At 43.4% G+C, this 72,089-nt stretch overlaps 3 long non-coding RNA genes across 3 annotated transcripts; all 3 read right to left on the reverse strand.

Moving 5' to 3' along the window:
• Positions 1-14,756: 14,756 nt before the first annotated feature.
• On the reverse strand, positions 14,757-16,706 carry LOC139830141 (uncharacterized). The gene is made up of 2 exons (XR_011746708.1): positions 16,276-16,706; positions 14,757-14,989 (listed from the first exon to the last, which is right to left on the reverse strand). It is a non-coding gene; the product is annotated as an uncharacterized lncRNA (long non-coding RNA).
• A 6,206-nt stretch (positions 16,707-22,912) lies between these two features.
• Positions 22,913-24,593, reverse strand: LOC139832115 (uncharacterized). Its single transcript, XR_011746709.1, has 2 exons — positions 24,433-24,593; positions 22,913-23,145 (listed from the first exon to the last, which is right to left on the reverse strand). It is a non-coding gene; the product is annotated as an uncharacterized lncRNA (long non-coding RNA).
• A 2,397-nt stretch (positions 24,594-26,990) lies between these two features.
• LOC127306626 (uncharacterized) lies at positions 26,991-29,936 on the reverse strand. Its single transcript, XR_007854748.1, has 4 exons — positions 29,623-29,936; positions 29,293-29,534; positions 29,102-29,191; positions 26,991-28,595 (listed from the first exon to the last, which is right to left on the reverse strand). It is a non-coding gene; the product is annotated as an uncharacterized lncRNA (long non-coding RNA).
• Between the last annotated feature and the right edge of the window lie 42,153 nt (positions 29,937-72,089).

Here is a 72,089-nt window from a genome sequence, read left to right on the forward strand (position 1 = left end):
ATCACTGCGAGGCTAGAGAGCTAGGAGACGAGGTGGGGGACAGGCTGCTGAGCGAGAGCGATGACGAGTACTGGCGGCACGGGCGCGGGAAAATGGCGAGCTGGTCGACGGCGACAGGCGGCGCGAGGACACGGGGCCGTGTCTGGCGGGTTGGCAAAGCAACGGCGAAGCTCAACGTGCAGCTAGGGGGTCCAGGGGAGGTGTGCTGCGGCGAGGCGACTCGTGGCCAGGGCATGTCCACGGGCGCGCGCACGACGCCCTCGGCATGGCCCTGGGCGCTCTGGGCATGACGTGTGCCAGCCCTAGGGACTTCCTCTCCGGCAATGGTGGGGCTAGGCAGCTTCAGGGAGGCAAGGGGAAGCTCGGAGACATGGGGGCCAGGGTTGAGGGGGAGGAGAAGGGAGGAGGGTGCACCATGTGTGCCATGGCTGGCATGGCATGGCTATGCCATGCTTGGCTAGCTCCTCTAGGGTTTCTGTGCTGTTGTGATGAAGAGAGGGGACAAGGGGATAGGGTAGAGTAGTTAGGAGCAGGTTAGGGTTGGGGAAAACACTATTTCAAATAGTGTTGAATTGATGCCTATTTGCAAAATGCAAATTCTTGTCGAAATTGGTTTGGGTGCTATGGTTCCAAAATTTGAAAATGGTGTACTTGGTTAGGTTGCAATTGACCAGAGACCAACATGTGTGGTGGTGGAATTTTAAAAATCAAAGAATGGCAAGAATGGCTAAGTGGAGATTGTTCCCCATAATAAAAAGTGCCAACTTTGGATGAGCATAGCAAATGATCAAAAATGATTTTGGCCAGGGGGTCTTTACAAAAAATGTTCACCTTGATGTTGACTTTGAAATGGTGCAAAGAGTTAGCAAGAGTTAGTTTGAGAAAATTGAATGGCAAGGGCTCAAAGTAGTGATCAGGCTATTAAAGGCAGATTTGACCAATATCACATGTGATCCCCAATTGAGTTTGAAAAACATTTGAATTGGGTTTCTTGGATTCAAAAAGTTGTAATAAGTGTTTAGTAACATTGTTCAACTAAGGGTGAAGGCCACAATGGTCTAGGGTCAAAATTTATAAAAATGGCATAAGCCATATGTGAGGGTTTTGTAATTTTCTCACTTTTATTCTTTTATTTCTCTTTGCTTTATTTTGACAAGAGTGAGGTTTATTTGGTGTTAGATTGAGTTAGGTGAAAGGTTCAAACCATTTTGAGGCAATGGGGGTGGCTAGGTCAAGATTTGATAAATTGGCCCTATGTGTATGTGAGTGAAAATGGAATTATCTCACTATTTGATTCCTCTCCATTTGATTGGACTTTCCTTGACTCAAATGTGATTCTTATTAATTTATAAACATTTTCAAACCATTGAAACCATTTCAAATGGTCTTGCTCAAAGATTTGTAAAATTGGCCATAATGCCTGAGAGGTGACATGTCAATTTTTCTTATTCTTGTAATGTGCTCCCCTTGATTTACTTGGGCAAGGTTGAGGGTCAATTTAGGGTTAGATTAGATTTATAGATGGTTTCACACCATTTGGTCAAGGTAGAAGTGCATAGGACAAGAGTTGGTAAAAATGGCTATGTGTCACATATGCTTCTATGCATATGTGGCATTTGATTTTTTAGTTTGGCGGGGCTTGACCCAATTGATGTTGTTGAGGGTTGAAATGGTATATAGGAGTGATCCAACCATTCACTAGAAGTCTTAGGGTCAAGATCCTCAATTTCACAAATTTGATATTTTGCTCTCATATGCCTCTATGGCATTATTACTTTCTTTTTAAAAAATCTTTTGTTTTATCTTGGATTGGGTTGGAGAAGTACTAGCCAAGGTTTAGGAAGGTTTTCCAATCCTCTAAATAAAGTAGAAAGGCCTAAGGTAAAGTTTTACAAAATAGCCATAGGCATATATGCCTCTTTCTTAAATAAGATCTTTCCTTTTTATTTTATTTCTCAAAGATTGATGACCAGAGGGGTGTAGTTTAGGGTTTAATAAGTTTTGCAATGGTTCACCACCATTTAGCAAAATAATAAAAGGTAGGGTTCAATATTTACATATTAAGGCTATCGGCCCACATATGGCTTTTTCTTTAATTTAAGTTTCTCAAAAATTGATCCAAATGATTTTTGAGAAGGTTAGGGTTTAGGGTTTTTCTTATTTGATTTCTTTCTCTTTTAGTTTTATTTGGTTTGTGATCTTCACTTGATCACTTCAGGGTTTTAGGGTTTATCACATAAGCATAATAACACTCATCAGGGCAAAAAGCACAAGTAAAAGGTATGAGTACTAAGCATAGCACGCTATTTAAGAAAAGTTTTTGTTGGTTCTTATTTTTGGAAAAAGGAAATTCCTTTCCTCTTTATTTTGAAATTTGGGGTGTTACAAACCCTTCCCCCTTAAACAAATCTCGTCCCGAGATTTTAAGAAGAGTTAGGTTCCTAAGAGAGATTGGGTGATAGGATTTAGCAGGAAACATACTTGGCATGTTCTGAGGTGCTTCTTGCGCTTCGGTGGCCGTCATGTTGTAGTAGCGACCGTTGCGGTTGTTCGGGTAGTGTGGAGCATACTTTCTTCTAGTTGCGATACGGCGCTGCTGCTGTGCAGGTGCAGCGGGGTTGGCGGCAATCTTGGCAAGCTTCTTGGGGCATTCATTGGAGTAATGACCCACAGTTCGACATTCATAGCAGGTTACCGTTGACTTGTCTTTTTGGGCAATGGGTACAGCATTGCCTCCAGTCCTTGGGGCGTTGTTGGCGGCTTTCATCGGGCACTTATTAGAGTAATGACCAGTAACACCACATTCATAGCAAGTCACATTGGACTTGCCTCTGGGGGCATGGTTGGGTGTTGGGATGAGCTGCTCCAGTGATGCTATCTTCACGCGGAGGCGAGCAATGAGGTAGTCCTTCTTGGCATGTTGATGGCGAAGTGCCTTGCGCTCCATTGCAAGGATTTTGATGGCGTTAGTCATCTTGGCGTGCTCAATGTGCATCTGGTTGGCCTGGGCACGGGAGTTGTTGCGGGTAGGAGGGGCCATCTGAACAATGGGGTAGATGATAGGATAAGAGGGAAATTTCTATGGTTTGTTTGAGTTAAAGTTCAAAAGTTCAAAACTTGAAAACTTGAGTAGTTTTGAGGGGGGTATAACCCACAACACTTTTTCATTCATAACAAACATCACACATTACAAATCTAACACACCGTTGGTTTGAAGAACCATTCATTCGCTCTACGATACAAGGGGATCCTGATACAACTCACACCTACTTTAGGGCTGGGGTGATACTACTCTTCCGGGTGGATTCTTCTTCTTCACGGGTGAGGTGCTTGGCGAGAGGCGAGGGCGTTGTCCAAATCCCTGCGGGTTTTGTACTGCCTGAAGTCCTGATGTGCTACATAGGGGTTCATCTCCGGGGGTGGGGGCATGATCATCGGTCTTCCCATGGAGTCATGTCTTGGGTAGTAGATGAAACGAGTGTTCTTGATCTTGTCCTCATTTTGTCCACACAGACAGGAAATTGCTTCTTGCATAGCTTTGACTAGTCCTTCCTTCCAAGTGCTTCCCGTTACAGAAATCCAGATGGTTTCCCATACCGGGGCATCAAGCTTCCTTCGTAGATCAGTAGAAACGTCCCACCGAGGTGGTTTCTCCTAACTGAGTTTTGAGGGGTATTCCGAAGAACTCGGGATACGGGTGTCCTAGATATTCCACTAGTTGCTTCAACTCCTTTTCGAACCTTAGGTCGCCTCCGGGACCAAGCTGATAGGACTCCCATTGGTACTTCATCTGTGCCATTAGGATAAGTAAGTTAAAGAAGTAGCCAAGTGTGCACAATTTTATGTAGGCTTGCAAAGAAAGTAGGGTACAGATTTCTCATTTTTGCAAAAGATCTCAAGGATAAGAGTAAGAACAAGTTTTCATAAATATTCACTTCATTGGTTTTTGGGAAACTAGTTTTTCAGACGTCCATTCTAACTAGGGTCTCCTAAAGTCAAACAATGGCTCTGATACCAACTTGTCAACACCCGGATTTTTAAGTCCAGATGCCTGTTATGCCATACATCGCAATCCCAGGAATATTGTTGTTGCGAGACATAACAGTTGAATATCATAAGTCATCATTCATTACATAACATAGTCGTCTTACAAATAGAGATCACATGATCCATATTACACAAATAGTTGATCTATCGATCAACCTACACAAAGTTCATAGTTTCATAGCGGAAGCGTAAAGTAGAAGGGACTCGCTAGTCCACAGGCCAACGTCTGACGTCAGAAGATTTCCTAGTTGTTGTGGACATCCGGGTTGCCGTCATCTTGGTAGTTCTGCTCCTCTTCATAGTCTGGCCATTTGAATAGCCAGGGACACAGCCGTGAGTACTTTAAAGTACTCGCAAACTAATACTAATGTAAGTGCTAACAATTCTAGTAAGGGGTGCTAAGCTCTAGTTTATTTTGCATAAAGCCAATTTTAGTTCACAAACATTTTTGTAAACAACTCTTCATGTGCCAACTAACTCGAGTGGGAACATTAGTGTCATTCCCACAACTCTGTTGTGATTCAAAGTCAAGGTCACCTTTCCAGTTCAAATTCACCAGTCACCCTTCACCATTCATAGTTTTCGAAAAGTTCTGATGACGGAACAGTATGGCCTTTCCAACTGTCCATAACCGAGGACGCGGCTATTCGAATAGGTTTAACTCTGCAGAGGTTGTACACTTGTGCCACAACAATTGCAATAGCTCGTCAGGTAATCGGCCTGATTTATCGTACGCAGTACGCGAACTACCAATCATAACCTTTCATTTACATACCCTAGTATAGGCACCTCTCCCCATGAGCTTGGCCTCCCAGTGAAGACAAACTGTCAGCCTGGGAACTGCACAGGGCTTGGGCCGGACATTCACCTCATTTCGCATCATATCATATCGTTTCTGTTGTGGTAGAGGCAGCTTTCGGCATAACCCCGATGACGCTTGTTTAGAGGGAACCCATACTAAGACACACAAACTTCCGGTTAAGCCTTACCCAGATTCAGGTATTGTGGGGGTACTTGTAAAATTGGAATGGTATCGCATCCGAACCTAACCATCAGTGTTTTTGTAAAATTCACCAAGTCATTCACCAGTCATATTCCCTTCAAAATCTTTCAATAGAATGACTCATCATTCCAAGGTTTTCAAAGTCATTTCACACACACTCGTTCCCATCTAGACTAGTCATCTTTAATTTAGCACTAGCATCTAAGTATGATGGGGTGCTAAGTACTTTGTTTTGCTTCTAGGCTAACTTTGATACTCTTGTACTAATTCAAAACTAACCAAGTGAATCATGAATCAAAAAGGTACTTTGATAAAACAAAAGTAAATAAAGCTTGTAAGGTAAAACTGGGAAATAGGATCATAAGCATAAAGTAAAATAGGGGAATGCCTTGCTCATAGAAAGCTTTGCACTTTGCAAGAGCATTATCTTGCAACCAAAATGGTTTGCATCAATCTAGCTTGCATTTGTAAAAGCTTGCTAACTTTACTACTCTAGTAAACTTCTTTACTTTGACCAAAGTTAACTATAAAAGCAACTTATTGAGAAAGCAAGTAAAAACTTGTAATGTATAAGCTTGGGATAGGCTTATATAAGAAAAGGTAAGATTCATGGTGCCTTGCCCCAAGGGGGCTTTGCACTTTGCAAGAATATTAGCTTGCATGGGTAATAGCTTGCGATAATATCAGCTTGCAATAATATCAGCTTGCATTGGTATTGGCTTGCCTTGGTTGAAGTGAGGGTCCAAGTTCTCTTCTCCTTCCTCTTTGTAGAAGTCCTCCTCTTCCTGATGGTCTCCGGTACTAGCGTCTAAAATACGAATGCGGGGTACACAATCATCATACCACTCTTACATACTAAACTAAGCACACCCATGATGTACCCAACTTAAACTAGCATCACACCTTACTATTAAGTTGGTGAATGTGTTTTTCTTCTTCAAGAAAAATAATTTCCTCTCATACTAACTTAGGTGTTACTTTTAGTTACTTAGAGAAAATAATTTCCTCTCATTATCTTATTAAGATTTAATTTCTCTTATGAATAATATATGACCTAGGTTGACCAAAGTCAACCTCTTCATACTCATTATTTGAGAAAATGATTTAAATGAGGTTCCATACCTCATGCAATTTAATACTAACATGGTAGTGATTTAATGTCACCAAATAACTCAATATGAGATCTTGTAGACCATGGTCACTACCTCATGTTGAATTACTTAAGAACAAGATTTAAATGAGAGGGAAACCTCTCATATGATTTAACACATAGTTGTAACTAGTTTAACAACTACCATTGAGGTGATTTAACATCATCAACACTTCATTGGCTATTCTAACATTACTTGTACTCACACCAATTATTTTATTCACACAAATACTACAATTGGGGTGCATTGGTTGTGTTGCTTGAGGAAAATAATTTCCTCTCCTTACATATGTAAATGATAATTTCCATATGGTTCTTGAGAAATACTTTTCTCTCATTGAAATCTTCTTAAGATTTAATTTCTCCAACAATCATACATGAAATCATGTTGACTCAAGTCAACCATTCATCATCATCATTTGAGAAATTGATTTAAATGAGGTAGAGTACCTCATGCCATTTTATAACACTACATAGGATTTAAATCTCTAAGTAATTCATATAAGTGAGTTTGGCCAGGGGTCCAAACATCACATGAATTCATTTGAGACAAGATTTAAATGAAGTATAAGACTTCATATGAATTACTTAATAGTTTTGGACAATATCAACTAGTTAAACTAGCCATATTATCCACTACTTAAACTAGGGCATGATCATGCAAAGTGACCACACCATTTTCTTGTATAAACAATTAGTGTAAGTCAAATGTGAGCTATTGGAGTTGGAATTAACTCAATATCTATTTTGGTTGATTTTTAAGAATTATTCTAAGGCAGAAAAGTCCCTGTCTTGTTTATTTTGCTACATTAATTCTACAAATAAATTGGAGATGGGACCAGTGGCATTTGATAGATAATTTCACTAGCTTTCCAACGGTATAAAATTCATCAATTTTGGTTCAGTAGATTTGAAACTATTGAATTTCTAAAACAGGTTCAGTATTTAAATTTATACCCAATTTATCTAACCAGATTTGAAAAAATGGGCCGGCGGGAAATTAAACGGGCCCAAGGATTTGAAAAAGCCAGGGGGCAGAGTTGGGCCGGCCCAGCAGTGCGTCCAGCGCAGCGGGCCAGCTGACAGGGGGACCCACCCGTCAGTGGGTGAAACTCACCGAATCGGTACGGGGGCTGAGAGGCGTTGGATCAGAAGCAGATCGGACGGCTGGGCGTCGTCGTCGTCGACGACGAGAGGACCTTGCTGCAGCGGCGGCGGTAGGGGGTCGACGGCGAGCTGGGACGTCGGCGAGCGGTGGCGCTGATGCAGGGCGACGGTGTCGACGACGGCGAACTCAACGATGGTCGCCGGAGCTCAGGGGGTGGATGGTAGCGTCGGATTGCTCTGCGGCGGCTCTCGGGCGGCGAGGTTGCAATTGGGCGGCGGTGGCGAGTAATGTGGCGTGTAGAGAGGGCGAGGAGGCTCAGAGAAGGGAGGGAAGTTGCTTGGTGTGCTCAGAGGAGGAGGAGGAGCGCTCCTTTTATAGGTTGCAAGATGGCCGGGCGGGGTGCGGCAGGTCGACAGCGACACGGTGTTGCCGGCGATGGAGAGGGTTAGGAGGGAGCAGGGCGAGGTAGGTGGCATCACTGCGAGGCTAGAGAGCTAGGAGACGAGGTGGGGGACAGGCTGCTGAGCGAGAGCGATGACGAGTACCGGCGGCACGGGCGCGGGAAAATGGCGAGCTGGTCGACGGCGACAGGCGGCGCGAGGACACGGGGCCGTGTCTGGCGGGTTGGCAAAGCGACGGCGAAGCTCAACGTGCAGCTAGGGGGTCCAGGGGAGGTGTGCTGCGGCGAGGCGACTCGTGGCCAGGGCATGTCCACGGGCGCGTGCACGACGCCCTCGGCATGGCCCTGGGCGCTCTGGGCACGACGTGTGCCAGCCCTAGGGACTTCCTCTCCGGCAATGGTGGGGCTAGGCAGCTTCAGGGAGGCAAGGGGAAGCTCGGATACATGGGGGCCAGGGTTGAGGGGGAGGAGAAGGGAGGAGGGTGCACCATGTGTGCCATGGCCGGCATGGCATGGCTATGCCATGCTTGGCTAGCTCCTCTAGGGTTTCTGTGCTGTTGTGATGAAGAGAGGGGACAAGGGGACAGGGTAGAGTAGTTAGGAGCAGGTTAGGGTTGGGGAAAACACTATTTCAAATAGTGTTGAATTGATGCCTATTTGCAAAATGCAAATTCTTGTCGAAATTGGTTTGGGTGCTATGGTTCCAAAATTTGAAAATGGTGTACTTGGTTAGGTTGCAATTGACCAGAGACCAACATGTGTGGTGGTGGAATTTTAAAAATCAAAGAATGGCAAGAATGGCTAAGTGGAGATTGTTCCCCATAATAAAAAGTGCCAACTTTGGATGAGCATAGCAAATGATCAAAAATGATTTTGGCCAGGGGGTCTTTACAAAAAATGTTCACCTTGATGTTGACTTTGAAATGGTGCAAAGAGTTAGCAAGAGTTAGTTTGAGAAAATTGAATGGCAAGGGCTCAAAGTAGTGATCAGGCTATTAAAGGCAGATTTGACCAATATCACATGTGATCCCCAATTGAGTTTGAAAAACATTTGAATTGGGTTTCTTGGATTCAAAAAGTTGTAATAAGTGTTTAGTAACATTGTTCAACTAAGGGTGAAGGCCACAATGGTCTAGGGTCAAAATTTATAAAAATGGCATAAGCCATATGTGAGGGTTTTGTAATTTTCTCACTTTTATTCTTTTATTTCTCTTTGCTTTATTTTGACAAGAGTGAGGTTCATTTGGTGTTAGATTGAGTCAGGTGAAAGGTTCAAACCATTTTGAGGCAATGGGGGTGGCTAGGTCAAGATTTGATAAATTGGCCCTATGTGTATGTGAGTGAAAATGGAATTATCTCACTATTTGATTCCTCTCCATTTGATTGGACTTTCCTTGACTCAAATGTGATTCTTATTAATTTAGAAACATTTTCAAACCATTGAAACCATTTCAAATGGTCTTGCTCAAAGATTTGTAAAATTGGCCATAATGCCTGAGAGGTGACATGTCAATTTTTCTTATTCTTGTAATGTGCTCCCCTTGCTTTACTTGGGCAAGGTTGAGGGTCAATTTAGGGTTAGATTAGATTTATAGATGGTTTCACACCATTTGGTCAAGGTAGAAGTGCATAGGACAAGAGTTGGTAAAAATGGCTATGTGTCACATATGCTTCTATGCATATGTGGCATTTGATTTTTTAGTTTGGCGGGGCTTGACCCAATTGATGTTGTTGAGGGTTGAAATGGTATATAGGAGTGATCCAACCATTCACTAGAAGTCTTAGGGTCAAGATCCTCAATTTCACAAATTTGATATTTTGCTCTCATATGCCTCTATGGCATTATTACTTTCTTTTTAAAAAATCTTTTGTTTTATCTTGGATTGGGTTGGAGAAGTACTAGCCAAGGTTTAGGAAGGTTTTCCAATCCTCTAAATAAAGTAGAAAGGCCTAAGGTAAAGTTTTACAAAATAGCCATAGGCATATATGCCTCTTTCTTAAATAAGATCTTTCCTTTTTATTTTATTTCTCAAAGATTGATGACCAGAGGGGTGTAGTTTAGGGTTTAATAAGTTTTGCAATGGTTCGCCACCATTTAGCAAAATAAGAAAAGGTAGGGTTCAATATTTACATATTAAGGCTATCGGCCCACATATGGCTTTTTCTTTAATTTAAGTTTCTCAAAAATTGATCCAAATGATTTTTGAGAAGGTTAGGGTTTAGGGTTTTTCTTATTTGATTTCTTTCTCTTTTAGTTTTATTTGGTTTGTGATCTTCACTTGATCACTTCAGGGTTTTAGGGTTTATCACATAAGCATAATAACACTCATCAGGGCAAAAAGCACAAGTAAAAGGTATGAGTACTAAGCATAGCACTCTATTTAAGAAAAGTTTTTGTTGGTTCTTATTTTTGGAAAAAGGAAATTCCTTTCCTCTTTATTTTGAAATTTGGGGTGTTACACCCGGTCCATCTATCATCATATACTCGTTCTATATGTCATTGAAAGTAGTATCAACTATTTTCTGGTGCCATCGCCTCTGTGTTATTGCTACTGCTGCTGTGTTACTATTACTACTGCTCTCATATTACTGCTGCTTTCACATCACCCCTGTTACTAGTGCTTTTCCAGGTGGAGCTGAATTGACAACTCAGTTGTTAAGGCTTATAAGTATTCTTTACCTCCCCTTGTGTTGAATCAATAAATTTGGGTTTTACTTCCCGCGAAGACTGCCGCGATCCCCTATACTTGTGGGTTATCATGACTGTTTTCTGGCGCCGTTGCCGGGGAGGCATAGCTCTACTCATAAGTTCACCTGGGGAGTACACTCTACCTCTCTCTCTGTTTTTGTTTTATTTCATTTTGTTTTGTTTACTTTACTTTTGTCTAGCTTATTTGTGCTTAGTTTATTTCTGTCTAGTATTATTTTTCTTAGTTTACTTTTGTCTAGTTTCTTTTTGTCTTGTTTTATTTTTCTCATATACCCAAAAATCTATAAAAATTTGAAAAACCTAAAAATTAAAAACTGCTGTTATGGGAGAACCCATAACCTACTTGGAGCTTATAGAATATTATAATAATTATAGAGAATCAAGAACTGGTAAAGTAATGAGTGCTATGATAGAAAAATTGAATACAATTGCTAAAATCTTGCTTAAACGCCATGATATAAATTGTTGCTCTAAAGAGGATACTAAACATCTTAAATTTCAATGTGGCTTTAGTGAGGAAGTTTTAATTAAGAACTATAATTGGAATAGCTATATTCATCTTGGGTTCGAAGAGGTAGAACAATTTGTCTTATTTATGGGAGCCTCTGAGATAGAATCCTTCATGGTTAAAAATTATGAAACTTGTGTTGTTTGTAAGGACCTTAAAGATTATGTCTCTTCTATCCTTAATTTTTGCAATGAAAGTTACAGTGATAATCCTTATATCATTGATTAAAAAGAGAGACTCATTAATGCACAAGAATGCACTCACAATTTGCAGGAACCTGTGGAAGAAGAAATTGATGAATCTGAAAGCTCATTGGATGAAAAAGAGGAGGAAATTGATGAACTGGAAAGCTCATTGGATGAAAAAGAAGAGGAGAGTGATGAACAAAAGGAGGAAGAATGGATTAGCTACCCATGCCAACCTTCTAATGAGAGTAACTCTTTATCTCTTACACTATTTGAGTGTCCTCCATGCTTACCGAAAGAGGTTGAATGTTATGTTCCTATGGATTCTCTTGAAATAGTACCTATGAGTAATACTTGTGAGAATAATTATGCTACTGTTATTTATGATAATCCATGCTATTTTGATAAATCTTATGATAATGCTTTGTTTGTGCCTGATGTCGAAATGCATGGTACTAAAGAATTTTGCGTAACAAATGTTTATGATAAAGCTCTAGATGATGGTCCTATGTTACTTGATAATATTAATTGTACTACTAATGAAAATGGGATTGGAGAGTTCTTGACTTTATCTAGGAGTCCCATATCTCTTGAGATTGATCAATCATCTTGTTATATTATTGATAAAAGTGTGTTCGAAAGTTTTAATCATCCCACTATTTTTGAGCTTGATAAAAATTATGTCTCTATGGATCATGAAAAGAATGCTTTATGTGATAGTTATATTGTTGAGTTTATTCATGAAGCTACTGAAAATTATTATGAGAGAGGGAAATATGGTTGTAGAAATTTTCGTGGTACTAAAACACCTCTCTATATGCTGAAAATTTTGAAGTTACTCTTGTTTTATTTTCTTATGCTTGTCACTTTGTTCTTCATGAATTTATTTGTGTACAAGATTCCAATGCATAGGAAGTGGGTTAGACTTAAATATGTTTTGAACTTGCTTTTTGATGCTCTCTTTTGCTTCAACTCTTATTTCTTGCGAGTGCATCATTAAAATTGCTGAGCCCATCTTAATGGCTATAAAGAAAGCACTTCTTGGGAGATAACCCATGTGTTTATTTTGCTACTGTTTTGTTGTGTTTTGGAAGTTGTTACTACTGTAGCAACCTCTCCTTATCTTTATTTTATTGCAATGTTGTGCCAAGTGAAGCCTCTAATCGAAGGTTGATACTAGATTTGGATTTCTGCACAGAAACAGATTTCTATCTGTCACGAATCTGGGTATGATTCTCTGTAGGTAACTCAGAAAAATCTTCCAATTTACGTGCGTGATCCTCAGATATGTATGCAACTTTCATTAGTTTTGAGTTTTCTGATTTGAGCAACGGAAGTACCTCTTTAAAATTCATCTTTACTGGCTGTTCTGTTTTGGAAGATTCTGTCTCTGTTTTTTGCATTGTCTCTTGTGGACTTTAAGCAAGGCTTTCTAGACGTGGAGAGCTGTAGCTAATGTTTTATTGAGTTCTTGCAATGTGTCACTACAGGACCTAGGTGGATTCCAATTTTTTTGAGTACTAACCCCTCTAATGAAGTTTATGAGAAGTTTGGTGTGAAGGAAGTTTTCAAGGGTCAAGAGAGGAGGATGATATATGATCAAGAAGAGTGAAAAATCTAAGCTTGGGGATGCCCCCGGTGGTTCATCCCTGCATATTTCAAGAATACTCAAGGGCATCCCCTTCTTCATCAACTTATCAGGTCACTTCTATTGAAACTATATTTTTATTCGGTCACATCATATGTGCTTTACTTGGAGCGTCTATGTGCTTTTATTTTTGTTTTCGTTTGAATAAGATCGGATCCTAGCAATCCTTGTTTGGGAGAGAGACACGCTCCGCTTTTTCATATGAACACTTGTTCTTCGTTTTACTTTTAATGTTCAATGATAAAAGTTGGAAGCTACATCACTTATTGTTATTTGGTTGGAAACAGAAAATGCCTCACATTGTCTTGGATAATTTGACACTTGGCAATTGTTTTGAGCTCTCAAGTAGATCATGATTAAGTTCTTGCACCATGTAGTTTAAACCTATAAGTGGAGAACTACCGTAGAGCTTGTTGAAATTGGTTTGCATGATTGGTCTCTCTTAAGGTCTAGATATTTTCTGGTAAAAGTGTTTGAGCAACAAGGAAGACAGTGTAGAGTATTATAATGCTTGCAATATGTTCTTATGTAAGTTTTGCTGTATCGGTTCATACTTGTGTTTGCTTCAAATAACCTTGCTAGACAAAGCCTTGTACTGAGAGGGAATGCTTCTCGTGCATCCAAAACCTTGAGCCAAAACCTATGCCATTTGTGTCCACCATACCTACCTACTATGTGGTATTTCCTGCCATTCCAAGTAAATACTTCATGTGCTACCTTTAAACAATTCAAAATGCTTCTCAATTTGTGTCAATGTTTTATAGCTCATGAGGAAGTATATGGTGTTTTATCTTTCAATCTTGTTGGGCAGCTTTCACCAATGGACTAGTGGCTTCATCCGCTTATCCAATAATTTTGCAAAAAGAGCCGGCAACGGGGTTCCCAGCCCCAATTAATCAAAAATAGACACTCCTCCATGGTATGTGAATGATTGGTAGGCACCCGAGGATTCGGTTAGCCATGGCTTGAGAAAGCAAAGGTGGGGAGGAGTGTCATCACTAAATAAAACTAAAATAAAATAGACACTCCTTCATGGTATGTGATTGTTGGAAGGCACCCGAGGATTCGGTTAGCCATGGTTTGTGAAAGCAAAGGTTCGAAGGAGTGTCACCCAAAAATAAAAATGAAAACATCATGGGTGCCGCTCTTTGAAGGTCTGTCTGGCAAGGGGGTTAGAGTGCCCACTACCATTCGTTGACAACAACAAACAACTCTCAAAATTTTACTTTTATGCTCTCTATATGATTTCAAAACATAAAAAGCTCTAGCACGTGATTTTATCCCTGCTTCCCTCTGCGAAGGGCCATTCTTTTACTTTATGTTGAGTCAGTTTACCTACTTCCTTCCACCTTAGAAGCAAACACTTTTGTTAACTGTGCATTGATTCTTACATACTTGCTTATTTGCATTCATCATATTACTTTATGTTGACAATTATCCATGAGATATGCATGTTGAAAGTTGAAAGCAACTGCTAAAACTTATATCTTCCTTTGTGTTGCTTCGATGCCTTTACTTTGAATTTATTGCTTTATGAGTTAACTCTTATGCAAGACTTTTGAAGCTTGTCTTGAAAGTACTCTTCATGAAAAGTTTTGCTATATGTTATCTATTTGTTAGCAACTATAGATCATTGCCTTGAGTCACTTCATTCATTTCATATGCTTTGTAATAGTATGATCAAGGTTATGTAAGTAGCATGTCACTAAAGAAATTATTCTTTTTATCATTTACCTACTCGAGGACGAGTAGGAACTAAGCTTGGGGATGCTGATACGTCTCCAACGTATCTATAATTTCTGATGTTCCATGCTTGTTTTATGACAACTAGCATGGTGGTCCTCTGTGACGCCCCGGAACCGGTATCCTGAGGATTACAGCGATCCCGCCGAAATCCGCACGATATCGATTCAGAGACGCCCTCCGACACGACGTGCGCGACGAATCACACACGTAATGCCAAAGGAATTAACACGAGCGGTAACATTACAATAGGATTACAATAGAGCCCACAAGATACATATATTACAACAACGACTCCAACGAGTCAAGATACAAATATACAATATAAAGATCCAAATCATACAGAAGATCGAATACGTCCGAGTATGGACAAGATACAAATTGGACTAAGAGTCCTGAAGATAACCAGCGGCGTCCATAACCCTGCCCAGGCCAAGCCAGAAAGGTAACCTTGCTAACGTCGTCTTCTTCGAACATATCTTCATACCTGCCCGGTTATATCCCGTAGAAGCAGCAATAAGTATGGGTTCGTACTTAACAAGACTTCAAGACGTATAAGAATTCGTCAACCAGTCGTCCTTTGTACTTGAGGCACGCAGGGGACTTAGAGGACGCAAGAGAAACGTCATAGGCAATATGGTGGGGTTAAGCGGCAACGCGCAAGCACTAAAAACCTATAGAGACACTCTACAACATTCGTCTAATCAGAGAAGATGAGAGAGCGCATAAACTAACAATTTTATACTCTGCAAACATAACACAGCCAATATGTTCCCCCTTCGCAAAGAGGTACTGGTAAAGGCACTCACACGGTTGTCAAGTTTTAACCATTTATTATTGAAGTTGGGCTAACTTACTACACAAGTTATTGTTAATAAACAACAGGTGTAAGTTGTCTATGGTCGAGTCATACAGCTCCAAGTCGTCCATAACCGCGGACACGGCTTATCGATAAGATGTACACCCTGCAGGGGTTGCCCAAATGTACCCACACGCACGCTCAACCCACTTACGACAGGTGGATATCACGACACGCATCTCCTTCACTACAACAATGTCCAGGAAGCCACCTAACTAAGTTAAACCCGAATCAGAGTCCGGCCGTGCTCCGAAGCGGACTCAGCTATTGCGACTGCGTGCTAGGTGGACAGTGCCCAGCGGGATGACCACTTCGCAGTGGCACCGCAACCTACGAACGTGCAAGAGACAACGGGGTACAAGGCCCCAAAAGTAACATCATATCATCTGACCACAAAGAAACAAGCTTGCACGCCCGAGAGAAACAAAACATTCAAACTAATTGTGGCCACTGGACAAAGCTGTAGATTCCGGCAGTGGTCGAGGGGAGACCCGGTAAGCATACCCACGTGTGGTTAGAGCGCTCAGTCTCGGAACAGATAACAAGAACTCGGGGTCCTAAGATATTTAGGAAACACAAGTGAGCCATCACAAAACGAGCAGCTGACCCACCGATGCCTCCGCTAAACAAATATCAACAACTAAAGTAACCATGATTCTTCCCAACATATAACCCGATAAGATATCAAAACGGTAACGAGATAAAACAGCACTAGCATGCACTACGACTCGCAAGGGCAGACTCGATAACCAAACAATAGCCGTAGGAGGTGGTGGTGGCAATATGGGCTGCTTGAGGTAACAAGTGGAAAGGACACGTGACAAGAACGCAACTTAAGGATAGCATGAGGGAGAAGGCAAAATAAAATAGGTGAGCAACTCCTGCAGGGACAGGAGTATAGGGGAAATGCTTGCCTGTTAAAGCTTGCCGAGGAACATCCGGAGAACTTGTCGTATCTCACCGCACCACTTCGCGATCCTATCCGGGAAGAAGCAAATGCTGGGACACACAACGCATGCAAGTCTTACTACTACGGAAGAAGAACCAGCATGATCAAGATGATATGCATGACATGGCAAATATGATGCGGCGATGCAACTTATCCAAATTAATCGGAGTCGGAACCCCGGACAAGCAAATTAGGTTGAAGTTGCATTTTCTACCGGCAAATTTAAGTGTTGATTAGCATGGCAAGACATGGCAGGGGTGTGGTACTTCAATATTAAACGGAGCGGGGAAATCCCTAGTTGGAAATCTGAAATACTCCGCATATATGTGAGGTGAAATGCACAAACTATCACGGCTCGACATGATGCAAGATGCAAACAGATATATGGATGGCATATTCATGTTCCTTATGTTTTTCTGATCAATTTTCATATAAAATACTTTGTATTTCGAGTTACGGTTCAAAAGATATTAATTATCAAAATTTTATGCATTTTTTGGAATTTCAGCAAAGATAGAGAAAGGTGTTTGGCCGGATCTGAGGAGTGGCCTGCTACCTGGCGGAAGCGGTGGCGGATAGAAGCTGGGCGCGCGGAGCAACGGCCCGCGGCGTGAAGATCTGGGCCAAGGCCCATCAGACTTCAGATCTGAAACAAGGAATCGGATAACCCAAAAAAAAGGTGGCTTAATTAGCCAAATTGGAGATTTGAACTCTAGATCTCATGGGTCAGGAAGCAAGTGCCTTACCACTGCGGTGCTGATTCGAGTCGTGACAAGAGGTGGGCGCGCGGCATGAAGAAGTATGACAGGATGCAGACGGACTTGAGAAACTGCAGCCATGGCGGAAGAAATAAGTCGTGAATTGATCCGCCGATTCCAGTCGAACCAGGGACGAGAAAATGGTGTCGGGGATGCGATTGAACATGGGGAATCAGATGTTGACGATGAGGGGTCCAGGGGGTCACCGGAGCATCGCCGGCGTCGAACTCCTGCAGCAGTTAATGGCGGTCAACGTTGGGGGAACGTACCAGAGAGGGAGGAGGAGCGGGAAGGGGTCGGGGAGATGCGCCCGCTCACCCTGAAGCTCATGGCGCATACGAGGAGGCCGGGGACGCTTCACAGCCACCGGAATCAACGACAAACTCGCCGGAGTCGGAGAAGGTAATGGCGATTTCACCATCGATTTAGAGAGCCCCATGCCGATTCCTTGGGTGTGGAGGAAGAGGAAAGCAAGGCGGTTCTGGTGGTGGTCTCGGATAGACGAGGGGAGGCCTGTAGCGCCGGAGCCATGGTGAGGACGGTGGTGGCAGGTTCTTCTTCGTTAGCTCATAGAGAAAAATAGAAAGGTGAAGGGAGAAGAAGGGAGTGGCGGCGGCAAAGAGGGAAGACTAGCTAGGGTTTCCAGGAGACGTGCGGGGCGGCTTTAAGCGAGGGGGCAGGTGTGGTGGTGGCGTGGTGGTGCGGTGATGTTGACAGGGAAGGAGAGCACGCCACTCTCGTGGGAAGAAAAAGGAGAAGAGGAAGACTTGGTCTTCGTACGAAGAGGTATGGGCCGGTGGGCTGGAGAGGAGGTGGGTTGGCAGCTAGCTTGGGCCACCGGGAAGAAAAAAAAAGGGAGTGAGAGGGAGATGGGCCATGGATAGAGAGAGGGCCCAAGAGAGGGGTTTTATTAAAACAAAAGATAAGAGAGGATTTAACAAAACCATATGAGAGGGAAAATAAAATAAGAAGAGTTTATAAAATAGTTTTTTTTATTTTATGTTGTGAAACCATGGATGATATGATGCATATGCCATGATGATGCATAAAAGAAAGAACAAGCAAAATCTATTAGGGGTACTATCCGGGGCCGTTACAATCGACACCACTAACAAGGAACCTCGCCCCGAGGTTCCACGTCAAGCCAAGGGGGAGTTGGTTAAACTATCGATTCTTCTTGTACCATGTTGACAATCACCCGACCTCGAGGTGGAACCTTCTTTTGGCGAAGTGTTGATCTTCTCGACACCACTAACAAGAATTCTTCTCCATGCTGGTCGGTCGACACCACTAACAAGAAGTCGTGGTTCCGCTGTTGATGGTGCGCTTCCGTCAGGATCCTCCGAAGATTGGGCCTATTAGGATAAGGGCAAAGATCGTCCAACCCGCATCGGAATCTAATAATCAGAGAAGCAGATAAGAGAAGATTCAAAATGCGCAAAGGTAAGAGGAGAAAGAATATAGGTAAGGAGAAAATTCATAGCTAATCAGAACTATCCAACGCAATTTTAGAAAATATGTTTTGACACTAGACACAACAACATCCATTGGCAAGGTTATCCTACAGGCTGGACTAGTGGGGTACCGTCAACCTGAGGCTCTGATACCAACTTGTGACGCCCCGGAACCGGTATCCTGAGGATTACAGCGATCCCGCCGAAATCCGCACGATATCGATTCAGAGACGCCCTCCGACACGACGTGCGCGACAAATCACACACGTAATGCCAAAGGAATTAACACGAGCGGTAACATTACAATAGGATTACAATAGAGCCCACAAGATGCATATATTACAACAACGACTCCAACGAGTCAAGATACAAATACACAATATAAAGATCCAAATCATACAGAAGATCGAATACGTCCGAGTACGGACAAGATACAAATTGGACTAAGAGTCCTGAAGATAACCAGCAGCATCCATAACCCTGCCCAGGCCAAGCCGGAAGGGTAACCTTGCTAACGTCGTCTTCTTCGAACATATCTTCATACCTGCCCGGTTATATCCCGTAGAAGCAGCAATAAGTACGGGTTCGTACTTAACAAGACTTCAAGACGTATAAGCATTCGTCAACCAGTCGTCCTTTGTACTTGAGGCACGCAGGGGACTTAGAGGACGCAAGAGAAACGTCATAGGCAATATGGTGGGGTTAAGCGGCAACGCGCAAGCACTAAAAACCTATAGAGACACTCTACAACATTCGTCTAATCAGAGAAGATGAGAGAGCGCATAAACTAACAATTTTATACTCTGCAAACATAACACAGCCAATATGTTCCCCCTTCGCAAAGAGGTACTGGTAAAGGCACTCACACGGTTGTCAAGTTTTAACCATTTATTATTGAAGTTGGGCTAACTTACTACACAAGTTATTGTTAATAAACAACAGGTGTAATTTGTCTATGGTCGAGTCATACAGCTCCAAGTCGTCCATAACCGCGGACACGGCTTATCGATAAGATGTACACCCTGCAGGGGTTGCCCAAATGTACCCACACGCACGCTCAACCCACTTACGACAGGTGGATATCACGACACGCACTCTCCTTCACTACAACAATGTCCAGGAAGCCACCTAACTAAGTTAAACCCGAATCAGAGTCCGACCGTGCTCCGAAGCGGACTCAGCTATTGCGACTGCGTGCTAGGTGGACAGTGCCCAGCGGGATGACCACTTCGCAGTGGCACCGCAACCTAAGAACGTGCAAGAGACAATGGGATACAAGGCCCCAAAAGTAACATCATATCATCTGACCACAAAGAAACAAGCTTGCACGCCCGAGAGAAACAAAACATTCAAACTAATTGTGGCCACTGGACAAAGCTGTAGATTCCGGCAGTGGTCAAGGGGAGACCCGGTAAGCATACCCACGTGTGGTTAGAGCGCTCAGTCTCGGAACAGATAACAAGAACTCGAGGTCCTAAGATATTTAGGAAACACAAGTGAGCCGTCACAAAACGAGCAGCTGACCCACCGATGCCTCCGCTAAACAAATATCAACAACTAAAGTAACCATGATTCTTCCTAACATATAACCCGATAAGATATCAAAACGGTAACGAGATAAAACAGCACTAGCATGCACTACGACTCGCAAGGGCAGACTCGATAACCAAACAATAGCCGTAGGAGGTGGTGGTGGCAATATGGGCTGCTTGAGGTAACAAGTGGAAAGGACACGTGACAAGAACGCAACTTAAGGATAGCATGAGGAAGAAGGCAAAATAAAATAGGTGAGCGACTCCTGCAGGGACAGGAGTATAGGGGAAATGCTTGCCTGTTAAAGCTTGCCGAGGAACATCCGGAGAACTTGTCGTATCTCACCGCACCACTTCGCGATCCTATCCGGGAAGAAGCAAATGCTGGGACACACAACGCATGCAAGTCTTACTACTACGGAAGAAGAACCAGCATGATCAAGATGATATGCATGACATGGCAAATATGATGCGGCGATGCAACTTATCCAAATTAATCGGAGTCGGAACCCCGGACAAGCAAATTAGGTTGAAGTTGCATTTTCTACCAGCAAATTTAAGTGTTGATTAGCATGGCAAGACATGGTAGGGGTGTGGTACTTCAATATTAAACGGAGCGGGGAAATCCCTAGTTGGAAATCTGAAATACTCCGCATATATGTGAGGTGAAATGCACAAACTATCACGGCTCGACATGATGCAAGATGCAAACAGATATATGGATGGCATATTCATGTTCCTTATGTTTTTCTGATCAATTTTCATATAAAATACTTTGTATTTCGAGTTACGGTTCAAAAGATATTAATTGTCAAAATTTTATGCATTTTTTGGAATTTCAGCAAAGACAGAGAAAGGTGTTGGGCCGGATCTGAGGGGTGGCCTGCTACCTGGCGGAAGCGGTGGCGGATAGAAGCTGGGCGCGCGGAGCAACGGCCCGCGGCATGAAGATCTGGGCCAAGGCCCATCAGACTTCAGATCTGAAACAAGGAATCGGATAACCCAAAAAAAAGGTGGCTTAATTAGCTAGATTGGAGATTTGAACTCTAGATCTCATGGGTCAGGAAGCAAGTGCCTTACCACTGCGGTACTGATTCGAGTCGTGACAAGAGGTGGGCGCGCGGCATGAAGAAGTATGACAGGATGCAGACGGACTTGAGAAACTGCAGCCATGGCGGAAGAAATAAGTCGTGAATTGATCCGCCGATTCCAGTCGAACCAGGGACGAGAAAATGGTGTCGGGGATGCGATTGAACATGGGGAATCAGATGTTGACGATGAGGGGTCCAGGGGGTCACCGGAGCATCGCCGGCGTCGAACTCCTATAGCAGTTAATGGCGGTCAACGTTGGGGGAACGTACCAGAGAGGGAGGAGGAGCAGGAAGGGGTCGGGGAGATGCGCCCGCTCACCCTGAAGCTCATGGCGCATACGAGGAGGCCGGGGACGCTTCACAGCCACCGGAATCAACGACGAACTCGCCGGAGTCGGAGAAGGTAATGGCGATTTCACCATCGATTTAGAGAGCCCCATGCCGATTCCTTGGGTGTGGAGGAAGAGGAAAGCAAGGCGGTTCTGGTGGTGGTCTCGGATAGATGAGGGGAGGCCTGTAGCGCCGGAGCCATGGTGAGGACGGTGGTGGCAGGTTCTTCTTCGTTAGCTCATAGAGAAAAATAGAAAGGTGAAGGGAGAAGAAGGGAGTGGCGGCGGCAAAGAGGGAAGACTAGCTAGGGTTTCCAGGAGACGTGCGGGGCGGCTTTAAGCGAGGGGGCAGGTGTGGTGGTGGCGTGGTGGTGCGGTGATGTTGACAGGGAAGGAGAGCACGCCACTCTCGTGGGAAGAAAAAGGAGAAGAGGAAGACTTGGTCTTCGTACGAAGAGGTATGGGCCGGTGGGCTGGAGAGGAGGTGGGTTGGCAGCTAGCTTGGGCCACCGGGAAGAAAAAAAAAAGGGAGTGAGAGGGAGATGGGCCATGGATAGAGAGAGGGCCCAAGAGAGGGGTTTTATTAAAAGAAAAGATAAGAGAGGATTTAACAAAACCATATGAGAGGGAAAATAAAATAAGAAGAGTTTATAAAATAGTTTTTTTTATTTTATGTTGTGAAACCATGGATGATATGATGCATATGCCATGATGATGCATAAAAGAAAGAACAAGCAAAATCTATTAGGGGTACTATCCGGGGCCGTTACAATCGACACCACTAACAAGGAACCTCGCCCCGAGGTTCCACGTCAAGCCAAGGGGGAGTTGGTTAAACTATCGATTCTTCTTGTACCATGTTGACAATCACCCGACCTCGAGGTGGAACCTTCTTTTGGCGAAGTGTTGATCTTCTCGACACCACTAACAAGAATTCTTCTCCATGCTGGTCGGTCGACACCACTAACAAGAAGTCGTGGTTCCGCTGTTGATGGTGCGCTTCCGTCAGGATCCTCCGAAGATTGGGCCTATTAGGATAAGGGCAAAGATCGTCCAACCCGCGTCGGAATCTAAGACTCAGAGAAGCAGATAAGAGAAGATTCAAAATGCGCAAAGATAAGAGGAGAAAGAATATAGGTAAGGAGAAAATTCATAGCTAATCAGAACTATCCAACGCAATTTTAGAAAATATGTTTTGACACTAGACACAACAACGTCCGTTGGCAAGGTTATCCTACAGGCTGGACTAGTGGGGTACCGTCAACCTGAGGCTCTGATACCAACTTGTGACGCCCCGGAACCGGTATCCTGAGGATTACAGCGATCCCGCCGAAATCCGCACGATATCGATTCAGAGACGCCCTCTGACACAATGTGCGCAACGAATCACACACGTAATGCCAAAGGAATTAACACGAGCGGTAACATTACAATAGGATTACAATACAGCCCACAAGATACATATATTACAACAACGACTCCAACGAGTCAAGATACAAATATACAATATAAAGATCCAAATCATACAGAAGATCGAATACGTCCGAGTACGGACAAGATACAAATTGGACTAAGAGTCCTGAAGATAACCAGCGGCATCCATAACCCTGCCCAGGCCAAGCCGGAAGGGTAACCTTGCTAACGTCGTCTTCTTCGAACATATCTTCATACCTGCCCGGTTATATCCCGTAGAAGCAGTAATAAGTACGGGTTCATACTTAACAAGACTTCAAGACGTATAAGCATTCGTCAACCAGTCGTCCTTTGTACTTGAGGCACGCAGGGGACTTAGAGGATGCAAGAGAAACGTCATAGGCAATATGGTGGGGTTAAGCGGCAACGCGCAAGCACTAAAAACCTATAGAGACACTCTACAACATTCGTCTAATCAGAGAAGATGAGAGAGCGCATAAACTAACAATTCTATACTCTGCAAACATAACACAGCCAATATGTTCCCCCTTCGCAAAGAGGTACTGGTAAAGGCACTCACAAGGTTGTCAAGTTTTAACCATTTATTATTGAAGTTGGGCTAACTTACTACACAAGTTATTGTTAATAAACAACAGGTGTAAGTTGTCTATGGTCGAGTCATACAGCTCCAAGTCGTCCATAACCGCGGACACGGCTTATCGATAAGATGTACACCCTGCAGGGGTTGCCCAAATGTACCCACACGCACGCTCAACCCACTTACGACAGGTGGATATCACGACACGCACTCTCCTTCACTACAACAATGTCCAGGAAGCCACCTAACTAAGTTAAACCCAAATCAGAGTCCGGCCGTGCTCCGAAGCGGACTCAGCTATTGCGACTGCGTGCTAGGTGGACAGTGCCCAGCGGGATGACCACTTCGCAGTGGCACCGCAACCTACGAACGTGCAAGAGACAACGGGGTACAAGGCCCCAAAAGTAACATCATATCATCTGACCACAAAGAAACAAGCTTGCACGCCCGAGAGAAACAAAACATTCAAACTAATTGTGGCCACTGGACAAAGCTGTAGATTCCGGCAGTGGTCGAGGGGAGACCCGGTAAGCATACCCACGTGTGGTTAGAGCGCTCAGTCTCGGAACAGATAACAAGAACTCGGGGTCCTAAGATATTTAGGAAACACAAGTGAGCCGTCACAAAACGAGCAGCTGACCCACCGATGCCTCCGCTAAACAAATATCAACAACTAAAGTAACCATGATTCTTCCCAACATATAACCCGATAAGATATCAAAACGGTAACGAGATAAAACAGCACTAGCATGCACTACGACTCGCAAGGGCAGACTCGATAACCAAACAATAGCCGTAGGAGGTGGTGGTGGCAATATGGGCTGCTTGAGGTAACAAGTGGAAAGGACACGTGACAAGAACGCAACTTAAGGATAGCATGAGGGAGAAGGCAAAATAAAATAGGTGAGCGACTCCTGCAGGGACAGGAGTATAGGGGAAATGCTTGCCTGTTAAAGCTTGCCGAGGAACATCCGGAGAACTTGTCGTATCTCACCGCACCACTTCGCGATCCTATCCGGGAAGAAGCAAATGCTGGGACACACAACGCATGCAAGTCTTACTACTACGGAAGAAGAACCAGCATGATCAAGATGATATGCATGACATGGCAAATATGATGCGGCGATGCAACTTATCCAAATTAATCGGAGTCAGAACCCCGGACAAGCAAATTAGGTTGAAGTTGCATTTTCTACCGGCAAATTTAAGTGTTGATTAGCATGGCAAGACATGGCAGGGGTGTGGTACTTCAATATTAAACGGAGCGGGGAAATCCCTAGTTGGAAATCTGAAATACTCCGCATATATGTGAGGTGAAATGCACACACTATCACGGCTCGACATGATGCAAGATGCAAACAGATATATGGATGGCATATTCATGTTCCTTATGTTTTTCTGATCAATTTTCATATAAAATACTTTGTATTTCGAGTTACGGTTCAAAAGATATTAATTATCAAAATTTTATGCATTTTTTGGAATTTCAGCAAAGATAGAGAAAGGTGTTGGGCCGGATCTGAGGGGTGGCCTGCTACCTGGCGGAAGCGGTGGCGGATAGAAGCTGGGCGCGCGGAGCAACGGCCCGCGGCGTGAAGATCTGGGCCAAGGCCCATCAGACTTCAGATCTGAAACAAGGAATCGGATAACCCAAAAAAAAGGTGGCTTAATTAGCCAAATTGGAGATTTGAACTCTAGATCTCATGGGTCAGGAAGCAAGTGCCTTACCACTGCGGTGCTGATTCGAGTCGTGACAAGAGGTGGGCGCACGGCATGAAGAAGTATGACAGGATGCAGACGGACTTGAGAAACTGCAGCCATGGCGGAAGAAATAAGTCGTGAATTGATCCGCCGATTCCAGTCGAACCAGGGACGAGAAAATGGTGTCGGGGATGCGATTGAACATGGGGAATCAGATGTTGACGATGAGGGGTCCAGGGGGTCACCGGAGCATCGCCGGCGTCGAACTCCTGCAGCAGTTAATGGCGGTCAACGTTGGGGGAACGTACCAGAGAGGCAGGAGGAGCGGGAAGGGGTCGGGGAGATGCGCCCGCTCACCCTGAAGCTCATGGCGCATACGAGGAGGCCGGGGACGCTTCACAGCCACCGGAATCAACGACGAACTCGCCGGAGTCGGAGAAGGTAATGGCGATTTCACCATCGATTTAGAGAGCCCCATGCCGATTCCTTGGGTGTGGAGGAAGAGGAAAGCAAGGCGGTTCTGGTGGTGGTCTCGGATAGACGAGGGGAGGCCTGTAGCGTCGGAGCCATGGTGAGGACGGTGGTGGCAGGTTCTTCTTCGTTAGCTCATAGAGAAAAATAGAAAGGTGAAGGGAGAAGAAGGGAGTGGCGGCGGCAAAGAGGGAAGACTAGCTAGGGTTTCCAGGAGACGTGCGGGGCGGCTTTAAGCGAGGGGGCAGGTGTGGTGGTGGCGTGGTGGTGCGGTGATGTTGACAGGGAAGGAGAGCACGCCACTCTCGTGGGAAGAAAAAGGAGAAGAGGAAGACTTGGTCTTCGTACGAAGAGGTATGGGCCGGTGGGCTGGAGAGGAGGTGGGTTGGCAGCTAGCTTGGGCCACCGGGAAGAAAAAAAAAGGGAGTGAGAGGGAGATGGGCCATGGATAGAGAGAGGGCCCAAGAGAGGGGTTTTATTAAAAGAAAAGATAAGAGAGGATTTAACAAAACCATATGAGAGGGAAAATAAAATAAGAAGAGTTTATAAAATAGTTTTTTTTATTTTATGTTGTGAAACCATGGATGATATGATGCATATGCCATGATGATGCATAAAATAAAGAACAAGCAAAATCTATTAGGGGTACTATCCGGGGCCGTTACAATCGACACCACTAACAAGGAACCTCGCCCCGAGGTTCCACGTCAAGCCAAGGGGGAGTTGGTTAAACTATCGATTCTTCTTGTACCATGTTGACAATCACCCGACCTCGAGGTGGAACCTTCTTTTGGCGAAGTGTTGATCTTCTCGACACCACTAACAAGAATTCTTCTCCATGCTGGTCGGTCGACACCACTAACAAGAAGTCGTGGTTCCGCTGTTGATGGTGCGCTTCCGTCAGGATCCTCCGAAGATTGGGCCTATTAGGATAAGGGCAAATATCGTCCAACCCGCGTCGGAATCTAAGACTCAGAGAAGCAGATAAGAGAAGATTCAAAATGCGCAAAGATAAGAGGAGAAAGAATATAGGTAAGGAGAAAATTCAGAGCTAATCAGAACTATCCAACGCAATTTTAGAAAATATGTTTTGACACTAGACACAACAACGTCCGTTGGCAAGGTTATCCTACAGGCTGGACTAGTGGGGTACCATCAACCTGAGGCTCTGATACCAACTTGTGACGCCCCGGAACCGGTATCCTGAGGATTACAGCGATCCCGCTGAAATCCGCACGATATCGATTCAGAGACGCCCTCCGACACGACGTGCGCGACGAATCACACACGTAATGCCAAAGGAATTAACACGAGCGGTAACATTACAATAGGATTACAATAGAGCCCACAAGATACATATATTACAACAACGACTCCAACGAGTCAAGATACAAATATACAATATAAAGATCCAAATCATACAGAAGATCGAATACGTCCGAGTACGGACAAGATACAAATTGGACTAAGAGTCTTGAAGATAACCAGCGGCGTCCATAACCCTGCCCAGGCCAAGCCGGAAGGGTAACCTTGCTAACGTCGTCTTCTTCGAACATATCTTCATACCTGCCCGGTTATATCCCGTAGAAGCAGCAATAAGTATGGGTTCGTACTTAACAAGACTTCAAGACGTATAAGCATTCGTCAACCAGTCGTCCTTTGTACTTGAGGCACGCAGGGGACTTAGAGGACGCAAGAGAAACGTCATAGGCAATATGGTGGGGTTAAGCGGCAACGCGCAAGCACTAAAAACCTATAGAGACACTCTACAACATTCGTCTAATCAGAGAAGATGAGAGAGCGCATAAACTAACAATTCTATACTCTGCAAACATAACACAGCCAATATGTTCCCCCTTCGCAAAGAGGTACTGGTAAAGGCACTCACACGGTTGTCAAGTTTTAACCATTTATTATTGAAGTTGGGCTAACTTACTACACAAGTTATTGTTAATAAACAACAGGTGTAAGTTGTCTATGGTCGAGTCATACAGCTCCAAGTCGTCCATAACCGCGGACACGGCTTATCGATAAGATGTACACCCTGCAGGGGTTGCCCAAATGTACCCACACGCACGCTCAACCCACTTACGACAGGTGGATATCACGACACGCACTCTCCTTCACTACAACAATGTCCAGGAAGCCACCTAACTAAGTTAAACCCGAATCAGAGTCCGGCCGTGCTCCGAAGCGGACTCAGCTATTGCGACTGCGTGCTAGGTGGACAGTGCCCAGCGGGATGACCACTTCGCAGTGGCACCGCAACCTACGAACGTGCAAGAGACAACGGGGTACAAGGCCCCAAAAGTAACATCATATCATCTGACCACAAAGAAACAAGCTTGCACGCCCGAGAGAAACAAAACATTCAAACTAATTGTGGCCACTGGACAAAGCTGTAGATTCCGGCAGTGGTCGAGGGGAGACCCGGTAAGCATACCCACGTGTGGTTAGAGCGCTCAGTCTCGGAACAGATAACAAGAACTCGGGGTCCTAAGATATTTAGGAAACACAAGTGAGCCGTCACAAAACGAGCAGCTGACCCACCGATGCCTCCGCTAAACAAATATCAACAACTAAAGTAACCATGATTCTTCCCAACATATAACCCGATAAGATATCAAAACGGTAACGAGATAAAACAGCACTAGCATGCACTACGACTCGCAAGGGCAGACTCGATAACCAAACAATAGCCGTAGGAGGTGGTGGTGGCAATATGGGCTGCTTGAGGTAACAAGTGGAAAGGACACGTGACAAGAACACAACTTAAGGATAGCATGAGGGAGAAGGCAAAATAAAATAGGTGAGCGACTCCTGCAGGGACAGGAGTATAGGGGAAATGCTTGCATGTTAAAGCTTGCCGAGGAACATCCGGAGAACTTGTCGTATCTCACCGCACCACTTCGCGATCCTATCCGGGAAGAAGCAAATGCTGGGACACACAACGCATGCAAGTCTTACTACTACGGAAGAAGAACCAGCATGATCAAGATGATATGCATGACATGGCAAATATGATGCGGCGATGCAACTTATCCAAATTAATCGGAGTCGGAACCCCGGACAAGCAAATTAGGTTGAAGTTGCATTTTCTACCGGCAAATTTAAGTGTTGATTAGCATGGCAAGACATGGCAGGGGTGTGGTACTTCAATATTAAACGGAGCGGGGAAATCCCTAGTTGGAAATCTGAAATACTCCGCATATATGTGAGGTGAAATGCACAAACTATCACGGCTCGACATGATGCAAGATGCAAACAGATATATGGATGGCATATTCATGTTCCTTATGTTTTTCTGATCAATTTTCATATAAAATACTTTGTATTTCGAGTTACGGTTCAAAAGATATTAATTATCAAAATTTTATGCATTTTTTGGAATTTCAGCAAAGACAGAGAAAGGTGTTGGGCCGGATCTGAGGGTTGGCCTGCTACCTGGTGGAAGCGGTGGCGGATAGAAGCTGGGCGCGCGGAGCAACGGCCCGCGGCGTGAAGATCTGGGCCAAGGCCCATCAGACTTCAGATCTGAAACAAGGAATCGGATAACGCAAAAAAAAAGGTGGCTTAATTAGCCAGATTGGAGATTTGAACTCTAGATCTCATGGGTCAGGAAGCAAGTGCCTTACCACTGCGGTGCTGATTCGAGTCGTGACAAGAGGTGGGCGCGCGGCATAAAGAAGTATGACAGGATGCAGACGGACTTGAGAAACTGCAGCCATGGCGGAAGAAATAAGTCGTGAATTGATCCGCCGATTCTAGTCGAACCAGGGACGAGAAAATGGTGTCGGGGATGCGATTGAACATGGGGAATCAGATGTTGACGATGAGGGGTCCAGGGGGTCACCGGAGCATCGCCGGCGTCGAACTCCTGCAGCAGTTAATGGCGGTCAACGTTGGGGGAACGTACCAGAGAGGGATGAGGAGCGGGAAGGGGTCGGGGAGATGCGCCCGCTCACCCTGAAGCTCATGGCGCATACGAGGAGGCCGGGGACGCTTCACAGCCACCGGAATCAACGACGAACTCGCCGGAGTCGGAGAAGGTAATGGCGATTTCACCATCGATTTAGAGAGCCCCATGCCGATTCCTTGGGTGTGGAGGAAGAGGAAAACAAGGCGGTTCTGGTGGTGGTCTCGGATAGACGAGGGGAGGCCTGTAGCGCCGGAGCCATGGCGAGGACGGTGGTGGCAGGTTCTTCTTCGTTAGCTCATAGAGAAAAATAGAAAGGTGAAGGGAGAAGAAGGGAGTGGCGGCGGCAAAGAGGGAATACTAGCTAGGGTTTCCAGGAGACGTGCGGGGCGGCTTTAAGCGAGGGGGCAGGTGTGGTGGTGGCGTGGTGGTGCGGTGATGTTGACAGGGAAGGAGAGCATGCCACTCTCGTGGGAAGAAAAAGGAGAAGAGGAAGACTTGGTCTTCGTACGAAGAGGTATGGGCCGGTGGGCTGGAGAGGAGGTGGGTTGGCAGCTAGCTTGGGCCACCGGGAAGAAAAAAAAAGGGAGTGAGAGGGAGATGGGCCATGGATAGAGAGAGGGCCCAAGAGAGGGGTTTTATTAAAAGAAAAGATAAGAGAGGATTTAACAAAACCATATGAGAGGCAAAATAAAATAAGAAGAGTTTATAAAATAGTTTTTTTTATTTTATGTTGTGAAACCATGGATGATATGATGCATATGCCATGATGATGCATAAACGAAAGAACAAGCAAAATCTATTAGGGGTACTATCCGGGGCCGTTACATCCTCGCAAATGCGAGGGCATCATCTTAGGACTTTATGAGATAACTTCAAGATTTCATAATATTTTCATCGCCCTATTATAAACTATATGTTTATATTGAGACCACGAATGATGTGTTACATAAACACATGTCATCCTCTTTTATTGTGAGTGACTTCTGAAACTCATGTACTGTACTTAAGATGCAACTTTAGCAATTATATTTAGTATTAATTTATTGATAATATTTTGAAGTAATTTAATAAAATTTAACTTTTTTATTTTTTGGCCAATTTCACTAATCTATTTATATATCAATTACTGAAATTTGAGAAGTTTGTCTACTATTTTTTCAAAAATAACTTCATTTATCATAAAATTGATTATATATAGAAATAATGTAAGTAAAAGAAGTTGGGCGACATTATCTACTGTGAAATATATGTGGTGTTTTATCTATCTAATTTCACCAACTCCTATTTCGATGTATCTCACCCTTAAATCGATTTGTCTTACACTTTCTCTCAGATCGTGTACCATGACTATACCCGCTAAGAGTACATAGTCCTGAAAATGATATGTAATGATCTTATTGTGTGTTATCATCCAGAAAATATCTTCTGCTCCGCGATGAAACCATCAGTATATGATCTGCAACAAATCACAAACATTACATATTACTTCCATTATATCACAATAGTAGTTTAGGTAATCAGTTTATCCACGTGATTACGTACAAAATGAATAAGAAATAATGTATGGGAAATGTCATGTCCTCCTAAGTCTTAAATGAATAGAAACTATATAGATTTTTGGAAATCATTAGAACATGATCTATAAAAAAGAATAGGATTCATAATACAACAAAATCATAAAAATAAACATGCGTATTTAGTAAGTACTCTAGTAGTACATAAATGATTGCAAATTCTTTAATCGGAAGAAAACATGACACACATCCAAGTTCTCGATGTTGAAGATGAGACATATTAAAAGATATTTAAGTAAAGTGAATAGAAGGTTATATTCCTTGATATTTAGGGCAAACATAAGCAAGTTTTTTTTGCTTTGCAGAATCTTAATTCTTTTTTCCCCGCAAACAAAATTATGTGTATTCTTATAACTTGCCCCTCTTTTCTTTGAGACACATGCATTTCCTGATTGTTATGAAATAAGTAACTTTTAAGATGCATGTATGGTTATGATGCAACTTTGGCCACTATTTTTTATATCAATTTATTGATCAAATATCCTGAAGTATTCTAAATAAATAATGATTATAAATAATTTTCTATCTATATATCAATTATTGAATTAGAGAACTTTATCTGCAATGATTTAGTATAGTTTCAAATATCTACATGTCATTAGCGTAAGATAAAGAAGTTTGACCGCATTATGTATCATGAAATAGATGCGGTATCATATTTATCTAATTTCATCAATCCTCTTTGATATAACCCGCTCTTCAATCAGCCGTATTAATATTTTCTCACATTATTTCTATCATGTAACATCTCTATGTTGGCTTAGAGAACATAGTCATTTTGTGTGTTATTGGCCACAAAATCTCAGAACAACAATTATGCTTCCTGACCATTTATAGTCGTTTCGTGCTTCCCGACCATTCTAAACATTCCATGTTAGTGCAATAAATACTTTAGGAAATCAGTTGAATCAGATGATTACAAAGAAAATAATAAGACAGAACTTACAATTTCGATGGCACCTCATCTTAACTTATAAATGAATAGAAACTATATAGATTGGGGGGAAATCAGTACAGCATGAAAAATTCTAGGATTAGTTCCTAACAACATATATAAGTGTTTTAGTAAAAGTAATCTACTTGTTCAAAACTATTTCCAAATTCCGTAATTACCAAAATATGATGCGACCTTGTCTGTGCCTTCTATAGGCACTAATATTCTTATAGTAAAATCAACAATGTGCTTAGTGTGAAAACTCTAATTCTCCTTACTAAAAAATAGCTTTTCAGTTTTTTAAAGATCATCTCTTATTTTTTGACACAAAAAAGTAAAGATCATCTCTTATGTATGTTGTAATTTATTGATGGTCTAGAAGAAAATTGTGTGTCAAAATTTATGGCTGGAATTTTCAATTTTATTTTACAAATTTTATACTGTATCTCACTTCTTTAACGCACATTGTATTTTTGATATACATATATGAACAGATTAGTTTATGTCAAATCAAAGAGATCTATAGCTATCACTATAAGAGTGAGATGACGTCTACTCTGTATAGTTTGGAACAACGATATAGGCACCTTCATACGCCCCCGTGTATAATTAATGAGAATGTTTTAGTCTATACTTTTTTATAGATAGTTCTAGAAACATGTAAGTTTTCGGGAAAAAGTGTAAAAATATAAAAGAAAATCCGTGAATAGTCATGTGCTGGGATCAAAAAAAGATCACTTTTACACGGAACACAAAATATGTTCTTTTGTCCCAAAAACTTGTGTACCAACATAAAATGTCTGGATCTACATGCAATTTTTTTTTCAATTTTTAATATATTAAAACATGTTTTCAAACAGTGTGTTCATATGCACTCGGCAGCCTAATTACATTTGCTATGGTTGTGTTCTCATTATTTGCACGTACACATACATGTGTATACATGTATAAACCTTATATATCAACTTATAATTTGGTGTACCCAACATGTCTTCTCCCTGCCACCTCCTACCTAGTACGTAAGGATTGGGATGTACGTCTCAAATAAAAATAAAAAGAGCTGTATGTCCTGAGTCTTCACGGTTCCTAGCGCATTATACTAAGGGCTAAGACACAATGACTACCGGTACGTTTTGGTTTTGACGTATTTGGAAGCGGACTCTATCCATATAACCTAGTATGATGATTGTTGCACAAAAAAAAATTGCTACCAGTTTGAAAACATATCGTATGTGTGTATTGAAAACTACTTGGGCGTGCAAAAAAATCCTGAGATTCTGGTGTATGAAACAACTTGGAAGAAAGATCCCCAATAATAGGAAACCTGAATCTATCATATCAGATTTGCCCGGGTGTACCTAACCATGAGTCCTCTCCGTGTCAAAAAAAAAAGTGCACTAATTTAGATCTAGCTGTCTAATGTGTTTTTTTAATGTGTCGATCTTGAGCTTGTTTGTACACGACCAATATTGTACGTAACATATATAACTTCTAATTTCTCATTAAATCTTGGCTGCAAAATTTGAATCCAACTGTCATAATAATTAAGATGATGTGGATTAACCTCATGTCTCTATTTTAAACCTTCGTATTTTGCTTTTAGTATATAATAGATACCTACATGTTTTGCTCACACTTTATAATGTTTTTATGCGTTTTCCGGAACTAACCTATTAACAAGATGCCACAGTGCCAGTTCCTGTTTTCTGCTGTTTTTGGTTCCAGAAAGGCTGTTCGGGCAATATTCTCGGAATTCGACGAAACGAAGACCCAACATCTTTTTTTTCCCGGAAGCATCCAGAACACCGAAGGAGAGTCGGAGAGGGGCCAGGGGGCCACCACACAACATGGCGGCGCGGCCCCAGGCCTGGCCGCACCGGCCTACTGTGAGGGGGGCGCAGGCACCCTCCGACTCCGTCTCTTCGCCTATATAAGCCCCTTCGACCTAAAAACGCGATACCAATTGACGAAACTCCAGAAAGACTCCAGGGGCGCCGCCGCCATCGCGAAACTCCAATTCGGGGGACAGAAGTCTCTGTTCTGGCACCCTGCCGGGACGGGGATCGAAGTGCCCCCGGAAGCCATCTCCATCAACGCCACCGCCTCCATTATGCTCCGTGAGTAGTTCCCCCATGGACTACGGGTTCTAGCAGTAGCTAGTTGGTATTCTCTCCTCCATGTACTTCAATACAATGGTCTCATGAGCTGCCTTACATGATTGAGATCCATCTGATGTAATCGGTGTTGTGTTTGTTGGGATCCGATGGATGATACATTATGATTAGTCTATCTATAAAGTTTGTGAAGTTATTGTTGCTGCAATCTTGTTATGCTTAATGCTTGTCACTAGGGCCTGAGTGGCATGATCTTAGATTTGAGCTTTATAATTATTACTTAGATTGTATCTACAAGTTGTATGCACATGTCTATGTCCGGAACCGAAGGCCCCAAAGTGACAGAAATTGGGACAACTGGAGGGGAAGACGTAGGTATGAGGATCACATGTTTTCACCAAGTGTTAATGCTTTGCTCCGGTACTCTATTAAAAGGAGTACCTTAATATCCAGTAGATTCCCTTGAGACCCGGCTGCCACCGGCTGGTAGGACAAAAGATGTTGTACAAGTTTCTCATTGCGAGCACGTATGACTATATATGGAAAACATGCCTACATGATTAATAATCTTGATGTTCTGTCTTAATGCTTTGAATCCTATCAATTGCCCAACTGTAATTTATTCACCCAACACTTTTCACTTGTTATTGGAGAGTTACCACTAGTGTAGATCGCTGGGAACCCCGGTCCATCTCTCATCATCATATACTCGTTCTATATGTCATTGGAAGTAGTATCAACTATTTTCTGGTGCCATCGCCTCTGTGTTATTGCTACTGCTGCTGTGTTACTATTACTACTGCTCTCATATTACTGCTGCTTTCACATCACCCCTGTTACTAGTGCTTTTCCAGGTGCAGCTGAATTGACAACTCAGTTGTTAAGGCTTATAAGTATTCTTTACCTCCCCTTGTGTCGAATCAATAAATTTGGGTTTTACTTCCCGCGAAGACTGCCGCGATCCCCTATACTTGTGGGTTATCAGTGCTACATCACTAAAATTCGTCTGCAGCCTCGTAGTGAGATATGGCATCCCGCACAGCATAATCATAGACAATGGCACAAACTTTGCTCAAGGAGAACTCAACGATTGTTGTCACGACATAGGGATCCGGCTTGACCTAGCATCTATGGCGCATCCGCAGTCCAATGGACAGGTGGAGCGAGCCAATGGTCTCATACTAGCCGGAGTCAAGCCTCGCCTTGAAGAACCATTGCGTCGCGCAGCCAAAGCTTGGGCAGAAGAGCTAGATGCTGTTTTGTGGAGTTTACGAACTACCCCTAACAGATCAACAGGGTTCACCCCTTTCTTCCTAGTATACGGATCTGAAGCAGTGCTTCCCTTCGACATCATCCACGATTCACCGTGAGTTTCCGCCTATAGTGAAGATACAGCTGACGAGGCCAGACAGCTATCTGTGGACCTGATCAAAGAAGCTCGGAACTTAGCTGACCAACGCTCCACCATTTACCAGCATAAACTCAGATGGTACCATAGCCGTCGAGTTCGGAATCACTCGTTTAGGGTAGGTGACCTGGTCCTCCGCCTTCGATAGGTGAAAGAGCATAAGTTGCAATATCCATGGGAAGGACCTTTTGTCGTTAGCAAAGTGCTACACAATGGATCATACTACCTCGTAGATTTCCGTGAGAAAAAAGATAGACCTGCAAATTGGTACCGGAAACGAAAGCGAGAGGATCCGGATGACATCTATAATGAGACAGATCGTCCCTGGAATATAGCATAGCTACGTCCTTTCCACACTTAGCAGTTTTTCACATTACAAACTTTGTAATATCCATGATACATGATCAATGAAATAAACCATATGGTTCACTCTTTGAGTCTTTTACCTCCTTTACTTGTTCATTTTTAGATCGTGTATGTTTTTCGACTAAAACCCCAGAGCTGGATATTTCCTCCTAGGCATGTATGAAAGTTGTGTTTTTTTTCAAAATCGTCCTATAAGACGTAAGCTTAAGTTTTCTGGTGGAAAAGTTTTCCGTTGCGAACTCATGGATTCCTGGCAGTGACTTCCGGCACCTCGGGTGGGGGCTTGTTTCCGCGGTTATTGACGGACTGCCATTGGGCTTCATCACTGCTGGCGAGCATTTTCGGCTAAAGGTCTTCCGGCTCGTGGAAGGTGACACGCGTACAGCACGCAACCGTTGGGAACCCCAAGTGGAAGGTGTGATGCGTACAGCAGTAAGTTTCCCTCAGTTAGAAACCAAGGTTTATCGAACCAGTAGGAGTCAAGAAGCACGTTGAAGGTTGATGGCGGCGAGATGTAGTACGGCGCAACACCAGGGATTCCGGCGCCAACGTGGAACCTGCACAACACAACCAAGATACTTTGCCCCAACGAAACAGTGAGGTTGTCAATCTCACCGGCTTGCTGTAACAAAGGATTAGATGTATAGTGTGAATGATGATTGTTTGCAGAGAACAGTAGAACAAGTATTGCAGTAGATTGTATTTCAGATGTAAAGAATTGGACCGGGGTCCACAGTTCACTAGTGGTGTCTCTCCCATAAGATAAATAGCATGTTGGGTGAACAAATTACAGTTGGGCAATTGACAAATAGAGAGGGCATGACCATGCACATACATATTATGATGAGTATAGTGAGATTTAATTGGGCATTACGACAAAGTACATAGATCGCTATCCAGCATGCATCTATGCCTAAAAAGTCCACCTTCAGGTTATCGTCCGAACCCCTTCTAGTATTAAGTTGCTAACAACAGACAATTGCATTAAGTATTGCGCGTAATGTAATCAATAACTACATCCTCGGACATAGCATCAATGTTTTATCCCTAGTGGCAACAGCACATCCATAACCTTAGGGGTTCTTGTCACTCCCCCAGATTCACGGAGACATGAACCCACTATCGAGCATAAATACTCCCTCTTGGAGTTATAAGCATCAACTTGGCCAGAGCATCTACTAGTAACGGAGAGCATGCAAGATCATAAACAACACATAGATATAAATTGATAATCAACATAACATGGTATTCTCTATTCATCGGATCCCAACAAACACGACATATAGAATTACAGATAGATGATCTTGATCATGTTCGGCAGCTCACAAGACCCGACAATTAAGCACAATGAGGAGAAGACAACCATCTAGCTACTGCTATGGACCCATAGTCCAGGGGTAGACTACTCACTCATCACTCCGGAGGCGACCATGGCGGTGTAGAGTCCTCCGGGAGATGAATCCCCTCTCCGGCAGGGTGCCGGAGGCGATCTCCTGAATCCCCCGAGATGGGATTGGCGGCGGCGGCGTCTCTGGAAGGTTTTCCGTATCGTGGCTCTCGGTACTGGGGGTTTCGCGACGAAGGCTATTTGTAGGCGGAAGGGCAGGTCAAGGGGCGTCACGAGGGGCCCAGATGACAGGTCGGCGCGGCCAGGGCTTGGGCCGCGCCGCCCTATCACCTGGCCACCTCGTGGCCCCACTTCGTCAGCTCTCCGGTCTTCTGGAAGCTTGTGTGAAAATAGGCCCCTGGGCGTTGATTTCGTCCAATTCCGAGAATATTTCCTTACTAGGATTTCTGAAACCAAAAACAGCAGAAAACAGCAACTGGCACTTCGGCATCTTGTTAATAGGTTAGTTCCAGAAAATGCACGAATATGACATAAAGTGTGCATAAAACATGTAGATATCATCAATAATGTGGCATGGAACATAAGAAATTATCGATACGTCGGAGACGTATCAGCATCCCCAAGCTTAGTTTCTGCTCGTCCCGAGCAGGTAAACGATAACAAAGATAATTTCTGGAGTGACATGCCATCATAACCTTGATCATACTATTGTAAGCATATGTAATGAATGCAGCGATCAAAACAATGTAAATGACATGAGTAAACAAATGAATCATGTAGCAAAGACTTTTCATGAATAGTACTTCAAGACAAGCATCAATAAGTCTTGCATAAAAGTTAACTCATAAAGCAATAATTCAAAGTAAAGACATTGAAGAAACACAAAGGAACATGAAGTTTCAGCGGTTGCTTTCAACTTATAACATGTATATCTCATGGATATTGTCAATGTAAAGTAATATAACAAGTGCAATATGCAAGTATGTAGGAATCAATGCACAGTTCACACAAGTGTTTGCTTCTTGAGGTAGAGAGATAGGTGAACTGACTCAACAATAAAAGTAAAAGAAAGGTCCTTCAAAGAGGAAAGCATCGATTGCTATATTTGTGCTAGAGCTTTGGTTTTGAAAACAAGAAACAATTTTGTCAACGGTAGTAATAAAGCATATGTGTTATGTAAATTATATCTTACAAGTTGCAAGCCTCATGCATAGTATACTAATAGTGCCCGCACCTTGTCCTAGTTAGCTTGGATTACCGGGATTATCGCAATGCACATGTTTTAACCAAGTGTCACAAAGGGGTACCTCTATGCTGCCTGTACAAAGGTCTAAGGAGAAAGCTCACATTGGATTTCTCGCTATTGATTATTCTCAACTTAGACATCCATACCGGGACAACATAGACAACAGATAATGGACTCCTCTTTTATGCATAAGCATGTAGCAACAATTAATGTTCTCATATGAGATTGAGGATATATGTCCAAAACTGAAACTTCCACCATGATTCATGGTTTTAGTTAGCGGCCCAATGTTCTTCTCTAACAATATGCATGCTCTAACCATTAAATGTGGTAAATCTCCCTTACTTCAGACAAGACGGACATGCATAGCAACTCACATGATATTCAACAAAGAGTAGTTGATGGCGTCCCCAGGAACATGGTTATCGCACAACGAGCAACTTAATAAGAGATAAAGTGCATAAGTACATATTCAATACCACAATAGTTTTTAAGCTATTTGTCCCATGAGCTATATATTGCAAAGGTAGAGGATAGAAATTTAAAGGTAGCACTCAAGCAATTTGCTTTGGAATGGCGGAGAAATACCATGTAGTAGGTAGGTATGGTGGACACAAATGGCATAGTGGTTGGCTCAAGTATTTTGGATGCATGAGAAGTATTCCCTCTCGATACAAGGTTTAGGCTAGCAAGGCTATTTGAAACAAACACAAGGATGAAGCGGTGCAGCAAAACTCACATAAAAGACATATTGTAAACATTATAAGACTCTACACCGTCTTCCTTGTTGTTCAAACTCAATACTAGAAATTATCTAGACTTTAGAGAGACCAAATATGCAAACCAAATTTTAGCATGCTCTATGTATTTCTTCATTAATAGGTGCAAAGTATATGATGCAAGAGCTTAAACATGAGCACAACAATTGCCAAGTATCACATTATCCAAGACATTATAGCAATTACTACATGTATCATTTTCCAATTCCAACCATATAACAATTTAACGAAGAAGAAACTTCGCCATGAATATTATGAGTAAAGCCTAAGGACATACTTGTCCATATGCAACAGCGGAGCGTGTCTCTCTCCCACACAAAGAATGCTAGGATCCATTTTATTCAAACAAAACAAAAACAAAAACAAACAGACGCTCCAAGCAAAGCACATAAGATGTGATGGAATAAAAATATAGTTTCAGGGGAGGAACCTGATAATGTTGTCGATGAAGAAGGGGATGCCTTGGGCATCCCCAAGCTTAGACGCTTGAGTGTTCTTGATATATGCAGGGGTGAACCACCGGGGCAACCCCAAGCTTAGAGCTTTCACTCTCCTTGATCATGTTGTATCATCTCCCTCTCTTGATCCTTGAAAACTTCCTCCACACCAAACTCAAAACAACTCATTAGAGGGTTAGTGCACAATCAAAATATACATGTTCAGAGGTGACATAATTATTCTTAACACTTCTGGACATTGCACAAAGCTACTGAAATTCAGTGGAATCGAAATATCCATCAAACATAGCAAAATAGGCAATGCGAAATAAAAGGCAGAATCTGTCAAAACAGAACAGTTTGTAAAGACGAATTTTATAGAGGCACCAGACTTGCTCAAATGAAAATGCTCAAATTGAATGAAAGTTGCGTACATATCTCAGGATCACTCACGTAAATTGGCATAATTTTCTGAGTTACCTACAGAGAATTTTGCCCAGATTCGTGACAGCAAAGAAATCTGTTTCTGCGCAGTAATCCAAATCTAGTATGAACCTTACTATCAACGACTTTACTTGGCACAACAAAACACAAAACTAAGATAAGGAGAGATTGCTACAGTAGTAAAAAACTTCCAAGACTCAAATATAAAACAAAATTACTGTAGTAAAAACATGGGTTGTCTCCCATAAGCGCTTTTTTTTAACGCCTTTCAGCTAGGCGCAGAAAGTGTGTATCAAGTATTATCAAGAGACAAAGTATCAGCATCATAATTTGTTCTAATAATAGAATCAAAAGGTAACTTCATTCTCTTTCTAGGGAAGTGTTCCATACCTTTCTTGAGAGGAAATTGATATTTAATATTACCTTCCTTCATATCAATCGTAGCACCAACAGTTCGAAGAAAAGGTCTTCCCAATATAATGGGACAAGATGCATTGCATTCAATATCCAAGACAACAAAATCAACGGGGACAAGGTTATTGTTAACGGTAATGCGAACATTATCAACTTTCCCCAAAGGTTTCTTTGTAGAATGATCAGCAAGATTAACATCCAAATAACAATTTTTCAGCGGTGGCAAGTCAAGCATATTATAAATTTTCTTAGGCATAACAGAAATACTTGCACCAAGATCACATAAAGCATTACAATCAAAATCATTGACCTTCATCTTAATGATGGGCTCCCAACCATCCTCTAGCTTTCTAGGAATAGAAGCTTCGCGTTCTAATTTCTCTTCTCTAACTTTTATGAGAGCATTTGTAATTTGTTTCGTGAAAGCCAAATTTATAGCACTAGCATTAGGACTCTTAGCAAGTTTTTGTAAGAACTTTATAACTTCAGAGATGTGGCAATCATCAAAATCCAAACCATTATGATCTAAAGCAATGGAATCATCATCCCCAATGTTGGAAAAAATTCCAGCAGTTTTATCACAGGCAGTTTCAGCAGTTTTAGCAGTTTCGGGCAGTTTTTCGCGCTTTGCATTAGAAGTGGAAACATTGCTAACACCAATTCTTTTACCATTATTAGTGGGAGGTGCAGCAACTTGTGGAGCATTAGCATTGCTAGTAGTGGTAATAGTCCAAACTTTAGCTATATTATCTTCTTTTTTCATTTTCTTCTCTTTCCCACCTAGCACGCAATTCGGCCATCAATCTTATATTCTCATTAATTCTAACTTGGATGGCATTTGCTGTAGTAACAATTTTATTATTATGATTTTCATGAGGCATAACTTTCGATTTCAAAAGATCAACATCAGCAGCAAGACTATCGACTTTAGAAGCAAGTATATCAATTTTCCCAAGCTTTTCTTCAACAGATTTGTTAAAAGCAGTTTGTATACTAATAAATTCTTTAAGCATGGCTTAAAGTCCAGGGGGTGTATTCCTATTATTTTTGTAAGAATTCCCATAAGAATTACCATAGCCGTTGCCATTATTATAAGGATATGGCCTATAGTTGTTACTAGAATTGTTCCGGTAAGCATTGTTGTTGAAATTATTATTTTTAATGTAGTTTACATCAACATGTTCTTCTTGAGCAACCAATGAAGCTAACGGAATATTATTAGGATCAACATTAGTCCTATCATTCACAAGCATAGACATAATAGCATCAATCTTATCACTCAAGGAAGAGGTTTCTTCGACAGAATTTACCTTCTTACCTTGTGGAGCTCTTTCCGTGTGCCATTCAGAGTAATTGATCATCATATTATCAAGAAGCTTTGTTGCTCCACCAAGAGTGATGGACATAAAGGTACCTCCAGCAGCTGAATCCAATAGGTTCCGCGAAGAGAAATTCAGTCCTGCATAAAAGGTTTGGATGATCATCCAAGTAGTCAGTCCATGGGTTGGGCAATTTTTAACCAAAGATTTCATTCTTTCCCATGCTTGTGCAACATGCTCATTATCCAATTGTTTAAAATTCATTATGCTACTCCTCAAAGATATAATTTTAGCAGGGGGATAATATCTACCAATAAAAGCATCCTTGCATTTAGTCCATGAATCAATACTATTCTTAGGCAGAGATAGCAACCAATCTTTAGCTCTTCCTCTTAATGAGAAAGGGAACAATTTTAATTTTATAATGTCACCATCTACATCTTTATACTTTTGCATTTCACAAAGTTCAACAAAATTATTGAGATGGGCAGCAGCATCATCAGAACTAACACCAGAAAATTGCTCTCGCATAACAAGATTTAGTAAAGCAGGTTTAATTTCAAAGAATTCTGCTGTAGTAGCAGGTGGAGCAATAGGTGTGCATAAGAAATCATTATTATTTGTAGTTGTGAAGTCACACAACTTAGTATTTTTAGGAGTACTGATACGCGTACAGCACGCGTCCGTTGGGAACCCCAAGAGGAAGGTGTGATGCGTACAGCGGCAAGTTTTCCCTCAGTATGAAACCAAGGTTTATCGAACCAGTAGGAGCCAAGAAGCACGTTGAAGGTTGATGGCGGCGGGATGTAGTGCGGCGCAACACCAGAGATTCCGGCGCCAACGTGGAACCTGCACAACACAACCAAAGTACTTTGCCCCAACGAAACAGCGAGGTTGTCAATCTCACCGGCTTGCTGTAACAAAGGATTAGATGTATAGTGTGGATGATAATTGTTTGCAGAAAAACAGTAGAACAGTATTGCAGTAGATTGTATTTCAGTATAGAGAATTGGACCGGGGTCCACAGTTCACTAGAGGTGTCTCTCTCATAAGATAAACAGCATGTTGGGTGAACAAATTACAGTTGGGCAATTGACAAATAAAGAGGGCATGACCATGCACATACATATTATGATGAGTATTGTGAGATTTAATTGGGCATTACGACAAAGTACATAGACCGCTATCCAGCATGCATCTATGCCTAAAAAGTCCACCTTCAGGTTATCATCTGAACCCCCTCCAGTATTAAGTTGCTAACAACAGACAATTGCATTAAGTATTGCGCGTAATGTAATCAGTAACTACGTCCTCGAACATAGCACCAATGTTTTATCCCTAGTGGCAACAGCACATCCATAATCTTAGAGATTTCTGTCACTTCCCCAGATTCACGGAGACATGAACCCACTATCGAGCATAAATACTCCCTCTTGGAGTTACAAGCATCTACTTGGCCAGAGCATCTACTAGTAACGGAGAGCATGCAAGATCATAAACAACACATAGACATAACTTTGATAATCAACATAACAAGTATTCTCTATTCATCGGATCCCAACAAACGCAACATATAGAATTACAGATAGATGATCTTGATCATGTTCGGCAGCTCACAAGACCCGACAATTAAGCACAATGGGGAGAAGACAACCATCTAGCTACTGCTATGGACCCATAGTCCAGGGGTAGACTACTCACACATCACTCCGGAGGCGACCATGGCGGCGTAGAGTCCTCCGGGAGATGATTCCCCTCTCCGGCAGGGTGCCGGAGGCGATCTCCTGAATCCCCCGAGATGGGATTGGCGGCGGCGGCGTCTCTGGAAGGTTTTCCGTATCGTGGCTCTCGGTACTGGGGGTTTCGCGACGGAGGCTTTAAGTAGGCGGAAGGGCAGGTCAGGAGGCGGCACGAGGGGCCCACACCACAGGCCGGCGCGGCCAGGGCTTGGGCCGCGCCGCCCTAGGGTGTAGCCACCTCGTGGCCCCACTTCGTCTCCTCTTCGGTCTTCTGGAAGCTTCGTGGCAAAATAGGACCCTGGGCGTTGATTTCGTCCAATTCTGAGAATATTTCGTTACTAGGATTTCTGAAACCAAAAACAGCAGAAAACAGCAACTGGCACTTCGGCATCTTGTTAATAGGTTAGTTCCAGAAAATGCACGAATAAGACATAAAGTGTGCATAAAACATGTAGATATCATCAATAATGTGGCATGGAACACAAGAAATTATCGATACGTCGGAGACGTATCAACATCCCCAAGCTTAGTTCTGCTCATCCCGAGCAGGTAAAACGATAACAAAGATAATTTCTGGAGTGACATGTCATCATAACCTTGATCATACTATTTGTAAAGCATATGTAGTGAATGCAGCGATCAAAACAATGTATATGACATGAGTAAACAAGTGAATCATATAGCAAAGACTTTTCATGAATAGTACTTCAAGACAAGCATCAATAAGTCTTGCATAAGAGTTAACTCATAAAGCAATAATTCATAGTAAAAGCATTGAAGCAACACAAAGGAAGATTAAGTTTCAGCGGTTGCTTTCAACTTGTAACATGTATATCTCATGGATATTGTCATCATAGAGTAATATAATAAGTGCAATATGCAAGTATGTAGGAATCAATGCACAGTTCACACAAGTGTTTGCTTCTTGAGGTGGAGAGAAATAGGTGAACTGACTCAACAATAAAAGTAAAAGAATGGTCCTCCATAGAGGAAAAGCATCGATTGCTATATTTGTGCTAGAGCTTTGATTTTGAAAACATGAAACAATTTTGTCAACGGTAGTAATAAAGCATATGTATCATGTAAATTATATCTTACAAGTTGCAAGCCTCATGCATAGTATACTAATAGTGCTCGCACCTTGTCCTAATTAGCTTGGACTACCGGATCATCGCAATGCACATGTTTTGACCAAGTGTCACAAAGGGGTACCTCTATGCCGCCTGTACAAAGGTCTAAGGAGAAAGCTCGCATTGGATTTCTCGCTATTGATTATTCTCAACTTAGACATCCATACCGGGACAACATAGACAACAGATAATGGACTCCTCTTTTATGCATAAGCATGTAACAACAATTAATAATTTTCTCGTATGAGATTGAGGATATATGTCCAAAACTGAAACTTCCACCATGGACCATGGCTTTAGTTAGCGGCCCAATGTTCTTCTCTAATAATATGCATGCTTAACCATAAGGTGGTAGATCTCTCTTACTTCAGACAAGACGAACATGCATAGCAACTCACATGAAATTCAACAAAGAGTAGTTGATGGCGTCCCCAGTGAACATGGTTATCGCGCAACAAGCAACTTAATAAGAGATAAAGTGCATAAGTACATATTCAATACCACAATAGTTTTTAAGCTATTTGTCCCATGAGCTATATATTGCAAAGGTGAATGATGGAATTTTAAAGGTAGCACTCAAGCAATTTACTTTGGAATGGCGGAGAAATACCATGTAGTAGGTAGGTATGGTGGACACAAATGGCATAGTGGTTGGCTCAAGGATTTTGGATGCATGAGAAGTATTCCCTCTCGATACAAGGTTTAGGCTAGCAAGGCTATTTGAAACAAACACAAGGATGAACTGGTGCAGCAAAACTCACATAAAAGACATATTGAAAACATTATAAGACTCTACACCGTCTTCCTTGTTGTTCAAACTCAATACTAGAAATTATCTAGACCTTAGAGAGACCAAATATGCAAACCAAATTTTAGCATGCTCTATGCATTTCTTCATTAATGGGTGCAAAGCATATGATGCAAGAGCTTAAACATGAGCACAACAATTTCCAAGTATCACATTATCCAAGACATTATAGCAAATTACTACATGTATCATTTTCCAATTCCAACCATATAACAATTTAACGAAGAAGAAACTTCGCCATGAATACTATGAGTAGAGCCTAAGGACATACTTGTCCATATGCTACAGCGGAGCGTGTCTCTCTCCCATACAATGAATGCTAGGATCCATTTTATTCAAACAAAACAAAAACAAAAACAAACCGACGCTCCAAGAAAAGCACATAAGATGTGATGGAATAAAAATATAGTTTCAGGGGAGGAACCTGATAATGTTGTCGATGAAGAAGGGGATGCCTTGGGCATCCCCAAGCTTAGATGCTTGAGTCTTCTTAGAATATGCAGGGGTGAACCACCGGGGCATCCCCAAGCTTAGAGCTTTCACTCTCCTTGATCATATTGCATCATACTCCTCTCTTGATCCTTGAAAACTTCCTCCACACCAAACTTAGAACAACTCATTAGAGGGTTAGTGGACAATAAAAATTAACATGTTCAGAGGTGACATAATCATTCTTAACACTTCTGGACATTGCATAAAGCTACTGGACATTCATGGATCAAAGAAATTCATCCAACATAGCAAAAGAGGCAATGCGAAATAAAAGGCAGAATCTGTCAAAACAGAACAGTTCGTATTGACGAATTTTATCGAGGCACCAGACTTACTCAAATGAAAATGCTCAAATTGAATGAAAGTTGCGTACATATCTAAGGATCACTCACGTAAATTGGCATAATTTTCTGAGTTACCTACAGAGAAAACAGCCAGATTCGTGACAGCAAAGAAATCTGTTTCTGCGCAGTAATCCGAATCTAGTACTAACTTTTCTATCAACGACTTTACTTGGCACAACAAAACACTAAACTAAGATAAGGAGAGGTTGCTACAGTAGTAAACAACTTCCAAGACTCAAAATAAAAACAAAGTACTGTAGTAAAAACCATGGGTTGTCTCCCATAAGCGCTTTTCTTTAACGCCTTTCAGCTAGGCGCAGAAAGTGTGTATCAAGTATTGTCGGAGGGTGGTGCATCTTCAGCGGGGTGTGGAGTTTTCTCAACTATGCATTTTATATTTTCTATGTGAGTTTCAGAGGCTCCCTTTTCATTAGTCTTGGGCTTGCTACTCTCATCAAACAAATCTTCAGGAACAATTCAATCAAAATTCTTTTCTAGTGCCTCACACATTTCCAAGAGCTTGCAAGGTATTGATGTTTTAATATCCCCCTCATAATTAACTTTATTAGTGTACTTTTGTCTATCCTTTTCCATCTTCTCAAGGGTACTGGCAAAGTTGGTATAAGAGCCTAGCATATTATATTTAGTGAAGACTTTTCTAGCTTCTCTCGCTATTCCCCCAAATTCTTTAAGAAGGGTTTCTAATACAAAATCTTTCTTTTCTCCTTCTTCCATATCACTGAGTGTAAGAAACATATGTTGAATCACAGGATTAAGATTAACAAATCTAGCTTCTAATGCGTGTACTAAAGAAGCAACAGCAATTTCATAAGTAGGAGCAAGTTCTACCAAGTGTCTATCTTCAAAATCTTCAACCGTACTAATATGAGTGAAAAAATCTTCTATATTATCTTTCCCAAGGATAGACCCTCGGCCTACCGGTACATCTTTAAGAACAAACTTAGGAGGAAACATGGTGAAATAAGTAAAGCAAATACAAGTAACTAATTTTTTTGTGTTTTTGATATAGCAAACAAGATAGCAAATAAAGTAAAACTAGCAACTAATTTTTTTGTATTTTGATTTAGTGCAGCAAACAAAGTAGTAAATAAAACTAAGCAAGACAAAAACAAAGTAAAGAGATTGGGAAGTGGAGACTCCCCTTGCAGCGTGTCTTGATCTCCCCGGCAACGGCGCCAGAAAAGAGCTTGATACGCGTACAGCACGCGTCCGTTGGGAACCCCAAGAGGAAGGTGTGATGCGTACAACGGCAAATTTTCCCTCAGTATGAAACCAAGGTTTATCGAACCAGTAGGAGCCAAGAAGCACGTTGAAGGTTGATGGCGGCGGGATGTAGTGCGGCGCAACACCAGAGATTCCGGCGCCAACGTGGAACCTGCACAACACAACCAAAGTACTTTGCCCCAACGAAACAGCGAGGTTGTCAATCTCACCGGCTTGCTGTAACAAAGGATTAGATGTATAGTGTGGATGATGATTGTTTGCAGAAAAACAGTAGAACAGTATTGCAGTAGATTGTATTTCAGTATAGAGAATTGGACCGGGGTCCACAGTTCACTAGAGGTGTCTCTCCCATAAGATAAACAGCATGTTGGGTGAACAAATTACAGTTGGGCAATTGACAAATAAAGAGGGCATGACCATGCACATACATATTATGATGAGTATTGTGAGATTTAATTGGGCATTACGACAAAGTACATAGACCGCTATCCAGCATGCATCTATGCCTAAAAAGTCCACCTTCAGGTTATCATCTGAACCCCCTCCAGTATTAAGTTGCTAACAACAGACAATTGCATTAAGTATTGCGCGTAATGTAATCAGTAACTACGTCCTCGAACATAGCACCAATGTTTTATCCCTAGTGGCAACAGCACATCCATAATCTTAGAGATTTCTGTCACTTCCCCAGATTCACGGAGACATGAACCCACTATCGAGCATAAATACTCCCTCTTGGAGTTACAAGCATCTACTTGGCCAGAGCATCTACTAGTAACGGAGAGCATGCAAGATCATAAACAACACATAGACATAACTTTGATAATCAACATAACAAGTATTCTCTATTCATCGGATCCCAACAAACGCAACATATAGAATTACAGATAGATGATCTTGATCATGTTCGGCAGCTCACAAGACCCGACAATTAAGCACAATGGGGAGAAGACAACCATCTAGCTACTGCTATGGACCCATAGTCCAGGGGTAGACTACTCACACATCACTCCGGAGGCGACCATGGCGGCGTAGAGTCCTCCGGGAGATGATTCCCCTCTCCGGCAGGGTGCCGGAGGCGATCTCCTGAATCCCCCGAGATGGGATTGGCGGCGGCGTCTCTGGAAGGTTTTCCGTATCGTGGCTCTCGGTACTGGGGGTTTCGCGACGGAGGCTTTAAGTAGGCGGAAGGGCAGGTCAGGAGGCGGCACGAGGGGCCCACACCACAGGCCGGCGCGGCCAGGGCTTGGGCCGGGCCGCCCTAGGGTGTAGCCACCTCGTGGCCCCACTTCGTCTCCTCTTCGGTCTTCTGGAAGCTTCGTGGCAAAATAGGACCCTGGGCGTTGATTTCGTCCAATTCCGAGAATATTTCGTTACTAGGATTTCTGAAACCAAAAACAGCAGAAAACAGCAACTGGCACTTCGGCATCTTGTTAATAGGTTAGTTCCAGAAAATGCACGAATAAGACATAAAGTGTGCATAAAACATGTAGATATCATCAATAATGTGGCATGGAACACAAGAAATTATCGATACGTCGGAGACGTATCAAGTACCCATTTTAGCAATAGTAAATAAAGCAAACTAGATAAAGTAAATGCAAGTAACTAATTTTTTTTTGTGTTTTTGATATAGCAAACAAGATAGCAAATAAAGTAAAACTAGCAACTAATTTTTTTTATTTTGATTTAGTGCAGCAAGACAAAAACAAAGTAAAGAGATTGGGATGTGGAGACTCCCCTTGCAGCGTGTCTTGATCTCCCCAGCAACGGCGCCAGAAATTTAGCTTGACACGCGTACAACACGCGACCGTTGGGAACCCCAAGTGGAAGGTGTGATGCGTACAGCAGTAAGTTTCCCTCAGTTAGAAACCAAGGTTTATCGAACCAGTAGGAGTCAAGAAGCACGTTGAAGGTTGATGGCGGCGAGATGTAGTGCGGCACAACACCAGGGATTCCGGCGCCAACGTGGAACCTGCACAACAGAACCAAGATACTTTGCCCCAACGAAACAGTGAGGTTGTCAATCTCACCGGCTTGCTGTAACAAAGGATTAGATGTATAGTGTGGATGATGATTGTTTGCAGAGAACAGTAGAACAAGTATTACAGTAGATTGTATTTCAGATGTAAAGAATTGGACCGGGGTCCACAGTTCACTAGTGGTGTCTCTCCCATAAGATAAATAGCATGTTGGGTGAACAAATTACAGTTGGGCAATTGACAAATAGAGAGGGCATGACCATGCACATACATATTATGATGAGTATAGTGAGATTTAATTGGGCATTACGACAAAGTACATAGACCGCTATCCAGCATGCATCTATGCCTAAAAAGTCCACCTTCAGGTTATCGTCCGAACCCCTTCCAGTATTAAGTTGCTAACAATAGACAATTGCATTAAGTATTGCGCGTAATGTAATCAATAACTACATCCTCGGACATAGCATCAATGTTTTATCCCTAGTGGCAACAGCACATCCATAACCTTAGGGGTTCTTGTCACTCCCCCAGATTCACGGAGACATGAACCCACTATCGAGCATAAATACTCCCTCTTGGAGTTATAAGCATCAACTTGGCCAGAGCATCTACTAGTAACGGAGAGCATGCAAGATCATAAACAACACATAGATATAAATTGATAATCAACATAACATGGTATTCTCTATTCATCGGATCCCAACAAACACAACATATAGAATTACAGATAGATGATCTTGATCATGTTCGGCAGCTCACAAGACCCGACAATTAAGCACAATGAGGAGAAGACAACCATCTAGCTACTGCTATGGACCCATAGTCTAGGGGTAGACTACTCACTCATCACTCCGGAGGAGACCATGGCGGTGTAGAGTCCTCCGGGAGATGAATTCCCTCTCCGGCAGGGTGCCGGAGGCGATCTCCTGAATCCCCCGAGATGGGATTGGCGGTGGCGGCGTCTCTGGAAGGTTTTCCGTATCGTGGCTCTCGGTACTGGGGGTTTCGCGACGAAGGCTATTTGTAGGCGGAAGGGCGGGTCAAGGGGCGTCACGAGGGGCCCAGATGACAGGTCGGCGCGGCCAGGGCTTGGGCCGCGCCGCCCTATCACCTGGCCACCTCGTGGCCCCACTTCGTCAGCTCTCCGGTCTTCTGGAAGCTTCGTGTGAAAATAGGCCCCTGGACGTTGATTTCGTCCAATTCCGAGAATATTTCCTTACTAGGATTTCTGAAACCAAAAACAGCAGAAACAAAGAATTGGCTCTTCGGCATCTCGTCAATAGGTTAGTTCCAGAAAATGCATAAATATGACATAAAGTATGCATAAAACATGTAGATATCATCAATAATGTGGCATGGAACATAAGAAATTATCGATACGTCGGAGACATATCAGAAGGTCAAGTGAGCAAGCCGGAAAACATAGAAACCAGCACTTGCTTTTTTAAACGAACGAAACATGCATTCATAAATTTAAAGGATCACAGGACAAGTTTTCTGCCCACATGTAATTGTTTCGTCCCTAGCTACTTAAAAATACTTAAGTCTTATTACAAACCCACTCCGGGGCCAAAATGATGCATTTCATTGTTTTTCAGGTTTTACTCGGAGACATGATCTTCATCCTCTGAAGCCACGTACACGGAAGCATCGCTAGAATCATCACAGGAATCTTCGTCGGATTGATCTGCGCTGGAGCCTGAGCCTTCCTCGACATCCTTGCCTTCTTCTTCATCTTCTGCGTCGGAGAAACCTTCGGGAAGATCCAGAACGAGTTATTCACTCGCTCGGCTAACAACCGATCATATCCTTGGGTCTCCGCGAGGGCGAGCTTGACGTTGGTGCCCTTTGGAACTCCGCGCGCGACCTCCGCGAGGTCCATGGCAGGGCAATGAGCTTTGCACGTTGCCAATGTGAGAGAGGCGACCCCGCGGGCGGAAGACGCTTGCCAGTCTTTGATAAGATCCGGCACCATCCGCATGAGCTTGGTCATCCGATCAATCACGGTGGTTCCGGCTCTCTTCAACTTAAGGGACTTGGCGATTCCGCGGCAGGCTTCGAAGAGATCGTTGATAGAGTTTCGCGCATCTTCATAAGCTTTTGTCCTGCTGAGGGCAGCCTCGTTGGTCCATTCAAAACCTAGAGTCGCTGTGAAACAAAATGATCAGTTCCCTCCGCTATAAAGGCAGAATCAATGAGAAGAAGCCGGAAAACAGCAAAGAAGTCCTTACGGAAGATCAACTTGTCAATATCCTCCGCCTCCGTCTCGTAAGTTTTTGCCTTGGAGACCAGCGTCTTTATCCGCGTGTTGCTCTTCTTTAGCTTGCCGTTCAGCTTCGCGATGGCCTGGGCATGTTTCTCCTCTAGCTCCTTCTTCTTATTAGTCTCCGTTTCGTTGGATTCTTTGAGGAACTCTTAGAGAGAGTCATGCTCGGCATTCACCACTTCAAGCTGAGCAGCAAGCTCGTCGACGGAAGGCCGTTTGGCAAGTTGTTCTGAAAGGCGGGAATAGAAGAACACGGTTAGTTCGAAAATACAGTTGCATTGCGGAACCTGGGGCTAAGCCGGAATCATTACCTTCATAGCTCTTGAGGCGGGTCTCCAGGGTCGCAATGGACTTCTGGTTTTCCGCGTCCCTCTTTTGCAGCATTTCGATCTGTGTCTTTTGCTCCAGCACATGGATGCGCACATATTCATGCAGCTTCCGCATGTTCTGAGAAGCAGGTAAGAGTTAGTCGGAAATTCAAAATTCTGGGGGCTGGACGCGAGGCTAAAATGCTTACTTTGGGAAAATTTTAAGTTTCTGCTAAGGTACACAGTTAAAGGCATCGGCTCACACATATTACCCGGAAAATGTACAAACCAATGCCCGGGGGCTGGTGTTACCTGGCGCACATGCTTGTGTTGGGCGAAAAAGACTTTGAGACTGCTCTCGAGGTCGTTCAGCCCTTGTTGTTCCGTTTCCGCGGGTCCCCACACCTTGTCCATCATGCTGGAGATTTCCGCGTGGCGCTGTGAGAGGGGGACTCTTTGCAGGATCGGAAAAAGATGAGGATGCGTCTGAGGCGTGCTAGTTGCACGACTTAGGAGTAACTTCTTTTCAGCATCATCTGACGTGGGCATAACCCTTCGGGTACTCGACATTGCCATACCCGGTGCAAACTACGAAGCCGGACCAGCACAAGGACTCGACAAGATGGACCTGCAAGCGTTAACAACTTGGACTACAAGGAAAGAAGACTCCAATATGAATCCTATTAGGACTCTCGTAAACCCTGACTTGGCTGATATATAAAGCCAGGCAGGGGCACCCCTTAGGGACAGATAATCAGAAACATAATCATAGAGGCGACACGCCTTAGACATCGCAACCCGCGAACTAGAACTAGACTAGATACAACTACTCCGCCTATGGCGGCCCCCTGTACCCATATATTCATATACTGGATTGCTAGCAGGACGTAGCGATCCTCCACCGCGGGGACGTGAACCTGAGTACGTCGTGTACCGCCTCGCTTCCGGAACTTCCGTCATCGCCTTTCTCTAAAACCCAAGCCCCTCATGGTGGGCATTGCCGAGGAACCGCCTCGTCAATTGGCGCCGTCTGTGGGAAGCGCGACGATTGGATTTTGTCATCCAGGCGGGATCCGACAAGTTCGTTGCCATCAACGCATAGATCTGATCTGGGCAGAGCATCTGCCTCAACTTCATGCAACAACCTGGAATTGGTTATCGATCTAATCTAGCTATAACCGCCGCGGTCGTCCGGCGCGTAAGACCGGCGCGCTGAGGGTGGCATCGGCAAGCAGACGAAGCTGGTCGGGTAACTAGGCCGATCGAGTAAACTAGGCTGATCGGGTAATCAGATTATGAAGCAATCAGTCGAACAGCCACAGAGACATTGAATACGAAGTTGATCGGATAACTAGGCCGTAACACGCCGCAATTTCGGCACCAGCAGCGTGGCCTGGACTCACCCGATCCAACAAAGCAAGCAAAGGAAAAAAATTGTTGGAGAACCACCTTCTCCGTGGTTCACAGATTAATTGCTGGTTCAGGTTACAAAGAGAAAAAGCAATCGCCATCTCAAGAAGCTAAGTTAATTCTTGGAGGCAATTACGACGATCCTCACCCTGGATGATCTGTTGAGCCATGTGGTCAAAGAATATTCAAGAACCTAAGAACAATCAAGTTACGGCCACGTGCAGCACAGAGCGGCAGCAGCTCAGGCATGGAATTCTCATCCCGTCGGATCTGTGTACGTCGGTCGCAAATTCAACAGCCGAGCATCCGGTATGTTGGCGTATTTACGCCGTTTATCGGATACAAGGATCAGTCGTCATGCTCGGGGCTCGCTTGCTGCGTCGTGGACTTGATATATTCGGGAGCTCGCTCGTCGACTGCTCTGTTCGGCTGACCGCGTCCGCTATCGCGCACTCTTCTTACTCGGGGGCTCGCTTTCCGCGGACCGACATTGCAGACCCGATATATTCGGATGCTCACCCGCGGCGAACCGACGCTCCCGATGGGAAGTACGACGACTGGATTTTGTTATCTGGGCGAGATTCGTCAAGTTTATCATCAGTATTATCAACGAGATTAAGGATAAAAGAAGGAGGAGATCGCGTCTGGTCAGGTCCGCGAGGTCAACGACCAACTTCGCTGATTGGATTGTGTTCCATAAAAAAAAGGAGAGTAGCAGAAGATTATGATCCACGCGGATGGCTCTACATCGGCACCGCCGATCACACGCTCGGGGAGCAGAAATTTAAAGTTCGACATCAACTATCATCTGGAGATCGATCACCCGACAGAAAAATTAGGCATATTTCTTCCAGGCTACACATCTCTACGTCGTCTGCGTAGTGGTTGCGGGAATAAAAAGCTACGACCAGAACCCAATGCAACAATCTGGAATCATGGAAACTGCCAAATCTCAGTTGATCGGTTGAGTCATGGAAATAAAATATTCAGCTCCACGTCCATGTCCTGTTGCCGAAGCTCCGTGTCTTGCTGCCGAAGCTCTACGTCCAGCTGCAGCATCACACCGACCATGCCCAGCTGTAGCTCCACGTCCAGACTCGCCAAAGAACACGGGGCCATGGCTGCGTCCGCCTGTGGTCAGCTCGCCGACGAACAGAGGGCCATGGCCGCGCCGCCAATGCTAAACTCATCCTGGCCCATGCCCTCCGCGTTTCACGGTGCGGCAGTTCAAAGGCAGGCTATGAGATGAAGGGAGTAAGAAGAGAAGTGCTGCTACACGTGAAAAAGAAGAAAGCATGACCCATCATTAATACGCTAGTACTTGCTAGCTCAGCGTAGGCATACGCACCATCACACCAATGAAGACCAAGTTGCTCCACTTCGTCTGCGTCGTGCTTCGTCGCGAACTCTTCATCCGACACAAGATCATCAAGTGAAAAAAAAAGCTTCGACTGCTTTGCTCGGTCGACCGCGTCCGCTATGGCGCACTCGTCTTACTCGGGAGTTCGCCGGCCATGGACCCAACATCGCGGACCTGATATATTCGGGAGCTCGCCCGTCGACTGCCCTGCTCGGCTGGCCGCGCCCGCCGTCGTGCATTCTTCTTACTCGGGGGCTCGCCTGCCGCGGACCCAACATCGCGGACCTGATATATTCGGGTGCTCGCCCCGCCAACTTCTCTGCTCGGCTAACCGCGCCCACCATCACACACTCGTTATACTGGGGCTCGCCTGCCGCAGACCTGACATTACGGACCCGATATATTCGGATGCTCACCCGTCGCGGATTGGCCACATCGACTGCGTCCTCTTCATCGGCCACGTCAGCCAAGGCGCCACATGGGCTATTTTGGATGGCGCAATTACTTCAGCTTCGCCCGCCGCACCGACTATCTTGAATGGCGCAATTATTTCAGCTGCGCCCGCCGCATGGACTACCTCGGGTCAATGGCTTCATCATTTATGATTACTCGATGGACTTACCTCCTTCGGCCCTGGATATATTTTCTCCTGATGCACTCTCGGGAGCGCTGGAATTACTCGGGGGCTCCTGGAACATCTTCGAACTATTACTATTACTCCCATCGGGAGCGCCGGTTCGCTGGAACCCAAGAAGATATGAAGACTATTACTCCCATCGGGAGCGCCGGTTCGCTGGAACCTAAGAAGATATGAAGACTATTACTCCCATCGGGAGCGCCGGTTCGCTGGAACCCGAGAAGATATGAAGACTATTACTCTCATCGGGAGCGCCGGTTCGCTGGAACCCGAGAAGATATGAAGACTCAAGTTTTGAAGAATTGCAGTAATTCGGGACACCCGAACTGCATCGTCAGGAACCTTGTTCGTATATTACAACGAACCTCGGGGCTCACAGTCCCTTGAAGATTCGACTGGGCTCACGGTTCCTTGAAGATTCGACTGGGCTCACGGTCCCTTGAAGATTCGACTGGGCTCACGGTCCCTTGAAGATTCGACTGGGCTCACGGTCCCCTGAAGATTATTACTAAGACCTTGCTCTTTTCCTTTGCTATAGATGCCTCAAAGAGTGCCGCAAATAGCAAGGATCATGAAGCAACGAAGACCTTGCTCTTTTCCTTTGCTATAGATGCCTCAAAGAGTGCCGCAAATAGCAAGGATCATGAAGCAACGGGGACCTTGCTCTTTTCCTTTGCTATAGATGCCTCAAAGAATGCCGTAGATAGCAAAGATCATGAAACAACGGGGACCTTGCTCTTTTCCTCTGCTACAGATGCCTCTACGAGCGCCGTAAATAGCAAGAGTCTGGAAATAAAACAACCCACGTTCGATATTTCACTTATGGAAATATCAAAAAACAACGGGCTCATCGGCAGAGTTAGTGCTCCCGATACATTCGGGAGCTGCTATCAAGGACATACATCGGTTGAAAGCAAAGTTGCACATACAACGGGTTTAGCAAGACCTGCAACACGAGCTGATCACTCAAATAATTTGCTGACCAACGAATACACATAAGTCTAAACGGGCAATTAAGATTTGCACCTTCAAAATTTGCCAACGGCATTAACACGGTAAAAGTACATATACATGTATCTACCGAACAAAAGGTCTCGACTACGCAATCCAAACACTTGGATGAAGTAGCCAAAATACCTATTTCGACTTGAGTTTATTCACGGTTGCAAGCATCAGTGCCCAGGCTCGGGGGCTACTTCCATCGGGAGCGCTGGACGCGCACCCAATAAAAATCATCGGCTCCTCCCGGGTATCATCCCAATCATCGGCTCCTATGGGCCATCATCTGAATTATCGGCTCCTCCTGGGCCATCATCCCAATCATCGGCTCCTATGGGCCATCATCTGAATTATCGGCTCCTCCTGGGCCATCATCCCAATCATCGGCTCCTATGGGCCATCATCTGAATTATCGGCTCCTCCTGGGCCATCATCCTAATCATCGGCTCCTCTGGGCTATCATCCAAATCATCAACTCCTCTATCGATGACATCATCAGAGTCATCAGCATCATGTTCTCAGAACTCGAGGACGTGTACGGTATTTGACTTAGCATTTTTTACACCCTACACATAACTATTTCATATTTATCTACAGGCTCGGGGGCTACTCCCATCGGGAGTGCTAGTCGCGCACCCGATAAAAAATATGGCAACCTCGCCAACAAAGAAGAATAAACTTGAAGACGTCGGCATCAACAATCAAGATCTTCGAGTAGTACAACTTGAGTCTATGCGTGGCTGCAAGCACCCGCCCATAGACTCGGGGGCTACTCCCATCGGGAGCACTTCGCGCACCCGACAGAAAGCAACTTCGACTCTGCATCAAGCACAAGAATCAACAGATGATCAAGACATTCGGCGAAGACAACTTTAGTCCCTGCCCGAAGCTTCACTTCGGCCAGACACTCGGGGGGCTACTGACGTGGGCATAACCCTTCGGGTACTCGACATTGCCATACCCGGTGCAAACTACGAAGCTGGACCAGCACAAGGACTCGACAAGCTGGACCTGCAAGCGTTAACAACTTGGACTACAAGGAAAGAAGACTCCAATATGAATCCTATTAGGACTCTTGTAAACCCTGACTTGGATGATATATAAAGCCAGGCAGGGGCACCCCTTAGGGAGAGATAATCAGAAACATAATCATAGAGGCGACATGCCTTAGACATCGCAACCCGCGAACTAGAACTAGACTAGATACAACTACTCCGCCTATGGTGGCCCCCTGTACCCATATATTCATATACTGGATTGCTAGTAGGATGTAGCGATCCTCCACCGCGGGGACGTGAACCTGGGTACGTCGTGTACCGCCTCGCTCCCGGAACTTCCGTCATCGCCTTTCTCTAAAACCCAAGCCCCTCATGGTGGGCATTGCCGAGGAACCGCCTCGTCATCATCAGCAGGAGCTTCAGCCGAGGTAACAGCAGGTTATTCAGGCGGAGGTGGAGGCGAGGACGCGCCCTTGCCGGATTCGCCTTTGCCGGATTCGGCAGTTGGTTCTTCTGGAAGATCATCAAGGTTGATGACATCCTTTGGATCTGGCTTGGCGGAGGAAGAGGCCTTGGGCGGAACCTCTACTTTCCGGTGTAACAGGCACTGAGGCCGGAGAGGGTTTAGCTGTTTTCTTGGGGTTCTTGGGGAGCTTGCTTCCGGAAGTTTTGCTGCATACAAGTAAAGGCGTAAACACTTAGCAAATGCCTGTCAAAAAGTAGCAAAGGAATTTTAGACAGAAATCAAGCACTCACGAAGACGTCCTGAAAAAATGGTCGATGTTTGGTTGCAGCTGCTTGCTGGTGTCGATCTGCTTGAGGCGCTGCTTTTCCTTTTCCGCCCTCCGGGTAGCCGCGGCACTTGGTGTTTCGCGGGCACGCTTCGGGGCAGGGCCAGAGGGAGAAGCTCTTTTCCGCTTGGTGGGACCCGAGGTTTCAGGAACCTCCGCGTCAGAAGCAGCCTCGGGGTCGTTCGTTCCGGAGTGAGGGACTCGGATTAAAGTTCTGAGATCATTTTCCTCGATCTCCTCCAGCAAGAACAACAAAGGAACTGGTGTTAGGTCAAGAAGCATACCGCGATACCGGAGCCTTTGGTGTGGATATCCATGTTGCACACGTGAATCCTAAGATCACGCGGAATCTTGATCAGCAGCCGGATCCGCTTATCCACGACGTCGGAGGATAGGTTGTCCTTGGAGGCGCGCATGAGATCATCGTGCCCCGTGTACTAGAACATCAGGCGGTCCCGATGCTGAAGAGATGGATCCGCTTCGTGAACTAGGACATTGTAAGGTCCTTCCCCGACAGGTCATCCTCCGTCAGCTTGCAGATCTGCCTTACTGCTCGAGTCAGTTGTGTAGACTCGGACAGGTGCGGGCACTGGGTCCAGGCCGGAGTCTCGCTGGCGGGGCCATCTTTAAAAGCTGGCAGCACCCTTGCGCTGGCTGGGTCGGAAACATCCTTCAAATAAAAGAAGCCTCCGGACCAGTACCACGCGGATTCGTGGCGGTCTCTGTGCGGATAGACGCGGCCAGGGCGGAGTTTGAACATGATTTTCCCGCATGTGGCCAAAGAAGAAGATTGAGGAACCTTCTCCTTTTTGACGGAGAAGTAGTACTGGAAGAGGGAGAGTTCCGGGGTTACCCGGAGATGGCCTTCGCACAATGTCGCATCGTTGCTGATGGCCAATATGCTGTTGGGTGAGATATTGTGAGGCTGCAGCCCATACGCCTTTAGGATTTCTGTGAAGAAATCGCTGGGCAGAAAGGAGAAGCCCCGCTCGACGAGCGCCTTGGTCACTACCATCTCTCTGGCTTCGGGAGCAGGAGACAGAGCACCCGGAATCGTACGCCAGGATCCGGGACTCAAGAATCCTTTCGCCTCGAGGACGCGGAGTTCGGTTTTCCCTTGGCTTCGCTGTCTCGTGCGCGAGCCTTGGATTTCATGGCGGCTGCTTCCTCCGCCTTCTTTTCCATCTGTTCAGCCCCCGCGGTTTCTTCCGGGTTGGCTGACGTCCCTTCAATGTTCTTGCCGGAGTCTTTTGAGGGCTCCAGCTGAACTGGGACGAAGGGGGGAGGGGCGGAAGAGATTGGCGTCGCCGCAATCGGCTCAGAGGAGGGAGGCGGAGTTGAAGAAGACATTTGTAAAGAAAATGTGAAGATGACTAAACTTAGCTGGATCCAACGTTTATACCCTAGTCGTCCCTACCAAGTACGGCCAGAAGTTCGAGCTCGATGGACTTACCGGAATGGAGTTCGCGGTGGTCGGAGTCACCGGCGGTAAGGTTTTTGCTGTGGTGGCTCGCCGGACTTAAGAACACGATGAACTGGACGAACAGCTCGCGGTGGCGTTCGAGCTCCGGCGATCTTCCGGCGGGTTCCGGTGCGGTGAAGGAGGACCTCGGAGGCGGCGCTGGTGAGAGAGGTGAAAAGGGGTGCGAATGAAGAAATTAGGGTGAACGGTAGGATATTTATAGACCGCAGGAGGAGATTCGTGCTCCGCATCATGTGGTCGGAACGCAAGCGTCGCGCCGTTGGATGGCTGACACGTGTCGAAAACCCTAAGCGGTGAAAATGGCTAAGGATAAGTTACCGCACAAATTGCCCAAAAATGGCGCCAAGATTGGCGGAACAGTTTGAACTTTTCGAGGTTCCGGGTAGCAGTTTAGAAGCTGTAAACTCTTATCCAAGCAGGAGAGTAACCCAGAGACGCGTTGTAACAGTGTTGTTGATGGATGAAGTCCCGCGGGATAAAAGTATTTTCCGACTAAAAGTTGGGAAAGAAGATAAGATGAAGTTGGAGTTCTTCAAGTTTCCCCATGTTGCCGAGATTGTCGGAAGCCACGAAGCTTTAGCAAGGCGGAAACAAGACGTGAATCTCGGAGAACTCTGGGGGCTACTGTTGTGGGTATACTTCATGGGTGTACCATCGATAGCGCCTAGATCCGGCAAGCCCGGGTGGCCCACAAACGGTGATGTGGCATGTGGCCCATCGGATGGCCCAGTTGTTGTTGATCATGAAGGATGAAGTCCAGCCCAGGATCGGGGAGCCGGATCCTAACCGACCTTTGGAGGAGGTGATGTCTACGGGTGCTTCTATTCTTGTAGACAGTGTTGGGCCTCCAGGAGCAGAGGTTTGTAGAAAAGCAGCAAGTTTCCCTTAAGTGGATCACCCAAGTTTTATCGAACTCAGGGAGGAAGAGGTCAAAGATATCCCTCTCATGCAACCCTGCAACCACAAAGCAAGAAGTCTCTTGTGTCCCCAACACACCTAATAGGTGCACTAGTTCGGCGAAGAGATAGTGAAATACAGGTGGTATGAATAAGTATGAGCAGTAGTAACGGCGCCAGAAAAGTGCTTTGCTGTCCAGGACTGGCGTGTAGTTGATGGTGGTAATATTGCAGACAGTACATATGCAGTAGAACAGTAAACAAGCAGCGATAGCAGTATTTAGGAACAAGGCCTAGGGATTATACTTTCACTAGTGGACACTCTCAACATTGATCACATAATAGAATAAATAAATAGATGCTAGACTCTACACTCTCTTGTTGGATGATGAACACCACTAACTGTGTAGGATTACACGAAACCTCAATGCCGGAGTTAACAAGCTCCACAATATTCGATGTTCATATTTAAATAACCTTAGAGTGCACGATAGATCAACACAACTAAACCAAGTACTAACATAGCATGCACACTGTCACCATCACACTATGAAGGAGGCATAGATCACATCAATACTATCATAGCAATAATTAACTTCATAATCTACAAGAGATACAATCATAACCTATGCCAAGTACTACACGATGCACACACTGTCACCATTACACCGTGGAGGAGGAATAGACTACTTTAATAACATCACTAGAGTAGCACATAGATTAATAGTGATACAAAGCACATTGCAATCATAAAGGGATATAAATAAGCACTTCACTATGCTATCCATAACACTGAATAAGTATTCTGTGAAATATAGCCTAAGAGACCCACACGGTGCACACACTGTCACCTTTACACACGTGGGACAAGGAGTCTCCGGAGATCACATAAGTAAAATCCACTTGACTAGCATAATGACATCTAGATTACAAGCATCATCGTATGAATCTCAATCATGTAAGGCAGCTCATGAGATTATTGTATTGAAGTACATAGGGAGAGAGATGAACCACATAGCTACCGGTACAGCCCTTAGCCTCGATGGAGAACTACTCCCTCCTCATGGGAGACAGCAGCGTTGATGAAGATGGCGGTGGTGTCGATGGAGAAGCCTTCCGGGGGCACTTCCCCGTCCCGGCGGCGTGCCGGAACAGAGACTCCTGTCCCCCAGATCTTGTCTTCGCGATGGCGGCGGCTCTGGATGGTTTCTCGTACCGTGGCTTTTTCGTATCGAAGACTTAGGTCAGGGGCTTCTTATAGGCGAAGAGGCGGCGTCAGTAGGGGTCTGGGGCCACCAGACACTAGGGCGGCGTGCCCCCCCTGGGCCGCGCCGCCACCATCTGTGGGCCCCCTATGGCCCCTCTCTGGCGGCTCTCGGGTGTTCTGGAAGCTTCATGCAATCCTAAGACTCTGGGCGTTTATTTCGTCCGATTCCGAGAATATTTCCTTACTAGGATTTCTGAAACCAAAAACAGCAGAAAATAGCAACTGGCCCTTCGGCATCTCGTCAATAGGTTAGTTCCGGAAAACGCATAAATATGACATAAAGTATGCATAAAACATGTAGGTATCATCAATAAAGTGGCATGGAACATAAGAAATTATCGATACGTCGGAGAGGTATCAGCATCCCCAAGCTTAGTTTCTGCTCGTCCCGAGCAGGTAAACGATAACAAAGATAATTTCTGGAGTGATATGCCATCATAACCTTGATCATACTATTGTAAGCATATGAGCTGAGATCAAATCATTCAAAGCAAGTATCTATATTGATATAAGAGATGATAATGCAAGAGTTAAACAAGCTAGAAGTTTTCATGAACTATTGCTTTAAAGACATGAAACCGTACAAAGTTCATTAAGGATGTGTGAAGTATTCAGCGTAGAAGTTATATCCTTCATTCCAAGCATCAAGTAAATTTTCACAACATAAGAAGGATTCAGTCAAGTAAACATAAACATGAACGTCATGAATCAACTGTTTCGAAGTCTACTCAACCGGTGAGCGCAAGCATTTAGTATTAGCACCAGGATGTTATGGCATAAAGAACGTTAATGGGGGTTTGGAAGGCCAAATGGAAGAAAGGCTTGCAAAGCTGTAAATGACCATTAGACAAGAGGAAGCCTTATGATCGAAGCTATGCAAGGAGTAGTGATTGCCATGCAACGGATGCACATAGAGCTATATGTGTATGAAAGCTCTCCAATGGAACTAGTGGGGGTGCATCCAACTTGGTTGCTCATGAAGACCTAGAGCACTTTTGAGGAGGCTCATCATTGGAATATACAACCCAAGTTCTGTAGTGTAAATTCCCCACATAGTTATACTAGTAAAACATGAAAACTCTCTCATATGAAGTGTAGGTGCTAAACATGAGCACAAGTGTGGATAAAATATAGTAATGCTGCACCCTTTTTCTTTATTCTTTTTTTTCTTCTTTCCTTTTTTTTCTTTCTTTTCATCTTTTTTCTTTTTTTTCTTTTTTTTTCTTTTTGATGGCCTCCATGGCTCTTTTCATTTTTAGGGGCAACATCCTAATATGACAACACACTTTTTGGTACAAATAACTCATAATGAATGAAACATGATGTATGAAACTGTATGCCTCTGCCAGTGTAGCAGGATGTGCAATGATCTAGCGTAACATGGGTAAACCACACATCAGCTGTATATGATCATGCAAAGCAATATATAAATAATAAATGACAACATGGCATGTAATGTAAAATGGATGTTGCATGGCAATATATCTCGGAACAGCTATGGAAATGCTGTGGTAGGTAGGTATGGTGGCTGTTTTGAGGAGATGTATGGGCTTATGTGTAGGAGAACAAGAGAAAGTCCTCCCACGGGTTTGGATGTACCGGCGAAGTATGCACAATTCTCAATGTGAACAAAATGCAATACACAGTACCGAAGAGGCTAGCAAATTTGGATGGTGGAAGTGCCAAAAATCGTAGCTTAACATTAGTCAAAAAGAACTCACAAGCTTATTGCAAACAACTAGCGGGTTCATCATTAAGAGCATGATTAAAATTTACTCAAAGGAGGGCCGTTCACGGTGGCACAAGTACCCCGCTAGCTCCCTCGACCTTTAGCAGAACTTAGTTATTATGATGAACTCTCAGACATGGAAAGCTATCAAGTCCAACTACACCTTCAACTATTTAAATAGAGTTTGTAGTACGGCACAAGCTTAAAGACAACAATCCACTACTAATTTTAGCTTATTTATCCAGCAAGCCTTACCATCTAAATACCTCAAAACATTTGCAAAGAATCAAGTTATCAAAGCTCAATGTTCTACAAATATTTTATTATACACTACCACATGCAACATTTCCCGTTTCCAACCATACAACAATTTAACGAAGAAGAAACTTTCGCCATGAATATTATGAGTAAAGCCTAAGTACATACTTGTCCATATGCAACAGCGGAGCGTGTCTCTCTCCCACACAATGAATGCTAGGATCAATTTTATTCAAACAAAACAAAAACAAAAACAAACCGACGCTCCAAGCAAAGTACATAAGATGTGATGGAATAAAAATATAGTTTCAAGAGAAGGAACCTGATAATTTGTCGATGAAGAAGGGGATGCCTTGGGCATCCCCAAGCTTAGATGCTTGAGTCATCTTGAAATATGCAGGGATGAACCACCGGGGCATCCCCAAGCTTAGAGCTTTTACTCTTCTTGATCACATTGTATCATCCTCCTCTCTTGACCCTTGAAAACTTCCTCCACACCAAACTCAAAACAACTCATTAGAGGGTTAGTGCACAATCAAAATTCACATGTTTAGAGGTGACATAATCATTCTTAACATTTCTGGACATTGCACAAAGCTACTGGAAGTTAATGGAACAAAGAAATCCATCCCACATAGCAAAAGAAGCAATGCGAAATAAAAGGCAGAATCTGTCAAAATAGAACAATCCATAAATACGAATTTTATTGAGGCAACAGACTTGCTCAAATGAAAATGCTCAAATTTAATGAAAGTTGCGTACATATCTGACGATCACTCACGTAAATTGGCATAATTTTCTGAGTTACCTACAGAGAATTAGGCCCAGATTCGTGACAGCAAGAAATCTGTTTCTGCGCAGTAATCCAAATCTAGTATGAACCTTACTACCAAAGACTTTACTTGGCACAACAATGCAATAAAATAAAGATAAAGAGATGTTGCTACAGTAGTAACAACTTCCAAGACACAAATATAAAACAAAGTTACTGTAGCAAAATAAACACATGGGTTATCTCCCAAGAAGTGCTTTCTTTATAGCCATTAAGATGGGCTCAGCAGTTTTAATGATGCACTCGCAAGAAATAGTATTTGAAGCAAAAGAGAGCATCAAGAGGCAAATTCAAAACAAATTTAAGTCTAACATGCTTCCTATGCATAGGAATCTTGTAAATAAATAAATTCAAGAAGCATAATGCAACAAGCATAGAAAGATAAAACAAGTGCAACTTCAAGATTTTTAGCATATAGAGAGGTGCTTTAGTAACATGAAAATTTATACAACCATATTTTCCTCTCTCATAATAATGTCCAGTAGCATCATGAGCAAACTCAACAATATAACTATCACATAAAGCATTCTTATCATGAGTCTCATGCATAAAATTATTACTCTCCACATAAGCATAATCAATTTTATTAGTTGTAGTGGGAGCAAATTCAACCAAGTAGCTATCATCAAATATAGGAGGCATATTGTAATCATAATCAAATTTATCCTCCATAACAGGTGGCACCAAAAGACTACTATCATTATAATCATCATAAATAGGAGGCAAAGTATCATCAAAGTAAATTTCCTCCTCAATGCTTGGGGGACTAAAAAGATCATGCTCATCAAAGCCAGCTTCCCCAAGCTTAGAATTTTCCATAGCATTAGCAACAATAGTTTTAAAAGCATTCATATTAATAACATTCCCATTAGCATGCATATAAAGTTCCATGGGTTTTTTAATTCTCTCTTCAAACACATCATGTCCTAATTCAAGATAAAGTTCATAAAGATCTCTCATATTTTTGTTGTTTTCCATTATGCCTAACTAGTGTAAACAAGAAACAAAAAGATGCAATTGCAGGATCTAAAGGAAATAGCTTCGAGTACTTACAACGGCGCCGGAAAATAGCTTAGTAGCCGAGATCCGGAGTGTGAGTACCTTTTACCTTTCCTCCCCGGCAACGGCGCCAAAAAAGTGCTTGATGTCTACGGGTGCTTCTATTCTTGTAGACAGTGTTGGGCCTCCAAGAGCAGAGGTTTGTAGAACAGCAGCAAGTTTCCCTTAAGTGGATCACCCAAGGTTTATCGAACTCAGGGAGGAAGAGGTCAAAGATATCCCTCTCATGCAACCCTGCAACCACAAAGCAAGAAGTCTCTTGTGTCCCCAACACACCTAATAGGTGCACTAGTTCGGCGAAGAGATAGTGAAATACAGGTGGTATGAATAAGTATGAGCAGTAGTAACGGCGCCAGAAAAGTGATTTGTTGTCCAGGACTGGCGTGTAGTTGATGGTGGTAATATTGCAGACAGTACAGATGCAGTAGAACAGTAAACAAGCAGTGATAGCAGTATTTAGGAACAAGGCCTAGGGATTATACTTTCACTAGTGGACACTCTCAACATTGATCACATAACAGAATAAATAAATAGATGCTAGACTCTACACTCTCTTGTTGGATGATGAACACCACTAACTGTGTAGGATTACACGAACCCTCAATGCCGGAGTTAACAAGCTCCACAATATTCGATGTTCATATTTAAATAACCTTAGAGTGCACGACAGATCAACACAACTAAACCAAGTACTAACATAGCATGCACACTGTCACCATCACACTATGAACGAGGCATAGATCACATCAATACTATCATAGCAATAATTAACTTCATAATCTACAAGAGATACAATCATAACCTACGCCAAGTACTACACGATGCACACACTGTCACCATTACACCGTGGAGGAGGAATAGACTACTTTAATAACATCACTAGAGTAGCACATAGATTAATAGTGATACAAAGCACATTGCAATCATAAAGGGATATAAATAAGCACTTCACTATGCTATCCATAACAGTGAATAAGTATTCTGTGAAATATAGCCTAAGAGACTGATACGTCTCCGACGTATCGATAATTTCTTATGTTCCATGCCACATTATTGATGATATCTACATGTTTTATGCACACTTTATGTCATATTCGTGCATTTTATGGAACTAACCTATTAACAAGATGCGGAAGAGCCAGTTGCTGTTTTCTGCTGCTTTTGGTTTCAGAAATCCTAGTAACGAAATATTCTCGGAATTGGACGAAATCAACGCCCAGGGTCCTATTTTGCCACGAAGCTTCCAGAAGACCGAAGGAGAGTCGAAGTGGGGCCACGAGGTGGCGACACACCAGGGCGGCGCGGCCCAGGCCCTGGCCGCGCCGACCTATGGTGTGGGCCCCTCGTGCCGCCTCTTTACCTGCCCTTCCGCCTACAAATAGCCTCCGTCGCGAAACCCCCAGTACCGAGAGCCACGATACGGAAAACCTTACTGAGACGCCGCCGCCGCCAATCCCATCTCGGGGGATTCTGGAGATCTCCTCCGGCACCCTGCCGGAGAGGGGATTCATCTCCCGGAGGACTCTTCACCGCCATGGTCGCCTCCGGAGTGATGAGTGAGTAGTTCACCCCTAGACTATGGGTCCATAGCAGTAGCTAGATGGTTGTCTTCTCCTCATTGTGCTTCATTGTTGGATCTTGTGAGTTGCCTAACATGATCAAGATCATCTATCTGTAATGCTATATGTTGTGTTTGTCGGGATCCGATGGATAGAGAATACTATGTTATGTTAATTATCAAGTTATTACCTATGTGTTGTTTATGATCTTGCATGCTCTCCGTTATTAGTAGAGGCTCTGGCCAAGTTTTTGCTCTTAACTCCAAGAGGGAGTATTTATGCTCGATAGTGGGTTCATGCCTCCATTGAATGCAGGACGGATGAGAAAGTTCTAAGGTTGTGGATGTGCTGTTGCCACTAGGGATAAAACATTGATGCTATGTCTAAGGATGTAGTTATTGATTACATTACGCACCATACTTAATGCAATTGTCTGTTGTTTTGCAACTTAATACTGGAAGGGGTTCGGATGATAACCTGAAGGTGGACTTTTTAGGCATAGATGCATGCTGGATAGCGGTCTATGTACTTTGTCGTAATGCCCAATTAAATCTCACTATATTTATCATGACATGTATGTGCATTGTTATGCCCTCTCTATTTGTCAATTGCCCGACTGTAATTTGTTCACCCAACATGCTTTTATCTTATGGGAGAGACACCTCTAGTGAACTATGGACCCCGGTCCTATTCTTTACATCTGAAATACAATCTACTGCAATACTTGTTTTACTGTTTTCTTGCAAACAATCATCTTCCACACAATACGGTTAATCCTTTGTTACAGCAAGCCGGTGAGATTGACAACCTCACTGTTTCGTTGGGGCAAACTACTTTGGTTGTGTTGTGCAGGTTCCACGTTGGCGCCGGAATCTCTGGTGTTGCGCCGCACTACATCCCGCCGCCATCAACATTCAACGTGCTTCTTGACTCCTACTGGTTCGATTAAACCTTGGTTTCTTACTGAGGGAAACTTGCCGCTGTGCGCATCACACCTTCCTCTTGGGGTTCCCAACGGACGTGTCAACTACACGCATCAAGCAAATTTCTGGTGCCGTTGCCGGGGAACGAAGAAAAGTTACACCACAAAGATTTCTAACTCCCACGTCAACTACACGCCAGTAGCAAATTTCTGGCGCCGTTACCGGGGAGATCAAGACACGCTGCAAGGGGAGTCTCCACTTCCCAATCTCTTTACTTTGTTTTTGTCTTGCTTTATTTGATTTACTACTTTGTTTGCTGCATTATATCAAAACACAAAAAAAATTAGTTGCTAGTTTTACTTTAATTGCTATCTTGTTCGTTATATCAAAAACACAAAAAAATTTAGTTTACTTGCATTTATTTTATCTAGTTTGCTTTATTTACTACTGTTAAAATGGCCACCCCTGAAAATACTAAGTTGTGTGACTTCACAACCACAAATAATAATGATTTCTTATGCACACCTATTGCTCCACCTGCTACTACAGCAGAATTCTTTGAAATTAAACCTGCTTTACTGAATCTTGTTATGCGAGAGCAATTTTCTGGTGTTAGTTCTGATGATGCTGCTGCCCATCTCAATAACTTTGTTGAACTATGTGAAATGCAAAAGTATAAGGATGTAGATGGTGATATTATTAAATTGAAATTGTTTCCTTTCTCATTAAGAGGAAGAGCTAAAGATTGGTTGCTATCTCTGCCTAAGAATAGTATTGATTCCTGGACTAAATGCAAGGATGCTTTTATTGGTAGATATTATCCCCCTGCTAAAATTATATCTTTGAGGAGTAGCATAATGAATTTTAAACAATTGGATAATGAACATGTTGCTCAAGCTTGGGAAAGAATGAAATCTTTGGTTAAAAATTGCCCAACCCATGGACTGACTACTTGGATGATCATCCAAACCTTCTATGCAGGACTAAATTTTTCTTCGCGGAATTTATTGGATTCAGCTGCTGGAGGTACCTTTATGTCCATCACTTTGGGGGCGGCTACAAAGCTTCTTGATAATATGATGATTAATTACTCTGAATGGCATACGGAAAGAGCTCCACAAGGTAAGAAGGTAAATTCTGTTGAAGAATCCTCTTCCTTGAATGATAAGATTGATGCTATTATGTCTATGCTTGTGAATGATAGGAGTAATGTTGATCCTAATAATGTTCCGTTAGCTTCATTGGTTGCTCAAAATTCTAGGCCATATCCTGCTAATGGTAACTCTTATGGTAGATATGTTTCACCTAATGAGGAAAAGATGTTAGAAATTGAAAGATCCACCAAGAACTTTATGCAATCACAATATGAGCAAAATAAATTGTTTACTAAAACTATGAATGAACAATCTACCTTGTTGAAGAATATAGGAAATCAACTTGAAAATCTGAATATGGAGATTTCTGGGTTGTAAACTAAACTTGCAAATGCTGAAAACCGAATCTCATACATGTCTGCGTCACAATCTTCTTTAATTAATAAAATGGCTGCTAAACCTGATGATATTGAAAATAAAATTGTTACTACAGCAAATGCCATCCAAGTTAGAATTAATGAGAATGTAAGATTAATGGCTGAATTGCGTGCTAGGTGGGATAGAGAAGAAAATGAAAAACTAGCTAAAGAGAAAAATGTAGCTAAAGTTTGGACTATTACCACCACTAGCAATGCTAATGATTCACATGATGCTGCACCTCCTACTATTAATGGTAAAATAATTGGTGTTGGCAATGTTACTACTCCTAGTGCAAAGCGCGCAAAATTACCTGAAATTGCTAAAACTGCTGAAATTTTTTCCAACATTGGGGATGATGATCCCATTGCTTTAGATCATAATGATTTAGATTTTGATGATTGCCACATCTCTGAAGTTATAAAGTTCTTACAAAAACTTGCTAAGAGTCCCAATGCTAGCGCTGTAAACTTGGCTTTCACAAAACATATTACAAATGCTCTCATAAAAGCTAGAGAAGAGAAACTAAAACTTGAAACTTCTATTCCTAGAAAGCTAGAGGATGGTTGGGAGCCCATCATTAAAATGAGGGTCAATGATTTTTATTGTAATGCCTTATGTGATCTTGGTGCAAGTATTTCTGTTATGCCTAAGAAAGTCTATGATATGCTTGACTTGCCACCATTGAAAAATTGTTATTTGGATGTTAATCTCGCTGATAATGCTAAAAAGAAACCTTTGGGGAGAGTTGATAATGTTCATATTATGGTTAACAATAACCTTGTCCCCGTTGATTTTGTTGTCTTGGATATTGAATGCAATGCATCTTGCCCCATTATATTGGGAAGACCTTTTCTTCGAACCGTTGGTGCTACTATTGATATGAAGGAAGGTAATATTAAATATCAATTTCCTCTCAAGAAAGGTATGGAACACTTCCCTAGAAAGAGAATGAAGTTACCTTATGATTCTATTATTAGAACAAATTATGATGTTGATGCTTCATCTCTTGATGTTACTTGATATACACTTTCTGCGCCTAGCTGAAAGGCGTTAAAGAAAAGCGCTGATGGGAGACAACCCATGTTTTTACTACAGCACTTTGTTTTATATTTGAGTCTTGGAAGTTGTTTACTACTGTAGCAACCTCTCCTTATCTTAGTTTTGTGTTTTGTTGTGCCAAGTAAAGTCTTTGATAGTAAAGTGAATACTAGATTTGGATTACTGCGCAGAAACAGATTTCTTTGCTGTCACGAATCTGGGTCTAATTCTCTGTAGGTAACTCAGAAAATTATGCCAATTTACGTGAGTGATCCTTAGATATGTACGCAACTTTCATTCAATTTGGGAATTTTCATTTGAGCAAGTCTGGTGCCTCAATAAAATCCATCTTTACGGACTGTTCTGTTTTGACAGATTCTGCCTTTTATTTCGCATTGCCTCTTTTGCTATGTTGGATGAATTTCTTTGATCCATTAATGTCCAGTAGCTTTATGCAATGTCCAGAAGTGTTAAGAATGATTGTGTCACCTCTGAACATGTTAATTTTTATTGTGCACTAACCCTCTAATGATTTGTTTCGAGTTTGGTGTGGAGGAAGTTTTCAAGGATCAAGAGAGGAGTATGATACAATATGATCAAGGAGAGTGAAAGCTCTAAGCTTGGGGATGCCCCGGTGGTTCACCCCTGCATATTCTAAGAAGACTCAAGAGTCTAAGCTTGGGGATGCCCAAGGCATCCCCTTCTTCATCGACAACATTATCAGGTTCCTCCCCTGAAACTATATTTTTATTCCGTCACATCTTATGTGCTTTGCTTGGAGCGTCGGTTTGTTTTTGTTTTTGTTTTTGTTTGAATAAAATGGATCCTAGCATTCACTGTGTGGGAGAGAGACACGCTCCGCTGTTGCATATGGACAAGTATGTCCTTAGGCTTTACTCATAATATTCATGGCGAAGTTTCTTCTTCGTTAAATTGTTATATGGTTGGAATTGGAAAATGCTACATGTAGTAATTCTAAAATGTCTTGGATAATTTGATACTTGGCAATTGTTGTGCTCATGTTTAAGCTCTTGCATCATATACTTTGCACCCATTAATG

This window comes from Lolium perenne, chromosome 6 (genome assembly GCF_019359855.2).
Source record: "Lolium perenne isolate Kyuss_39 chromosome 6, Kyuss_2.0, whole genome shotgun sequence".
In the NCBI taxonomy this organism is placed as follows: Eukaryota; Viridiplantae; Streptophyta; class Magnoliopsida; order Poales; family Poaceae; genus Lolium; species Lolium perenne.